This window comes from Pongo abelii, chromosome 19, assembly GCF_028885655.2.
Source record: "Pongo abelii isolate AG06213 chromosome 19, NHGRI_mPonAbe1-v2.0_pri, whole genome shotgun sequence".
NCBI lineage: Eukaryota > Metazoa > Chordata > Mammalia > Primates > Hominidae > Pongo > Pongo abelii.
In genome coordinates, this window is record NC_072004.2 from 57,744,115 (window position 1) to 57,799,963 (window position 55,849).

The window sequence follows — 55,849 nt, forward strand, 5'->3', positions numbered from 1 at the left end:
CCTCCGCCTCCCATGTTCAAGCGACTGTCCTGCTTCAGCCTCCTGAGTAGCTGGAACTACAGGCACCTGCTACCACACCCAGCTGATTTTTGTATTTTTAGTAGAGACAGGATTTCGCCATGTTGGTCAGGCTGGTCTCGAACACCTGACCTCAGGTGATCCACCCGCCTTGGCCTCCTAAAGTGCTGGGATTATAGGGGTGAGCCACTGCGCCTGGCCTAAAATTTATTCTTTTTTTTAATTATTAGATTTTGTTTGTTTGTTTGTTTTGAGACGGAGTCTCGCTCTGTCGCCCAGGCTGAATGCAGTGGCGGGATCTCGGCTCACTGCAACCTCCACCTCCCGGGTTCACGCCATTCTCCTGCCTCAGCCTCCCGAGTTGCTGGGACTACAGGCGCCTGCCACCACGCCCGGCTAATTTTTTTATATTTTTAGTAGAGACAGTGTTTCACCACGTTAGCCAGGGTGATCTCTATCTCCTGACCTCGTGATCCACCCGCCTCGGCCTCCCAAAGTGCTGAGATTACAAGCGTGAGCCACCGCGCCCGGCCATTATTAGTTTTTAAAACTAAAGAATGAATCCAGAAAAATGTAATGTATAATTAGTGTTATTATTAGTAATTTCCTAAATGGTACCCTTTGGAGACAATTGTTTTATTTTTAAAGATCACTTAATAGTTATTGAACAATTACTTACCTAAAATATTAATATATCAGATTGGACTAAATTCCAGGACTAAAATCCTGTTACATAGATATAAGAATTCTTTGATAAATAGTTGTGCTTTTTGTCCTGCAGGAGCTTGGAAGAACTTGTGATCATTTGTAATATTGTTGTGAAACCAGCAACCGATTCAGTTTGTAATTACTCTGAATTTTATAAAGAAACTTGAAGTGAGTTACCCATACTAACATGAAACAATATTAATCCAATGGACTTCAGTAAGGAAAAAAATGTAAAAAAGCAATGTATGGCTCTATCTTGAAATATATAATACCTTCAACATTACATAAAGTTACTGAAAAAGCTAAAAAATTGCAAGCTGGTGCATCCAAAACACCTACACTAAAAACAACCCAATATTAGGATGATTGCTTTTTCTTTTTTAGTACTGCAATATTCATTTTTTATTTTTTACTGTTATTAGTTATATGAACTTCAATAAAAAAGTTCACTGTTTCTTTTCCTTACTATTACATATTTGTTTTATTTCATGATTATTATATTTTTATCACCTCCTAGGTGATAAAAAATGATCCAGTACAGGTGTCACGTATGTTGGCAGGCCTCTGCACTGGATCTTGATTTAATGAAAAGTGGTGATAATTATATGTGGAGGATGAGAGGAGGCTGAGTGTATGTATATGTGTGTTAGGAGGGGTCTAGTAAATCATTGAAAGGCTCAGCTGCCATAGCAAGAAGTCACTGTTTGGGGGCTGTGAACATGACAGCAAAGGAGATCGTTTTAAGAGGTAGGGATTACTCCCTCAGAGCTGTGAGGTTTGGATAAGTGAAAATAGGGAGCAGAGAAATGCAATTTTTCATTTAGGGCCAAGTGGTAAAACTTGACTTTTTAAACTATGTGCATGTCTTACTTTGAAAAGATATCATTACAAAGTCAAAAGGACTTAAAAATGAAGAAGAGCCAGATGCGGTGGCTCACGCCTGTAATCCCAGCACTTTGGGAGGCCAAGGCGGGTGGATCACCTGAAGTCAGGAGTTCGAGACCAGCCTGACCAACATGGAGAAACCCCATCTCTACTAAAAAAAATACAAAATTAGCCGGGCTTGGTGGTGCATGTCTGTAATCCCAGCTACCTGGGAGGCTGAGGCAGGAGAATCGCTTGACCCTGGGAGACGGAGGTTGTGGCAAGCTGAGATCGCGCCATTTCACTCCAGCCTGGACAAGAGCGAAACTCCATAAAAAAAAAAAAAAAGTGAAGACGGTGCAAAAAGATTGGGAAGTCAACTTTAGACACTAATTATAAATGCTAGGAATTACAATTACAAAACAGAATATAAATAATATAAATCCCAACAAGAGAAAAATCAACATAAGCAACAAAATTGGGAGATTGGCAAAGGGAGGAGGGAGGAAGTGTAACTGTGCTAACCATCTCACCTTTTATAGTGGGGGATCAATCAATACTGTCTGAAATCGAAATGTGTGAGGTTAGAAAAATCAATGATTCCAACCTCTTTATGATTTTATGGTTTTCATAACCACTTGTCCTTACCCTTATAGGAATCCTTTTAGTAATTAATATCTCCTGGGGTGGAAACATTATTTAAAGTATAGCCATTCCTTCAGATCTACTTCAATTTATTTTTCTTCTGTTGAATTTCATTACAATTTCAGAAGCTTAATTTGTATTTTTGATAAAATGTAGAGTAGGGATTAATTTTTACAAAATCATTTTTGTCTAACCTTATCTAAAACTTTCTCTTTCTATCCATTTATTCTTCTTTTTGTTTATAAGCATAGAAAGATACATGAAATAATGTTTACCAGTTACTGTCTTCACCCATTCTAAAATACTGATTTTTTTTTTTCACATATAAACAACTCTGAAATCTAGTGACCACATAATGGCTGACAGCCAGGTGACAGCCATGAAGTTGTTGTCATTGCTGACATCTTCTGGTAAGATCAAGCAAGTTCCAGCATCAAAACTTCAAGCAGTGCCTTGGAAATAAAGTCCAGAGACAATAGCTGAGCACTCGTTTTTTTTTTTTTTTTTTTGAAACAGAGTTTCGCTGTTGTTGCCCAGGCTGGAGTTCAGTGGTGTGATCTCGGCTCACTGCAACCTCCGCCTCCCAGGTTCAAGTGATTCTCCTGCCTCAGCCTCCCAAGTAGCTGGGATTACAGGCACCTGCCACCACACCTGGGTAATTTGTTGTATTTTTAGTAGAGACAAGGTTTCACTGTGTTAGCCAGGATGGTATTGATCTCCTGACCTCGTGATCAGCCCACCTTGGCCTCCCAAGGCCTGGGATTACAGGCGTGAAGCTGAGCACTCTTTTAAGAAATGCTGCATCATTGATACTCTTGATGCACAAAGGATATTGTATTCACACACACACACACACACAAATGACTGAGTCAAAAGGTGATTCAGAAGAGTTGAACGCTAAATGTGAAGGTGTTTTAGAAATATATTGGACCAATTTATTTCTTATATTTTTTGTTTATGTTTGTATATGAGTAACATGCTATAAAATATATATTTATACAAGTTTAAAACAGTTCTTTTAATAAAAACTCTAGATTATGTAAAGCATTTTGTTATGGTTTAATTGGTAGGTTTTTTAGTGATACAAAAAATGATTTGAAGTATAATCAAAACCTGGGTTTGATGAACTATCATATTGGTTTTTTTTTTTTTTTTTTGAGGTGGAATCTTGCTCTGTTACCCAGGTTAGAGTGCAGTGGCATGATCTCAGCTTACTGCAATCTCCGCCTCCCGGGTTCAAGAGATTCTCCTGCCTCAGCCTCCTGAGTAGCTGGGATTACAGGCACGCGCCACCACGCCCAGCTAATTTTTGTATTTTTAGTAGAGACAGGGTTTCTCCATGTTGGTCAGGCTGGTCTCGAACTCCTGACCTTGTGATCTGCCTGCCTCAACCTCCCAAAATGCTGGGATTACAGGCGTGAGCCACCACGCCCGGCCTGAACTATCATATTTCGGAGTGACAGAACTGGGTGGTTTGTTTCTTCTTTAAAGTTTTCCATATGGCTTAATTTTATAATGAATATGTTATGAGGAATATTACATATAGTGTATATTATCATTACATATAAAATATATACAATGTATTATATATGACATAAAATATGTAATTTATATATTATATATTATACATATTATATAATGAGTATGTAATAAATATGTAAAATTCTCTATATGGCTTAATTTTATTATGAAATCTTTGATATAATAACTAGTATTTCATTTGAGCCATCTTGATATTGCTGTCCCAATATTGTTCACAGGCACCTTTGCTTAGCCTCATGCAGAAATTTCTCCCTATTCTTCAGCTTTACAGTGTGTTGGCCATGTTCTAGGTCTAGGGTGGTTTCCTTCATGGTGGAAGTGAATACATATTAATATTTCAAAGCCGAAGAACTCCCTGACACTCTCTTGGGGCTGTGCCTTTCTAAGAGCCTGTGTGTATTTTCTTCCCACCTGCATATCCTATATTCCCCTACCTTCTTCTTCCTTACCTATTTCAGGATTTTTGAAAGATGCTGGACACAAGTCACCAGTGTTCTTGTGTTAGAAGAAGCATTCATGTCCTAAAGAGCAACGGTGCTCTTTCAGGACCATGGACAGTAGCACATGGCTGCAGACACCTAAAAAAGCTCCCAACGCTCACCTCACCCTGTAAGTCCCTCCAGAAGGGCCCATCAAGGCTGGCAGTGGACACCTTGCAGGTTAAATCCATGGTCTTCCTCCAAGTCAGGCTTAGAAAACTCCTTCCACAAAATATCACATAGTAGGCACTGAATAAATTTTGTTCAATTAATTAACACATTTATTACAGCAAAGGGTTATACTTATGTGCTCATTTCACCCAACAAATATTTATTTAAGCCCCTATTGTGTGACATGCATGAACCTTTCAGACAGGATGTTTTGTGACTGAGGCCCCTGTTTCATGGTGTGTAGCTGGTGTCTTATGAGTACGACAGTAGGCGCTACATGGGGTTGCTTCCTGCCTGCATCTCTGGTAGAAAGTGAAGTCTAATACAATTTTTCCTGTTTTCTTCTGTTACAATTCTGGACCACTTGTTTGTCCATCAACATTTCTTCTTCTTTCCTGATTTCTGTCACTCTCCCTAGAGCCTAAGACATCAGAGAATACAAATAAGGTCTTTCTCCCTCATCTTCATTCCCAGCCCTACAGCACCATTTCAGATTTTGTACTGTGCAACCAAATCTTTCCCCACTCCTACTCCCATTTCCGTCACTCTCCCTAGAGCCTAAGACATCAGAGAATGCAAATAAGGTATTTCTTCCCCTGTCTTCATTCCCAGCCCTACGGCACCTAACATTTCAGATTTTGTACTGTGCAACCAAATCTTTTCCCACTCCTACTCCCACTTCCATCCCTACTCCTTAAACAAGTACAAGTGTCTTAAAGAAAAAACACCTGCTTTTTGTCATTGTCTCTTCTGAAGTACTTAGCATAGAGCCTGGCTTGTAGTTGTGTGTCAGTAAATAAATGACTGAATCAATCAATGAGAATAAAAGCCCCATGAGGGTGGGGACTTTTGACTGTTTTATAATATGCTATACATTCAATAAATATATGTTCAATTAATTGATTAATAAATTAACATATTTATCTGTAATAAATATCACAGAGAAAGGTTATGCTTGTCTGCTCATTAATTCAACCAGCAAATACTTATTAAGCATCTATCATGTATTGTACACTAGGATATATAACAGACAAAAATCTTCGTCCTATTGGAACTTACATTCTAGTGGGGGAAATAGAAAAGAAACAAGTAAATACACAGAAAAACAGAATAATATAATTCGAGACAGTGCATAGTGATGTAAAGAAAATAAAGCAACAATGAACAGTGGTGGTTATTTCGGGTCACATGGTCAGGAAAGGCCTCTCTGAAGGATGGCATCTGGGCAGAGACTTGAACATATTAATTTACAGATCAGCTCTGAACCACAAAACACACACACACATCTCCACACACAAAAAAATATAAAAGGGTAGTAAGCCAGGCACGGTGGCTCACACCTGTAATCCCAGCACTTTGGGAGGCCAAGGTGGGTGGATCACAAGGTCAAGAGTTCGAGACCACCCTGGCCAACATGGTGAAACCCCATCTCTACTAAAAATACAAAAATTAGCTGGGCGTGGTGTTGCACAGCTGTAATCCCAGCTACTCAGGAGGGTGAGGCAGGAGAATCACCGGAATCTGGGAGGCGGAGGTTGCAGTGATCCAAGTTCGCGCCACTGCACTCCAGCTTGGGTGACAGAGTGAAACTCCATCTAAAAAAAAAAAAAAAAAAGGTGCATAGTAAAGTATCCCTCCCATCCATGTCACCCTGCTACCTAGTTCCCTTCCTGATAGGCAACTAATGTCATTGGTTTCTTGTGTGTCCTGTGCATATATAAACAAACACATATATTTATATATTAATCACCCTCTTTTATAGAAATAGTAATATACTGTACGCTGTTCTATACTGTGTTCTTTTCTCTTAACATATCTTGAAAATCTTCCTAAATACTTTGTTTGCAACTGTGTGTATTGTGAGGATGTCCTGTAACTTGTTTAACCAATCCCCTACTGGTGGTAATTATATTTTTAATATTTTGCTATCATGAAAAACCTACCACAAGCCTTTATACCTAAGGCTAAGGCTTTGGAGTAAGATCAATCAGGGTTCAAATTCTGGTTTTTACTTAGAAGCTAAGTGACTTTGGGATGCTATGCGGGCTCTGTTCTCTGTTTCCTCAGCTGCAAAATGAGGATCCTAATACCATCATGACAACCTTTTGGGGAGATGTATGTGAAGTGCTCAGCACAGTACCTAGCCCAAGAGAGTAATATTGTCCTAACAAAATTCACTACATACTGAGTGCTGCCGTGTACTGGGCTCCAAGCTGAGAATTCACATATTATCTCGTTTCATCTTCACAACCCTAAAAGGTAAGGACTACTATTTCCACATTTACCAAAGAGTAACTGAGAGGTTAACCAATATGCCTCTCAAATCCTGAAGAAGCAGAAGAGGATTCAAACCCAGGGTTTGCTGACATCAGAGACCTGCTCCGAACCATTACATCCATCTGCTGGAGCTCAACAAATGTAGTTACCATCATCATCACCATCATCATCACGTCACCATCACCATCATCATCACCGTCACCATCACCATCACCATCACCAACATCATCATCACCATCACTGTCACCGTCACCATCACCATCATCACTATCACATCGCTGTCACTATCACCATCATCACCATCACTATCACCAGCATCATCATCATCAACAGCATCACCATCATCATCACCATCATCACCATCACTGACACCATCACTATCACCATTATCACCATCATTATCACCATCACCATCACTATCACCATCATCATCATTGCCATTACTTGCTTTAGGTCCATTGATCTCTGACTTGGCCTGTGCCTGCCTTTGTCTTCAGATTCCCAAGTAGTTGGTGCAAATTTTTTCAGAAACAATTTTTTTTTTGCTAGTTTCAGGCCATTGTTTTTTCTGACTTTGGCTGCCTGTGCATGCATGTGTGTGTGTACACACACACTCACACTCAGGCAGACCAAGAGGTCTGACCACAGACCACAGCATCTTTTGGGGATGCTCCACATGTCATCACTGTCTTGGCAACATCAATAGCTCAGGCCAGCTGAGCAAAGTGAGGTGAGTGGGGAGGGTGGTCTCAGATGGCTGTAGCCCATCTCTCCCACTCCCCACCCCACCACTGGGCATAGTAGATTGAGAAGAAAAAGAATAAAAATCAGCAGCCAGCTAGTGAGTGTCCACCACATGAAAAGAAGAGTGTTTTATGTGTGTTATCTCAAATCCTCAAGATAGGTGCTCTCCAATCCCTTTTACAGATAAGGAACCTGAATCATAACAGAACTAAGGTGAGTTGCCCAAGGCTAAAGCCAGTGCATGGCCAAGGCAAGACTCTTATCCAGGTCTGGAGAGATGGAGCATGGTTGTATTATGGGGAAACAGTCAGTGTTACCATCCCCAAATCCCAAGAACTAGGGTCAACTGGAGAGAGGCAGAGAGCCAAAAGTAGTCTCTGTCTTCCCAGCCCCCTCCCCTCCCCTCCAGGCCTTCTCTGAGGCTGACACATGTGCCAGGAAATCCACCAAGGCTTTCTCTCCACTTTCCTTCAACTTCTGAAATCCTGTCCTCTTCAGGTGTACCTTCAGGATGGGTTCGTTATGTCACTGTAACAAATGAACCCCAAATCTCATGTTGGGTATGGGAGGGCAGGTGGATCTGCTTATCTTCATCCCTCGGGAGCCCAGGTTAATGAGACTTCATTCATCTTGGTGGGTAGGGGTTGTGGCAATTCAGCATGGGTTCTTACAGCTCCCACCTAGATGTGACAGATGTCACTCATCCACATTCCATTAGTCAAGGCAAGTGCGTGGTCCACCTACCTCAATGTGTGCCTGGAGGGAAAAAGAAATGTTCAGTGAGCAGCATTGGTGACTACCCCAACCAAAGGCAGTGCCCCTCACTGGCCCCTGGTCTGACCCCCTCTACACCACTTCGTGGCCTCCCCCAACTTCTCTGCTACCCCACTGGTGCATGCACACTTAGCCTTTACAGGCACTCTCTCCCCTCCCCCAAGGTCACGAGGAGCCATGGACATAGCTAGAGTCCACAGGGTGCTATTCAGCCACAGGGGTCCAGTTGCTTTGTTGCAGCACCAATCTTGGGCTAGAATTGCAGGAGGTCCCAGGAAGGGTCCCCGTGCCTCTCACTGGGCTGAGAGTACCACACAAAGCCAGAGTTCTCCCAATCCCCTCCAAGGCCTGGGCTTTCTCAGTTGGTCAAACACAAATGAGACAGTCTGCTTTCTCAGGAAGTTGGGGCCTGAATGAAATGATCAGACATCACACACAGCCTGGAGCGCAGGTGGGTGGTTCGGGAGGCAGGAGGAGTGGGTGTGTGGGGATGGAGGGAAGGACCACCCAGGGGCCAGCCCAGGGGGGCAAAGTCATGGTGCCCTTGACTCAATTACGGAGGACATTAGCATGGGTGTTCAGAAATAAAGCAGAAAAGTAGGTTAGGGTGAGATCGTGAAAGGACTGGGTGCTGGGAAAATGAATTTAGTGTTTATCTAGGAAAAAAATCAGAAGCCACTGAAGGACCGAGGATGGAAGAGCACTGCCATCAAGTATGGACCCTCAAGGGCACACCTGGCCTCAAACCGAAGGAGGGATGGGGACAGGGAAGCCAGGGAGGCCAGGAGGCTTTTGGAACAGCCCAGGCAGGAGTAACAGAGGAGCATAGAGAGGAAGGAACTCACAACCCACTGAGGAACATGCTAGCTGGGTACATAGGTCATCAGCCCCGTGAGCTCCCCTACACACAGACACTGACACACAGATGTCTCCTTCAGTGTCCACAAGCCCCACAGGCACTGACAGGAGGGGCCCAGGGCCATGGCCTTCTGTTTGGGGTTAGGAGTGGGAGAGTGTCAGGAAGGATCTGGAGTATGGGCAGCTTCAGGGAGTGCCTCACATCAGGGACCAGGGCCGAGGATAAACTGGTGTTGAATATAGAATCACACACACACACCACACCGGTTTCAGGGGCAGGCAGACCCTGGTCCAAATCCTGGCTTTGCTTCCTACTAGCTGTGAGATCTTATGCAAGTCTGTCAACCTCTCTGAGCCTCAGTTTTCTCTTCCGTAAATTGTTGATGATAAGATCAACCTCCTGGCTTCTTGTGAGACTTACAAAGAAATAGTAATAGCTATGATAGGCATGGCAAAAATGGCTATGCATTCTTGCCTACCTGTACCTATGCCCCTGCAGTGGGACCTCCTAGTTCCTCCCATCAAGAGGTGAAGTCCATTTCTCAACCCCATGGATCTGGGTGGATCATTGTCTTTGGACAAAGGGACAATAGCAAAAGTGATTCTAGAATAGACGTGAAAAGTGCTCATCACAGGGGCTTGCTCTCTTGTGCTCTAGGAACCCACAAGCTCAGGCTAGCCTTCTGGCGGAGGAGAGACACATGGCCCAGCTGCTTTCTTCACTCCAGTCAACAGCCAGCAAATGCCCAAGAAACAGAGCCACCTCGCTGACACGAGGCTGACTGCAGGCCCAGGAGTGAGCCCAGCCATGGCCAGCAGAACTGCTCAGCCCAAATCGCCAACCTGCCAATCATGAGTAAATAGATGGTTGCTGTTTAAAGCTGTAAAATCAATTGATGGGCTTAGGCTTTGCCCAACATGAAGTAACAGGAACCAGATTTATCTTCCTGCCTGAAATAGCCAAAATAACCAGGCAAGAATCTGGACACTGGGTGGATCACAAAGGATGGTGATGCGAGAGATGGGAAAACTCCATGAACTCCATGACAGCCCCAGCTCACAGCCTAGAAAAATGTTTCCAGGCCACAGTACAGACAAAGCGAACCCAGGTGGAGCCAGGGAGCTTCTGAGTTGAGGAGACACAGCAGAGTCCCAGGAGATCAAGGTGGCCAGAGTTCTTAGGACAGAGTACTGGGGAGGAGAGAGTTGCACAGAGAGCCTCAGAGATGTGCAGAGGGTGCCCCTCAAGTATTCAGCAGTGTACTCATCAGCTCGAGCGTGTGATGAAACCACCCGAGGTCCTTCTGAAAGGAGGAGAGAACAGTGCCCAGGACTCACACAGAGCCAGAAACAGTGCCCGCTGCCTCCAGCTAGACTGGAATTGAGTAGAATATGCAGGAAGGCCATGCCTCAATAGTGGGGAGTAATTGGTCCTAGACAGAACACTCCTCCGGAGCTCCCTAATAAAAGCAAGACCTGAAAGGATCAGACTGTTTCCAAATAATTACATCCAAGAAAAGCTAACTGATGTAGAAACTAAAACATATGAGTGCTCATGATATTTCAGCAACTTTAAGTATATGTAGGCATTTTACATATATTACTACATTTATATTACTTTATTTACAACAATTGCTCTGAAAGAGCTGCTATTATTACCTCCATTGTACAAATGGTAGTCTGTACATACAGAGTACCTGGCACATAGCATGTTCAATAAATAAATGTTTTTTCCTTCAACTTGCCATCCTTGCTGCCTGTCTGCAACCATTAATAACCAAATGACTTTTCCCGAGTTCTACATCCACTACAAAGATTATGGCTTTAGGAAGGCAAAAACTTCAGCATTCAGGAGGAAAGTGGTCCCTGGAATTCTGAGAGTCCTGGATGAAGAGTCAGGAGTGATGACTCCAGCCCGGCCCTGCCACCACCTTGCAGGGTGACCCTGAGCCAGCCTTAACTTCTCTGGGCCTGATTTGCCACATTGCAGACGGGTGAATTCAGATTAGGTTTTCCCCAAAGCAAACTTCTCGCTCTAGAGGCCAGGATGCCTCAACCATCCTCAGGCTAAAACTCTGATAGTAGAGGATGGCAAAGTTGAGGAAAGAGTGCGTTCATCTCCACTTGAATACACATGTACACACGCTCACACGCACACACGCGCGCATCCATACACACCTCTGATTGCCAGCCTCTAATTGAGCCGCTCTCTGGCCCTGTGCAGCATTACCCACTTCAGCCAGAAGATGGTGCTGCTTCTCCATGCGAGTTCAACTACATTCGTTCAAAACTTAATGGTTGAGCACCTGTGTCCAAAACGTTGCGCTGGGCAGTGTGAACACAAAGGGCATTACAATATGGATCGCTCTTTCCAGAACTTTACACTGTAGTGACAACCAACCAAAGGTACTATGAAATGAATTGGGACTTTGCTGGGACGAAACTAAACATTACTGAAAAGTGCCAGGCACGAGCTGCTTTACAACACTTCTTTTTAAGACTAGGGCTCCTTCCCCAATGTATACATATGTTAGAACATCATGGTGCACACTATAAATACATACAATGTTTACTTGTTGATTAAAAAAACATTAAAATAAAAATAGGTAACCAGGCACAGTGGCTCACGCCTGCAATCCCAGCACTTTGGGAGGCCAAGGCAGGCGGATCACCTGAGGTCATGAGTTCGAGACCAGCCTGACCAACATGGTGAAACCCCAGTTCTACTAAAAATATAAAAATTAGCTGGGTGTGGTGGCGTGCACCTGTAATCCCAGCTACTCAGGAGGCTGAGGCAGGATAATTGCTCGAACCCAGGTGGCGGAGGTTGTAGTGAGCTGAGATCACGCCACTGCACTCCCACCTGGGTGACAGAGCAAGACTGTCTCAAAGTAAAAATAAAAATAAAAAATAAAAATAGGCCGGGTACAGTGGCTCACGTCTGTAATCCTAACACTTTGGGAGGCCGAGGCAGGCGGATCACCTGAGGTCAGGAGTTTGAGACCAGCCTGGCCAATATGGCGAAATCTCGTCTCTACTGAAAATGCAAAAATTAGCCAGGTGTGGTGGCTGGCACCTGTAATCCCAGCTACACGGGAGACTGAGGCAGGAGAATCACTGGAACCCAGGAGTCGGAGGTTGCAGCGAGCCGAGATTGCACCACTGCACTCCAGCCTGGGTGATGGGGCGAGCTCCATCTCAAAAATAAATAAATAATAAAATAATAAAATAAAATAAATAAAATAAAAGTAAACAACAACAAAAACCCCAGGGACTCTAATTTTCAAGATGATAAAAGTACAAAGCTGGTAAATGTTTATTTGATTTCCGCTTCTCTGTGGCCTACACAGCACAGGGCATCTGACTGATGATCAGTAAGTTTGCATTGATTGATTGAATTATAACTGCAGACAGAAACCTAAAGGCTAAGCCAGAGTGGCAGGAACAAAGAGAGCCCTCAGCCCAAACGCTGCAATTCCTAGATGAAAAATGAGGCCCAGAGAGAGAAAGGAAGAAAAGCCATGTGCCTGGCCCAAGGGAGGTGCTCCCTAAACATTTGCTAAATTCATAAAGTGCTTTTGCCTATGTCATCACTTACTCCTCGAGGTAATAGTTTTTATTCCTACTTTCCAGATGAGAAAACTGAGGCTGCCACAAGGGATCTGGCCAAGTGACAATGTGACTTCAAATTACTTTGTGCCCTTCCTTCTAAGCGTAAGAGTTTACATTTTGATTGTGCTTGATAGTTTGGCAAGCACTTTCATAGACACACTTTCATTTCCTTTAATCCTCTGCTAAGGAACAGAGCAGAAAGTGACGGCCACCACGTCAGAGACAACTGCTTTTCTCCTATACCAGTTTATTTCTAACTCAGGTGTTCTTGGGGATATAAGAATCACTAAAATAAATTATTTGGTGTTTTCATTTGCTGTATTTTTAAAAACGAACTCTAGGCTGGACACGGTGGCTCACGCCTGTAATCCCAGCACTTTGGGAGGCCAAGATGGGTGAATCACCTGAGATCAGGAGTTCAAGACCAGCCTGGCCAACATGGTGAAGCCCCATCTCTACTAAAAATACAAAAAGTAGCCAGGCGTGTTGGCAGGTGCCTGTAATCTCAGCTACTCAGGAGGCTGAGGCAGGAGAATTTGCTTGAATCCAGGAGGTGGAGGTTGCAGTGAGACGAGATCGCGCCACTGCACTCCAGCCTGGATGGCAGAATGATACTCTGTCTATGGCCATCTTAAAACAAAGAGCTGCCTCCCAGTTCCAGCTGCCCCATTTGTATTTATTTACCTGTGGCTTTGGCTACTTTAATTATTCAGAGCTGATGAGGAGGGAAAAAACACACACACACACACACAGAGATAGACCTGATACCTAAATGATGTGCTCACACCACGTGGAAACCAAATGACCCCAAGATGTGTTGTTAGAAGGGAAGATTTGTAAGGGTTCAAATCAAGGAACACTGTGGGGAGAAGTGAGTGGCCCACCTGGCATGCCCCAGCACAGCATGTCCAGGGAGAACCTGTGCTCTGGCTGACAGGTGCTCATTCCTGGCAGGAGGTGTGACTTAGATACAAAAAGAAAAAAAATACATTTGTGTTTTTTCATTTGAATTTTACAGGTTTCGCAATTCTGTTTGTATTTAGTCTGTAAATTTGCTTTGAGTTTTATAGTCACATAACAGCTATATGCATATAGTTATACGTGGTTACATACTTAATATTATAACAAAATTGACTGGTCAACACCAGGAGTCTTTGGGAATTTTTTCCCATTAAAAGGATTGTGCACATAGACTGGAGACACACTGGTCATATTTCCTTCCCTTGAGGAAGGGACAGGAGTCACAGACATTTTTTCCTCTGAATGGGAAGAAGCCCTCTCCCTAGAGGACAGGGAAGGGGTTCACTCCTAGCACAGAAGCAGAGCAGGAGAAAGGTAATCCCTTTTCTCATACCCAGGCCTTCCCTGCAGGCAGGGCTGGGGGCTGTTTGCTTTGAGGCAAAGAGAGGGTTCCCTGCAGAAGACGGGCAACGGAAATATCAGCTACTGAGTTGCTATGTATCAGCTACATAAATAGTTACTAGTTATATACTACTTACATATTGTATAACTAGTATTTACATAACTCTATGCTATGGACAAGGTGATGGTACCCTAAGAGGAGAAGACGTAGATTAAGGGGTGAGGGAGTGTGTGTGTGTTTCACGTCCTCTTCCTCCAGAACAGGCAGACGGTGACCTGAGGCTGCTCTGTCCAGCTGGGGTGAGTGCTGAGGTCCTGCCCTTGTGCCCTTCTCCTCCTCGTCCTGGGTCTCCCACAGGGATAATCTCTGGAACTGGACACATCTTTTCCACTCATACCAGCCAACATTTATTATGGTGTCCTGTTATGTGCTAGACATTTCTCTATACTCCTTTATTCACACCAATATTTACAAACCCACCATATTGGTTACACATCGCTATGTAACGAATTACCCCAAAATGTAGTGGCTTAAAGCAAGAAACACTTATTATCTCGCAGGTTTTATGTGGTGTTTTATTTCTGGCCTCTTTCACTTTCCATGTTTTCAACGATCATCTATGTTATAAGCATGAACAGTTATAAGCATGAAATGCTGTATTGTATTGTAAGTATTTGTGTGGCCGAACAATATTCCATTGTATGGAATACCACATTTGTTTATCCATACATCAGTTGATAGATATTGTTAATATTTGGATAGCATGTATTTTTCCTTCCTCATAATTACATTCTATAGATAGATAGATAGATAGATAGATAGATAGATAGATAGATAGATAGATAAATAGATAGATAGATTAGGTTGCCCTAAACTCCAACCCCTAAAGTCAATCCCTCCCCAGAAGATTAAAGTTTATCCAAATCTCTCTTTGTGCATGTATTTAAATGCATATGTGCCTGTGTTAGTTATCTATTGCTGCATAAGAAATTACTCCAAAACTTAGAGGCTTAAAACAATGATAAATATTTACTATTTCACACAATATCTGGGAGGTCAAGAATACCAGAGTGGTTTAGCTGAGTGGTTCTGAGTGGTTCTGTCTTATGAGGTTGCAGTCAAGATGTTGGCAGGGAGCCAGGCATGGTGGCTTATGCCTGTAATCCCAGCATTTTGAGAGGCCAAGGCAGGAGGATTGCTTGAGGCCAGGAGTTTGAGACCAGCCTAGGCAACATACTGAGACCCCATCTCTACAAAAAAATTTTACAAATTATTTGGGCATGGCAGTGCACAGCTGTAGTCCTAGCTACTCAGGAGGCTGAGGCAGGAGGATTGCCTGGGCCCAGAAGTTTGAGGTTGCAGTGAACAATGATCATGCCGCTGTACTCCAGCCTGGGCAACACAGTGATATCCTGTCTCAAAAAAATAAATAACAGGCCAGGCACAGTGACTCACGCCTGTAATCCCAGCACTTTGGGAAGCTGAGGCGGGCGAATCACCTGAAGTCAGGAGTTTGAGACCAGCCTGGCCAACATGGTGAAACCCCGTCTCTACTAAAAATACAAAAATTAGCCAGACGTGGCGGCGCACGCCTGTAATCCTAGCTACTCGGGAGGCTGAGGCAGAAGAATTGCTTGAACCCCAGAGGCAGAGGTTGCAGTGAGCTGAGATTGCACCACTGCACTCCAGCCTAGATGACAGAGCAAGACTCCATTTCAAATAACTAACTAAATAAATAAATAAAAAGAATGCAGGGGCTGCAATCATTTGATGGCTTGACTGAGACTTTCCAAACGTCCCACTCGCATGGATAAAGAGACAGTCACTGGCCATTGGCAAACCTCAGTTCCTCTCCATCTAAGGTTGCCATATTTAGCAAATAAAAATATGGAATAGGCAGCTAAATTTGCATTTCAGATAAATAACAAATACATTTTAGTATTAGTATATCCCAGATATTGTGTGAGACACAATCATACTAAAAATACTAAGAAATATGACTTCTTATTAGGGCTGCTTGAGTACACTCACAATGTGGTAGCTGGCTTCCACTAGCACAAGTGGCTCAAGAAAGCATAGCAGAAACAAAAATGTCTTTTGTGACCTAGCCTTGAAAGTCACACACCATCAATTCTGCAACAATTCTTTTGGTTACACAGGTCTGTCCTAATCAATATGAGTGGGAACAATATAAAAGATGAATACTAGGAATTAAGGATCACTGGGAGTCATCATAGGGTCTATCTACCATTGTGCTCATAGAAAATAATATTGTTTTGTGTGTGTATATGTATGTTATGTATTTTTTAACATGAGAGTAATTCTGTATCTATTTGCTCTGCAACTTTTTTTCACTTAGCAATACATTTTGGAGCTCTTTACATATCAGAACATGTAGTATTGCTTGATTCTCTTTGCTTTCTGCCTATTATTTTATAATATAGATTGTCATATTTAGCCATTCTTCTATTGTTGTACATTTAGGCTGTTTTCCAAAGCTTACTACTACATTATATACAATGCTGTAACAATCTTCTATATGCCTTACATTCATGTCCATACATTCAAAAAGTTAGAAGGAATATTGAGACTATTAGGTGGAGACATGGAAGATTTAAATAAGACCCATATTAACTTCTATAGGTAAAAACTACAATATATAAGATAAAAAAACATTTAATGTGATCAATAACAGTTTAGACATTGCAAAAAAAAAGATTAGTGAACTTGAAGACAATAGAAAATATCCAAAATAAAATACAGAGAAAGGAAAAACTGAAAAAGACGATAAGGAAAGACAGATGGAGGACAATTTTCAGCAATCTAAATACATGTAATTGGAGTCCCTAAAGGATAGGAAAGGAGAGAGAGAACATATATTTAAAGAATAATGGCTGGAAATTTTCCAAAGTTGATGGAAACTATACAACCACGAGTTTTCTTAGCTCAAGGAATTTCAACACAAGCAACATGAAGAAAACTACGTCATGATGTATCATACAGAGTTAAGATTGATAACAGACTTCTTGACAGAAAAATGCAAGCATGTAGACAGTGGAACAGTATCTTTAAAGTACTAAAAGAAAAAAAAAAACTATCAACCTAGGATTCTACACCCAGAAAATGTATCTTGCGAAATAGAAGATGAAAGAAACACTTTTCTGGAGATACAAAAGCTGAAGTAAATCATCACTAGCTGATGGCCCCTAAAAAAAAAAGTGTTAAATTATGTCCTTTGAGCAAGGGAGAAATAATACTAGACTGAAATCTGGATACAGGCAAAGGAGTAAAGATGACCAAAAATCATAACCATATGGATATATTTAAAAAAATTTTTTTTCTTATTTAAATTTATTGGCTGGGTGTGGTGGCTCATGCCTGCAATCCTAGCACTTTGGGAGGCTGAGGCAGGTGGATCATGAGGTCAGGAATTCAAGACCAGCCTGGCCAACATGGTGAAATCCTGTTTCTACTAAAAATAAAAAACTTAGCTGGGCGTAGTGGTGCACCTGTAATCCCAGCTACTCAGGATGCTGAGGCAGGAGAATCACTTGAACCCAGGAGGCAGAGGTTGCCATGAGCCGAGATGGCACCACTGCACTCCAGCCTGGGCGACAGAGTGAGACTCTGCCTCAAAAGAAAAAAAAAATCTTTAAAAGATAATTGGCTATTTAAAACAAAAAAATACAAACATACTGTGGAGTTTACAACATATTCAGAAGTAAAATATATGACATCAATAGCATAAACACTGGGATGGTTTTTCCACTACAGTTATGCGTCACTTAGCTTTCAGGAGACATACAGAGAAATGCATCATTAGGCAACTTTGTCATTGTGTAAACCTCATAATGTACTTACTCAAATCTAGATGATGTAGCCTACTACACACCTAGGCTATATGTTTAGCCTATTGCTCCTACACTACAAACCTGTACACCGTGTTATGGTACCAAATACTATAGGCCATTGTAACTCAATGGTAAGTATTTGTATATTTAAACATATCTAAACATAGAAAAGACACCATAAAAATATGATATAAAAGGTTTTAAAAAGTACACCTATATAGAGCACTTACCATAAATGGAGGTTTCAGGACTGGAAGTTGTTCTGGATGACACAATGAAGTTAGTGGTGAGTGAATGTGAAGCCCTAGGACATTACTGCACACTGGTGTAGACTTTATAAATACTGTATGCTTAGGCTACACTAAATTTATTTTTAATGTATGCTTTTCTCTTTTTTTTAGAGACAGGGTCTCACTCTCACCCAGGCTGGAATGCAGGGATGCAGTTATGACTCACTGCAGCCTTGATTTTCTGGGCCAGGTGATCCTCCCACTTCAGCCTCCTGAGTAGCTGAGACTACAAGCACGTGCCACCATGCCCAGCTGGTTTTTTGTATTTTTTGTAGAGATGGGATTTTACCATATTGCCCAGGCTTGTCTCAAACTCTTGGGCTCAAGAGATCCTTTCACCTCGGCCTCCCAAAGTGCTAGTGTTACAGGCATGAACCACCATGACCAGCCATATTTTTCTTTCTTCAATATAAATTAACCTTAGCTTCCTGTAACTTTACTTTATAAACTTCATTTTTTTAACTTTTTGACTCATAATAACATAACTAAAAACAAAAACACTTTGTACAATTATACAAAAAATATTTTCTTTACATCCTTATTCTATAAGTGTTTTTCTGTTTTTTTCTTTTTTTTTTACTTTTTAAACTTTTTGGTTTAAAACTAAGACACAAACACACACATTAGCCTAGGCCTACATAGGGTCAGGATCATCAATATCACTATCTTCCACTTCTATATCTTCTCTTACTAGAAGGTTTTCAGGGGCAATAACACACATGGTCATCTCCTGTGATAACAATGCCTTGCCTCCCCCTCCCCCTCCCCCTCCCCCTCCCTCTCCCTCTTCTTCGGTCTCCCTCTGTTGCCGAGGCTGGACTGTGCTGCCGTGATCTCGGCTCGCTGCAACCTCCCTACCTCGGGCTCCTGTGACTCTCCTGCCTCGGCCTGCGGAGTGCCTGGGATTGCAGGCGCGCGCCGCCACGCCTGAAAGGTTTTTGTATTTTTGGTGGAGACGGGGTTTCGCCGTGTTGACCGGGCTGGTCTCCAGCTCCTGGCCTCGAGTGATCTGCCTGCCTCGGCCTCCCGAGGTGCTGGGATTGCAGACGGAGTCTCGCTCACTCAATGCTCAACGGTGCTCAAGCTGGAGTGCAGTGGCGTGATCTCGGCTCGCTACAACCTCCACCTACCAGCCTCCTGCCTTGGCCTCTTAAAGTGCTAAGATTACAGCCTCTGCCCCGCCGCCACCCCGTCTAGGAAGTGAGGAGCGTCTCTGCCTGGCCGCCCATCGTCTGGGATGTGAGGAGCCCCTCTGCCCGGCTGCCCCATCTGGGAAGTGAGGAGCGCCTCTGCCCGGCCGCCCATCGTCTGGGATGTGAGGAGCGCCTCTGCCCGGCCGCCCCGTCTGGGAGGTGAGGAGCGCCTCTGCCCGGCCGCCCCGTCTGGGAGATGAGGAGCGCCTCTGCCCGGCCGCCCATCTTCTGGGATGTGAGGAGCGCCTCTGCCCGGCCGCACCGTCTGGGAGGTGAGGAGTGCCTCTGCCCGGCCGCCACCCCGACTGGGAGGAAGTGAGGAGCGCCTCTGCCCAGCCACCCCTTCTGGGAAGTGAGGAGCGCCTCTGCCCGGCCGCCCCGTCTGGGAAGTGAGGAGCACCTCTGCCCGGCCGCCACCCCGTCTGGGAAGTGAGGAGCGCCTCTGCCCGGCCGCCCCGTCTGGGAGGTGAGGAGTGCCTCTGCCCGGCCGCCACCCCGACTGGGAGGAAGTGAGGAGCGCCTCTGCCCGGCTGCCTCATCTGGGAAGTGAGGAGCGCCTCTGCCCGGCCGCCCATCGTCTGGGATGTGAGGAGCACCTCTGCCCGGCCGCCCCGTCTGGGAGGTGAGGAGCGCCTCTGCCCGGCCTCCCCGTCTGGGAGATGAGGAGCGCCTCTGCCCGGCCGCCACCCCGACTGGGAGGAAGTGAGGAGCACCTCTGCCCGGCTGCCTCATCTGGGAAGTGAGGAGCGCCTCTGCCCGGCCGCCCATCTTCTGGGATGTGAGGAGCGCCTCTGCCCGGCCGCCCCGTCTGGGAGGTGAGGAGTGCCTCTGCCCGGCCGCCACCCCGACTGGGAGGAAGTGAGGAGCGCCTCTGCCCAGCCACCCCTTCTGGGAAGTGAGGAGCGCCTCTGCCCGGCCGCCCCGTCTGGGAAGTGAGGAGCACCTCTGCCCGGCCGCCACCCCGTCTGGGAAGTGAGGAGCGCCTCTGCCCGGCCGCCCCGTCTGGGAGGTGAGGAGTGCCTCTGCCCGGCGGCCACACCGACTGGGAGGAAGTGAGGAGCGCCTCTGCCCGGCTGCCTCATCTGGGAAGTGAGGAGCGCCTCTGCCCGGCCGCCCATCTTCTGGGATGTGAGGAGCGCCTCTGCCCGGCCGCCCCGTCTGGGAGGTGAGGAGTGCCTCTGCCCGGCCGCCACCCCGACTGGGAGGAAGTGAAGAGCGCCTCTGCCCGGCTGCCCCATCTGGGAAGTGAGGAGTGCCTCTGCCCGGCCGCCACCCCGACTGGGAGGAAGTGAGGAGCGCCTCTGCCCAGCCACCCCTTCTGGGAAGTGAGGAGCGCCTCTGCCCGGCCGCCCCGTCTGGGAGGTGAGGAGTGCCTCTGCCCGGCCGCCACCCCGACTGGGAGGAAGTGAGGAGCGCCTCTGCCCGGCTGCCTCATCTGGGAAGTGAGGAGCGCCTCTGCCCGGCCGCCCGTCTTCTGGGATGTGAGGAGCGCCTCTGCCCGGCCGCCCCGTCTGGGAGGTGAGGAGTGCCTCTGCCCGGCCGCCACCCCGACTGGGAGGAAGTGAGGAGCGCCTCTGCCCAGCCACCCCTTCTGGGAAGTGAGGAGCGCCTCTGCCCGGCCGCCCCGTCTGGGAAGTGAGGAGCACCTCTGCCCGGCCGCCACCCCGTCTGGGAAGTGAGGAGCGCCTCTGCCTGGCCGCCCCGTCTGGGAGGTGAGGAGCGCCTCTGCCCGGCCGCCCCGTCTGGGAAGTGAGGAGCACCTCTGCCCGGCCGCCACCCCGTCTGGGAAGTGAGGAGCGCCTCTGCCCGGCCGCCCCGTCTGGGAGGTGAGGAGCGCCTCTGCCCGGCCGCCACCCCGTCTGGGAGGAAGTGAGGAGCACCTCTGCCCGACCGCCCCGTCTGGGAAATGAGGAGCGCCTCTGCCCGGCCGCCACCCCGTATGGGAAGTGAGGAGCGCCTCTGCCTGGCCACCCCGTCTGGGAGGTGAGGAGCGCCTCTGCCCAGCCGCCCCGTCTGGGAAGTGAGGAGCGCCTCTGCCCGGCCGCCACCCCGTATGGGAAGTGAGGAGCGCCTCTGCCTGGCCACCCCGTCTGGGAGGTGAGGAGCGCCTCTGCCCGGCCGCCCCGTCTGGGAAGTGAGGAGCACCTCTGCCCGGCCGCCACCCCGTCTGGGAAGTGAGGAGCGCCTCTGCCTGGCCGCCCCGTCTGGGAGGTGAGGAGCGCCTCTGCCCGGCCGCCCCGTCTGGGAAGTGAGGAGCACCTCTGCCCGGCCGCCACCCCGTCTGGGAAGTGAGGAGCGCCTCTGCCCGGCCGCCCCGTCTGGGAGGTGAGGAGCGCCTCTGCCCGGCCGCCACCCCGTATGGGAAGTGAGGAGCGCCTCTGCCCGGCCACCCCGTCTGGGAGGTGAGGAGCGCCTCTGCCCAGCCGCCCCGTCTGGGAAGTGAGGAGCGCCTCTGCCCGGCCACCCCGTCTGGGAGGTGAGGAGCGCCTCTGCCCGGCCACCCCGTCTGGGAGGTGAGGAGCGCCTCTGCCCGGCCGCCCCGTCTGGGAGGTGAGGAGCGCCTCTGCCCGGCCGCCACCCCGTATGGGAAGTGAGGAGCGCCTCTGCCTGGCCACCCCGTCTGGGAGGTGAGGAGCGCCTCTGCCCGGCCGCCCCGTCTGGGAGGTGAGGAGCGCCTCTGCCCGGCTGCCCCGTCTGGGAGGTGAGGAGCGCCTCTGCCCGGCCGCCACCCCGTCTGGGAGGAAGTGAGGAGCACCTCTGCCCGGCCGCCCCGTCTGGGAAGTGAGGAGCGCCTCTGCCCGGCCACCCCGTCTGGGAAGTGAGGAGCGCCTCTGCCCGGCCACCCCGTCTGGGAGGTGAGGAGCGCCTCTGCCCGGCCACCCCGTCTGGGAGGTGAGGAGCGCCTCTGCCCAGCCGCCCCGTCTGGGAAGTGAGGAGCGCCTCTGCCCGGCCGCCACCCCGTATGGGAAGTGAGGAGCGCCTCTGCCTGGCCACCCCGTCTGGGAGGTGAGGAGCGCCTCTGCCCGGCCGCCCCGTCTGGGAGGTGAGGAGCGCCTCTGCCCGGCCGCCCCGTCTGGGAGGTGAGGAGCGCCTCTGCCCGGCCGCCACCCCGTCTGGGAGGAAGTGAGGAGCACCTCTGCCCGGCCGCCCCGTCTGGGAAGTGAGGAGCGCCTCTGCCCGGCCACCCCGTCTGGGAAGTGAGGAGCGCCTCTGCCCGGCCACCCCGTCTGGGAGGTGAGGAGCGCCTCTGCCTGGCCGCCACCCCTTCTGGGAGGAAGTGAGGAGCGCCTCTGCCTGGCTGCCCCATCTGGGAAGTGAGGAGCGCCTCTGCCCAGCCGCCACACCGGCTGGGAAGTGAGGAGCGCCTCTGCCCGGCCACCCCGTCTGGGAGGTGAGGAGCGCCTCTGCCCGGCCGCCCCATCTGGGAAGTGAGGGGCGCCTCTGCCCGGCCGCCCCATCTGGGAAGTGAGGGGCGCCTCTGCCCGGCCGCCCCATCTGGGAAGTGAGGGGCGCCTCTGCCCGGCCGCCCCATCTGGGAAGTGAGGAGCGCCTCTGCCCGGCCGCCCCATCTGGGAAGTGAGGAGCGCCTCTGCCCGGCCGCCCCATCTGGGAGGTGAGGCGTGCCTCTGCCCGGCCGCCACCCCGTCTGGGAGGAAGTGAGGAGCACCTCTGCCCGGCCGCCCCATCTGGGAAGTGAGGAGCGCCTCTGCCCGGCCGCCCCATCTGGGAGGTGAGGAGCGCCTCTGCCCGGCCGCCCCATCTGGGAGGTGAGGAGCGCCTCTGCCCGGCCGCCCTCTCTGGGAGGTGAGGAGTGCCGCTGCCCGGCCGCCACCCCGTCTGGGAGGAAGTGAGGAGCACCTCTGCTCGGCCGCCCCATCTGGGAAGTGAGGAGCACCTCTGCCCGGCCGCCCGGTCTGGGAAGTGAGGAGCGCCTCTGCCCAGCCACCCCATCTGGGAAGTGAGGAGCACCTCTGCCCGGCCGCCCGGTCTGGGAAGTGAGGAGCGCCTCTGCCCGGCCACCCCATCTGGGAGGTGAGGAGCGCCTCTGCCCGGCCGCCCCGTCTGGGAGGAAGTGAGGAGGGCCTCTGCCCGGCCGCCCTGTCTGGGAGGTGTACCCAACAGCTCCGAAGAGACAGCGACCATCGGGAGCGGGCCATGAGGACGATGGCGGTTTTGTTGAAAGGAAGGGGGGGGGAAGTGTGGGGAAAGGAAGGAGAGATCAGATTGTTGCTGTGTCTGTGTAGAAAGACGTGGGCATAGGAGACTCCATTTTGTTCTGAGTAGGAGAAATTCTTCTGCCTTGGGATGCCGTTGATCTATGGCCTTTCCCCCAGCCCCGTGCTCTCTGAAACATGTGCTGTGTCAACTCAGGGTTAAATGGATTAAGGGCGGTGCAAGATGTGCTTTGTTAAACAGATGCTTGAAGGCAGCATGCTCTTTAAGAGTCATCACCACTCCCTAATCTCAAGTACCCAGGGGCACAAACACTGCAAAAGGCCGCAGGGACCTCTGCCTAGGAAAACCAGAGACCTTTGTTCATGTGTTTATCTCCTGACCTTCTCTCCACTATTATCCTATGACCCTCCCATATCCCCCTCTCCGAGAAACACCCAAGAATGATCAATAAATACTTCATTAAAAAAAAACAGATAAATTAGAAATTAATTTTAATAATATATTTTATTTAATCCAGTATGCTAATACTATTTCAATATTTAAGCAATGTAAAATATTAATAAGATATTTATATCTTAAAAAATTAAGTTCTCTAGAGCTGGGTACGTTGGCTTATGCTTATAATCACAGTATCTTTGGGGGCTGAGGTGGGAGAAGCACTTGAGCGCAGGAGTTGGAGGCTGCAGTGAGCCATGATTGGCCACTGCACTCCAGCACAGGTAACACAGCGAGACCCTGACTTAAAAAACAAAACAAAACAATAAAGTTCTTTAATTTCAGTGTGTATTTGATCTTTACAGAATTTCTCAATTTATACTAGCCTTATTTCAAGTGCTCAATAGTCACGTGTGGCTAGTGGCTACCAGGTTAGACAGCAGAGTTCTGAAGCAAAAGCAGCTGAACTCACGGTTATGGTCATAGCTGAACTCCAAGCTAACTTAGAGGCACACTTGAAGCTGCATATACCTTGATGTTTTAGTCCTTGGTTAGCAACATTACAAAGACATTCCCTATAGAAGTCTTTTATCGGATACTGAATTCATTTAGATTTACCCAAATATACATCAAGTTTCTTCCTCTCTATTTCTTCTTGGATTTCTGAGTTTTCCTCAGGGATACATTTTCTTCAGCGTCAAACATACTTTAAATTCAAGTCTGCTGGAGATGAATTTTCCCAGTTTTTGTTTGTCTGAAAATGTATTTTCATTTTTGGAGGGTATTCTTGTTAGGCATATACTGTAATTCTAATTGAGATTATTATTTTTTAAATGCTTTAAATATAGCTTTCTGGGATTTTGGTTTTTCGTCTTTTGCTTTGTTTTTTTGTTTGCATTTTTAAATTGTTGTTGTTGTTTGCTCATATTGTTTCTGTTGAGAAGTCAGCTGTCCTTCCAATTGCTGCTCCATGGAAGGTATTTATTTATTTATTTATTTATTTTGAGATGGAGTCTCTCTCTGTTCCCCAGGCTGGAGTGCAGTGCTGTGATCTCTGCTCACTGAAACCTCCGCCTCCCGGGTTCGAGCAATTCTCCTGCCTCTGCCTCCTGGGTAGCTGGGATTACAGGCGTGCACCACCACACCTGGCTACTTTTTCTTTTTTTCTTTTTTTTTTGTGGTGATGGGATTTCATCATGTTGGCCAAGCTGGTCTCAAATTCCTGATCTCAGGTGATCCACCTGCCTCGGCCTCCCAAAGTGTTGGGATTACAGGCGTGAGCCACCTTGCCCGTACTGTTCTTTTTCTTTTAATTGCTTTTATGATTTTCTCTTTGGATTAGTTTTCAGCATGGCTTTCAACATTAGTATTATAATGATGTGAGTAGTTGCTGATTATTTGCTAGTTTTTCCTGTTGTGTATTTATAGTTTTTTCAGTTTTGGCTTCATTTATTTCATCAGTTTATGAACATTCCCAGTGATTTTGTCTTTAAATGTAACTCCTGTTCATTCTCTTCCTTTTTTCTTCTGGAACTTCTATCCACTGTTGTTAAACTTTTATACTATACTATTCCTCTGAATCATTCTTATTTTCTCTTCTGTATTTTCTGTCCTTTAGTCTCTTTATGCTTCATTTTGAAAATTTTCTTCTGATTTACATCCCAGTTCACGAATCTCTCTTCAACCATATTTGATTTACTATAAAACTCATCCATTGAGCTTTTTAATTCTGGTTATTTCATTTTCTGTTCTGAAATTTTCATTTTTAAAAATAGATTTTAGTGCTCTACTTAAATTTGAAATATTGTCCCTGTCCTTGAACATAGCAAATGTTAACTCCAAATCAGGTGTTCCCGTGAGTCTGTTTTTATTGTTTGTTTTTGCTGTTTTTCACTAGTGTTGCTTTTTTGTACCTGCTTTTTAAAAATATTCTCTGAACATTGTGTTTACAAAGTTGCTTTTAATAATATTCTGGAAAACAGGGTAATGTAATTTCCAGAGAGGATTTGCTTTTCCCCTCTACCAAGTAATGGGAAGCACTAGCCAAGTGTGATTATCTTAACTCAATTTCAAGTATTGAGATGATTTTAAGCTCAATTACAGTTCCTGTGAGTGCTGTACCTACCACCCCACTCTTATCTTTTCCTTCACCCTTTTCATCTGAAGGTTCATTCCTTCAGAGTTTCAACTCAAAATAAGGAGAATTCAACTGGGAACTCCCTTTGGCAGGCTCTGGACTGTTTCTGTTCTCTCAGTCAAAAGCACCACTCACTCTCTCACTTTCCTCTTTCAGATTAAGAGGACAGAACCCCACAAAACAGGGGAAAAGTGGCCACAGAGCTGGACTTACTTTACTGATTACCTTTTATACTTCAAGATCCTGAACTAGTAACTTCATTAACATATTAGCTTTACCATGCCTTAAATATTTTATACATTTTGTCCAGCTTTTCTAATGTATTAGAGACCTGCTTCAGATGATCTAGTATACCATTCTCCCTTTAATTCTTTTTAATTTCTAAAACTGCTGTTATTTTTGTTCATGTTATGATCAAATTCACTTCAGTGCAGTGGCAATTTATTTGCTGTTTGGTGAAGATGGTCTAACAGACTAAAGTAGGATCTCTGTGAGCCAAGCATCATCTAAAAAAATCTTCATATTTTTCATCTGTTTCACACCTCTTTCCATTCAGATTTAACTAGAATATTTCTTTAAAGTTTTCCAATTATCTCATATTTTCTTTGGGATAAAGTAGCTATTTTTCAGTTATGTGATATACCCAAAGTAGCTCTAGTTTGCCTCCAGGGATCATGGCATCTCAGTAAAATGCACGTGAAACACTAACTTGCACAGACACCCTAAAGATACTTTTGTCTAAATATTATTCAATATGAGCAGTTTTTAGCATCACTTTTGAAAACAATAATTGAGGAAGTTCTTTTCTTTATGTGTATCATGTTTTCTAACTGTACTGTTACAGGTTGTTTCAGCTGATTTTTGTTTGTATTTGATTTTTTGTTATTTCATTCATTCATATGACAGATAATAAAATGGGATTTGAAAAGACTGAAAAAAAAAAAAAACAATGCCTTCTTCTGGAATATACCTCCTGAAGGACCTGCCTGAGGTTGTTTTACAGTTAACTTTTTATATAATTAGAAAAAGTATACTCTAAAATAACAGTCAAAAGTATAATATAGTAAACACATAAATCAGTAACACAGTCATTTATTATCAAGTATTGTATACTGTACATAATTGTATTTGCTATACTTTTTATAACTACTGTATAGCAGTGCAGTAGGTTTGTTTCCACCACCATCATCACAAATATGTGAGTAATGCATTGTGCTATGATGTTAGAATGGCTATGATGTCACTAATTATATCAAAAGTTAACTGTAAAACAACATACCACTTCACATACATAGTCATGCATCACATAACATTGTTTCAGTAAGTGATGAATCGTATATACAATGATGGTCCCATAAAATTATAATGTAGCTGACCACCATTGTATATACGATTCATGATGTGTATGATGTTATCACTTGAAGTTGGACTGTGATAAGTTAGAGTTGTATACTATAAACTCTAAATCACTAAAATAACAAAAGAAAGAATTGTGGATGATAAGCCAATAAACTACAGACAGTCCCCAATTTAAGATGATTCAGTTTATGATTTTTTGACTTCAGGATGGTGTGAAAGTGACAAGCATTCAGTATGCTCCTCAAATTGCAAATGGGCTATGTCTAGACAAAACCACCATAAGTTAAAAATATTGTAAGTTGAAAGTGCACTTTCAACTTACAATATTTTTAACTTATGATGGTGTTATTGAAACATAACTCCATCATAAGTCAAGAAGTATCTATTTATGGAATCATTAAAAAATTTATTAATCCAAAAGAAGGCAGAAAAGGTGGAAAGAGGGAACAAAGAAATGAGACAAATATTTAAAAAAGCAAGATTTAATTGTGATCATCTCAATAATCACATTAAACGTAAATGTTCTTAGCACAATTTAAAGAAAGATAGTGTCAGATTAGATTAAGAAAAGCAAGATCCAATTATATGATGCTTACAAAAAAACCTCTTAAATGTAAAAACACAAATAGGTTAAAGGTAAAAAGGTAGGAAAAGATATACCATGCTAATAGTAATCAAAAGAAAGCTCTGAAGACCCAATAGACTTCAGAGTAAAGAATATTACCATGAATGAAAAGGGTCATTTCATATTGATAAATAATAAATTCATATAGAGGATATAATAATCCTAAATACGTGGAGTTTAAAAATACATAAAGCAAAATAAATGATAGAAATTTAAGAAAAATCCTGGCTACGGTGGCTCATGCCTGTAATCCTAGCACTTTGAGAGGCCAAGGCGGGCAGATCACGAGGTCAGGAGTTCGAGACCAGCCTGGCCAACATGGTGAAACCCCATCTCTACTAAAAATACAAAAAATTAGTAGGACGTGGTGATGCATGCCTGTAATCCCAGCTACTCGGGAGGCTGAGGCAGGAGAATTGCTTGAACCCAGGAAGTGGAGGTTGCAGTGAGCCAAGATTGCACCACTGCATTCCAGCCTGGGTGACAGGGTGAGAATCTATCTCAAAAAAAAAAAAAAGAAGAAGAAGAAGAAATTTAAGAAAAAAATGACAAATACATAATTTATGGTTGGAAGTTTCAACACTTATTTCTGAATTTCAATTATGCAGAGAACAAGTAGATGGAAGATCATAATGATATAGAAGACTAGCAACCAAATTGGCCCAACTGACTTTTATAGAACATGCCACCAACAGTAGTAGTATATGCATTATTTTAAACTGTACATTGAAAATTTACCATGACAGACCAAATTTTGGTCTGTAAAACAAGTCTAAATACATTTAAAAGGATTCAAATCATATAAAGTATGTTCTCTAACCACAATGGAATTAATAATAAATCAATAACAGAAAAATAACTGGAAATCCCCCAATATTGGAAAATAAATAATTTACTTTTAAATAATTCATAGGCCAAGGAAAAATCAAAAAGAAATTAGAAAGCTGGGCCAGGCACAGTGGCTCACGCCTGTAATCCCAACACTTTAGGAGGCTGAGGTGGGTGGATCACGAGGTCAGGCGTTCTCAAGACCAGCCTGGCCAACATGGTGGAACCCAGTCTCTACTAAAAATACAAAAATTAGCTGGGCGTGGTGGCGCGTGCCTGTAATCCCAGCTACTCCAGAGGCTGAGGCAGGATAATTGCTTGAACCGGACCCAGGAGGTGGGGGTTGCAGTGAGCCGAGTTTGTGCCACTGTACTCCCCAGCCAGCCTGGGCTACAGAGTAAGAGACTCCATCTCAAAAAAAAAAAAAAAAAAAAGGAAGAAGAAGAAGAAATTAGAAAGTAATTTGGACTGAAGAAAAATGAAAAAAACAACATATCAAAATTTATAGGATGCAGCTAAAGCTTAGAGTAAAATTTTTATCACTAAATTCCTATATTCGAAAAGGAGAAATATCTCAAATCAATAACCTCAGTTTCCACCAGAGTAAGAAGGGCAAATTAAACTGAAAGTAAGTAGAAAAAAGGAAATAAGAGAGATTGGAGTAGAAATAAAATAGAAAATAGAAAAATTGAGAAAATGAAACTAATGTTGATCTCTTGAAAAGATTAGCAATGTTAATTATTAATAACTTCTAGCAGAACTAATCAGGAAAAAAAGAGGGAAGCTGCAAATTACCAGCTTTAGGGCTAAGAGATAACATCACTGTAGATTCCACATATAGTAAGAAAATATTATGAACAGCTTTATGCCAATAAATTCCACAAGTTAGATGAAATAGACAAATAACTTTATCTAAGTTGACACAATACCAAACTTTACTCAAGAAGAACTAGATAACCTGAATAGCCCTAAATCTTGAATTTCCAGTTAAAAACCTTTGCACAAGAAATTTTGAGACACAGATGGATTCACCGGTGAATTCTATCAAGCATTTAATAAAGAAATAATACTCATTCTGCAGAAACCCTTGCAGAAAATTTAAAAGGGGGGACAAATTCCTAACTCATTCTATGACACTAGCATTATTATAATAATAAAATCAAACAAAGACATTACAAGGAAAGAAAGCTACATACAAATATCCATCTACAAATGTGTGCAAAACTTCTAAACAAAATTTTAGCAAATAGAATTCAACAATATAAAAAAGGATAATTATCATGACCAAGTGGAGTTTATTCCAGTAATATAGGTTGGATTTAACTTTCAAAAATCAATCAATGTAATTTCCCATATTAATAGAGTAAAAAGAAAAACCACATGATTATCTCAGTAGATATGGGAAAAGCATTTGACATATTTAAACATCTATTCAAGATAAAAACTCTCAGAAACTAGGAGTAAAAGACATCTGATAAAGGGCACCTATGTATTTTTAAAAATACAGCTGCTTGCAGTGAGCTGAGATCACACCACTGCACTCCAGCCTGGGCAACAGAGCGAGACTCTGTCTCCAAAAAAAAAAAAAACAAAAAACACAGCTGGGCACAGTGGCTTATGCCTATAATCTCAACACTTTGGGAGACCAAGGTGGGAGAATCACTTGAGGCCAGGAGTTCAAAACCAGCCTGGGCAACATAGCAAGACCGTGTCTCTAAACATCATACTTAATGCTGAAAAACTGAATGCTTCCTTTTTGCTATAGAAAAAGATGTTGTGCCCACTGTGTCCACCCCTCAAAATTCATATGTTGAAATCCTATTTCAAAAGAAAGTCTAGTCACAGTGGCTCACACCTGTAATCCCAGCACACTGGAAAGCCGAGATGGGCAGATTGCTTGAGCCCAGGAGTTTGAGACCAGTCTGGGTCTCAAACTACATGTCTACAAAAAGTAAAAAAATTAGCCAGGCATTTTGGCACATCTCTGTAGTCCTAGCTACTTGGGAGGCTGAGGTGGGAAGATGGCTTGAACCCAGGAGGTTGAGGCTACAGTGTGCTGTGATCATGCCAGTGCACTTCAGCCTGGGTGAAGGAGTGACACCTTGTCTCAAAAAGAAAAAAAACAAAACAAAACTCCAAACCAAAACCAAAAACAACACAAAAGAAAGCCACAAAGAAAAGGAGAAAAATAGGTAAGACAAATAGAAAATGTAATTGATCACATATTGCTACATAACAAATTATCCCCAATTCAGCAGCTGAAAAGTACAGATTGGATTTTTAAAAAGCAGAATATATCTATAATTTGTTTACAAGATAGATATGTGAATGATCATGAATAAGTATTTACCTATACATTATTATTTTCAAAGTTAAAATTGAAAGGTGTGTACATGTGTATTCTTGTATTTTGTTGATTTTCCTAATTAACCTATGTCATGAGCATTTCTCATGCCAAGGATATTTTACATCCTTGAAATAAACAGGCATGGTGCCTCATGCCTGTAATCCCTCGTGAGGCAGGAGGCTTGCTTGAGGCCAGTAGTTCAAGACCAGCCTGGGCAACAAAGCAAGACTCCCATCTCTACAAAAAATTTAAAGATGAGCCAGGCACAGTGGGAAGCGCCTGTCTCTCCACTACTTGGGAGGCGGAGGCAGGAGAATTGCCTGAGCCAGGACTTAGAAGGCTGCAGTGAGCTATGATGGTGCCACTGCACTCCAGACCGAGCAACAGAGTGAGACCTTGAGACCTTGTCCTAAAAATTAAAAAAGAAATATCCTTAAAACAAAACAAAAACAAGAAAGAAACCTTGATTCATACCTCACATCATATACAAAAATTAACTCCAAATGGATCATAGATCTAAATGTAAAATGTAAAATTTTAAAACTCCTAGAAAAAACATGGGAGAAAATCCCTGCTACCTTGGGTTATGCGAAATGTTCTTAAATATAACACCAAAAGAAAATTAAGAATAAATTGGACTTCATAAAAATTTAATACATTTTTGCTATACAAAAGATAGTTAAATGAATGAAAAGACAGGCCACCAATTGAGAGAAAATATTTGCAAATCATATATTTGATAATGGACATGTATCCAGAAAATATGGAGAATTCTTAAAACTCAACATTGAGAAAACAAACAACTCAGTAAAAAGATGAGCAAAAGATCTTAATCAAAGATATATACATGGCAAATAATCACTTGAAAAGATGCTCAACATTATTAGTCACTTGGGAAATGTAAATTAAAACCACAATGAGTGGGGGAAGGGAAGGAGAGGGAGAGATTTGTTAAAGGATACAAAATTACAACTAGATAAGAGGAACAAGTTCTAGTGTTCAATACCACTGTAGGATGACTATAGTTAACAATAATATATAGTTTCAAATAGCTAGAAGGAGAATATTGTACGTTCCCAATACAAAGAAATGATAAATGTTCGAGATGATGATATACTAATTACCCTGATCTGATCACTACACATTATACATATCAAAGCATCACTATGTACCCCATGAAAATGTATAATTATTATTTGTCAATTCAAAAATAAAATGTTAATTTAGTTTGTTGAGGCAGGGTCTTGCTCTTTCACCCAGGCTGGAGTGTACTAGCACCATCACAGCACACTGCAGCCTCAACCTCCCAGGCTCAAACAATCCTCCCATCTCAGCCTTCTGAGTAGCTGGAACCACAGACACACACCACCACATCCAGCTAGTTTTTTTAATTTTGGAGAGACAGGGTTTCGCCATGTTGCCCAGGGTGGTCTCAAATTTCCTGAGTGCAATTGATCCACCTGCCTCAGACTTCTAAAGTGCTGGGATTACAGATGTGAGCCATTGCATCCAGCCAATTAAAATTTTTTTAATTAAAAAATGTGGTATTTAAAAAGCCCACAATTAGGTACCACCACATGCTATTCAAATAGCTAAAATTTTTAAAAAAGAAACTGACAATGGCAAGTGTTGATGAGAATGAGGAGTAACTGAGAGTCCCATACATTGCTGGTAGAAATGCAAAATGGTGTGGCTATTCTAGAAAATAGTTTGGCAGTTTCTTATAAAGTTAAACATATGCTTACCATAAGATCCAGCAATCCCACTCCTAGTTATTTATCCAAGTGAAATAAAAACCTACAAAAATCTGTATGTAAATGTTTATAGCAGCTTTATTCATAATTGCCAAAATGGAAACCCAAATGTCCTTTAATTGAGGAACAAATATACTTTAGTATATCCATACAATTGAATACTACTCAGCAATTTTAAAAAGGAACAAACTATGATACACAGAAAAACAACATGGATGAATCTCAAAATAATTATGCTGAGTGAAAAAAAACCAAAGCCCCAAAGAAGTACCTACTGTACAATTTCATTTCTATAGGAATCTGGAAAAGTGGGTATGGTGGCAGGGATGGAAGGTATTCAGGTGTTCAGCAACATGGACTTCCACTCACTAAAGCCAGTCTGAGTACAGCCTCTGCTGAGTGCCCAATCTGCCAATCTGCCAGCAGCAGAGACCAATACCAAGCTGCAGCAGCATTCCCTGGGGTGATCGGCCAGCCACCTTGTGGCAGGTTGATTGGACTCCTTCCATCATGAAAGGGCAACACTTTGTTCTTACTGGAACAGACAGTCTAGATTTGGATTTACTTTCCCTGCATTTAATGCTCTGCCAAAACTATCATCTATGGACTTCCAGAATGCCTTATCCACCACCATTTTTTCCACACAGCAGTGCTTCTGATGAATAAACTCATTTCACAGCAAGTGAAGTACAGCGATGAGCCCATGCTCATGGCTTACCATGTTCTCCATCATACCGAAGCAGCTGGCTTGATAGGCGGAATGGCCTTTTGAAGATCTAGTTACAGTGCCAGCTCGGTCGCAACACCTTGCAGGGTTGAGACAATGTCCTTCAGGAGACCATATACACTCCAACTCAGCATCCCACATATGGTACTATTTGTCGCATAGCTAGGATTCATGGTTCCAGGGATCGGTAGTAGAAATGAAATGGCACCCACAACTCACTATTACCCCTAGTGGTCCACTGGTAAATCTTTGCTTCCCATCCCCGTGGCTTTATGCTTTGCTGATCTGGAGGTCTTCATTCCAAAGGGAGGAATGCTTTCACCAGGAGTCACAATTATTTCATTGAACTGGAAGTTAAGACTGCCGTGGGTCATTTTGCAATGAAGAGTTACTCCACTGGCTGGGGTGATTCCTCCTGACTACCAAAGGGAAATTAGGCTGCTACTAAACAATGAAGGGAAGAAAAGTTATGTCTGGAATACGAGAGATCCCTTAGGACATCTTGTAGTACTACCATGCCCTATGGTGACTAAAACCAGTGGAAAACCATAATAACCCAATGCAGGTAAGACTTCTAATTTCCCAGACCCTTCAGGAATGAAAATTTGGGGCCCTCCCACCAGGCAAAGAACCACAACCAGCTCTGAGTTTCATGAGGAAGGCAAAGAAAATATGGAATAAGTCGTGAAGGAAAGTAGTTATACATACCAGCTATAACCAGTAATTTTGTAACACCAGTAGTTATAAAACACATCATGTGAACAGTAGCAGAAGTTAGTACTATAATTATTATGAGTATTCATTATTTTGTTATGAATGTTTGCGTGTGTTTATGTATATATATTTTTTCTTCCCTCTTTTATCCCCTTGTCATCTAACATAAAATTTATTAAAATAGCTACATTTACATAATATTATTAAAGTTACTGGATTATCAAGGATAAAAGTGAACACCAGTCAAGGACTGTGAATTCTCTCCCAGGAAAACAGCATATTTTCAGTTGTACACAGATTAGCTATGTCATGATAGGCAGAAGTTTTACTTTGTTATTGCCTTTATTGGGAGATTAAATGGTTTAAGGAGATGTGTACAGGTGCCAAATTAACAAGACATGGACTGTGGTGATCAATTTTACGTGTTGACCTGGCTATGCTATAATACCCAGTTATTCAAAAACTGACCTAGGTGTTGGTATGAAGGTATCTTGTAAATGTAATTTACATCTACAATCAGTTAACTTTATGTAAAGGAGATTATCCTGGATAATATAGTTGGGTCTGATCCACTCAGCTGAAAGCTGAGGTTTCCCTGAAGAAGGAGAAATTCCACCTGTGGACTGCAATGTCAGCTCTTGTCTGAGAGTTTCCAGACCTCCCTTCTACACGGCCTGCCCTGTGGATTTTGGATTTGCCTAGCCAGCCCCTACAACTGCATAAACCAATTCCTTGCATTAAATCTAGGTAGATGACAGATACATAGATACGAAGACAGACAAGATAGAATATATCCTACTGGTTGTGTTTCTCTGGCGGAACTCTGACTGACACATAAATCATCTGAGAAAATCTTGCATCTCTTCAGAGTCAGAGCTTATTTTTGACCCAAAAGGGATCACCAAGCTTTCATCAGACATGGCCCCAAAATGACTGGGCAAATCTCAGGAGTTCAAAAGATTATTCTGATGGAGGAGTCAGATTAGGCAGGTGAGTGCAACACCCCTCAAATAGTGTTCTTTTAGGGTGTACCCTCAGATATGTCAGTTCTTTTGTGTTGACTAAACTATCTGCAACACATTGGAATAGTTTATAGCCACTTTAATGCTCATTATTAACTGTGTCTAAAAGGAGACACAAAATCTCATAACATTAACTGCTTCAAGGAAGGTAACCCCGTAGCTGGAAGACAGAGGTGGGAGGGAGAATTTTTGCTTTTTGTGCCTTTAGAATAATGTATCATGTGAATGTGTCATTTAGATTAAGGGTTGGTATACTATGGTCCACAGGCCCAATCTGTCCCCTGCTTTTTAAAAGTTTTATTGGAACATAGCCATGCTCATTTGTTTACATATTATCTATGGCTGCTCTCACACTGGAATGGCAGAGTTCAGAAATTGTAATCTGTATACCCAATGTCATATGGACCACAAAGGCCAAAATAGTTACTGACTCTTTACAGAAAAAATTTGCCAACCTGTCTAGATTTTTTAAAAATAGAAAACTGACATTAAAAATAAAAGATGCCCCAAGATAATTGAAAACATATATCTACACAAAAATTTGTACATCAATGTTCATAGCAGCACTAATCACAATAGTCAAAAAGTAGAAACAACCCAAATGTCCCTCAACAGATGAATAAACAAAATGTGATATACCCACACGTTACTCAGCTAGAAAAAGGAATGAAGTACCGGTGAATGCTACAGCACAAATGAACCTTGAAAACATCATGCTAAGTGAAAGAAGCCAGAAACAAAAGGCCACATGTACAATTCCATTTATATGAAATGTCCGGATTAGGCAAATTCATAGAGATATAAGGCAGGTCAGTGGTTTCCCAGGGCTGGGGAGAAGAGGGAATGGCAAGTGACTGCAAATGGGTACACGATTTCTTTTGGGGGTGATAAAAATGTTCTGGAATTAGATAGTGGTGATGGCTGTGCAAATTTGCATATATGCTAAAAACTGCTGAACTGTACACCACCACCAAGTACAGGGCAATCCAGAGTTCAGTACAGGGCTCAGAACCTAGTGAAAAATTAGTCCTCTCTGCCACTGCATATCAAAATCAAACCTGGCCTGGGGGTCAGATCAAGTTCTGCATCCCAATTGTTGCGAACATCCATGTGACCTTAGACAAGTTTTTTCCGTTTCCTTCCCTATAACATGGGTATAATTGAGCAGGGAGGGAGAAGGCTGGTGGTGCAATAGGGTGTGAGGGGGGGGATTTTGTTCTTTCCCCAACTTTATTAGATACCCTAATAATCAGTATCATCATCATCATCATCATCACCCATTTCTAAGCATTTTCACATACATGATGTCATTTGATCATTCCCTTTAGAAAAGACACATATTTTTTCCATCTTACAGATGAAGAAATCGAGGATCCGAGAGATCAAGCAGCTTGTCCACATTCATCCAGTGGGTGTTGGAGCTGGGATTCAACTCCAGGTCTTCTGATTCTAGATCTTGTTCTGCCTACACTACCACACTGTTTTTGCATGTTTGCATTCTCTCTAGAAAGCCCAAAACAGCAGTGTCCAGCAGCCTCATCACAAACACTGTACACCTTTATCTGGGCAAAGGGAGGAAGGAGAGGCAGAACCTGGGGTTCTGCTGGTTCTTTTTATCTTTCTTATGAACCTCTATATTGGCACAGTAGCAGTCTGTGGGTAGGAGTATTCACGTACATTGATGTGGACACCAAGCCCACATACATCACAAAGATAGACACACAGGTACACCTGACCTCAACAGGCAACAGGTCATACTTGTTACTAGGGTAGTGAAGGGGCTATGCTTTTTAAGGGAGGCCTAAGAAGTCAGAACTCTAGGCATCTGCTCTCCCTTCTAATACCAGAAGACCCATCTCTCCCAAAGGCCTTAAAGAGGAAGAGGTGGCTCCTTAATCCTTAGTAGAGAGGAGTAAGGAGGAGGGAGAGAGGAAAGTATCCTCACTGTCCTTGCTAAACCAGAGCCCCAAGAGGGGGAACATCAGGGATTCACTACTAAGAGATCTGGGCCTACATCTTAAAGAGTATCCATGAGACCCCTGCTGCCAAACCCAGTTAAGCCTTTGTGCATCACAGTGCTGAGTTCTAGTAATGCCACCAGCTACATGGGCTTTGCCACTCACCTTCTCTGATTCAGTTTGCTTATCCAAAAATGTGTCTAATGATTACTGAGTCTAGCTCAGGGGGGCACTCTCAGGTTTCAGCAACATAAACTGAAATGCTTTAAAAATAAAATGCACTTTATGAACACACTATTTCATCCTCCCATACCGGCAAGCGAGAGTGGCTGAGGCTTGAATACACTTGGGAGTGACCCTCTCACGCCTTTCAAGGTGGCAAAGCTTGGGCAGCAAGGAGAGCCATGCCTAAGGCAGCCATTCTCTTCAGAAAAGGCAAGGCTGCCCTGGGGCACCAGGCCCGCCCAGGCTTGCTCGCACCCTCCTTTTTTCATTTGAGCAATCTGTATGTATCAAGCACTTCCTACAGGACAGGCACTGTTCTGTGTGCTTGAAGATAAGCAGTTAAGAGAAAAATGTTCTCACAGAGCTTATATTCTAGTTGTCAGAGGCCAGAAAGTAAACAAAAAACAAATATGTCAAGCGTTGGCAGATGCTACGTGGAATTAAACTGGGTAAGGTTAATAGCGAAGGGGGAGAGGTGCTATCTTGCACAGGATGTCAGAAAGCCTCTCCGATAAAAGGATGTTTGAGCAAAGACTGAAAGGAGGTGAGAGAATAATTTAACGGGGAGCCATACCTTAAATCTAGTCTGGAGGACACTAGAGTTCAGGGAACAGAGATCGACAGCGCCACAGCAATAAAGAAGATTCTCTATCATGCTAATCATTATCCATTTGCCTCCCTTAGATTGTCACCACCTTGCCCTTTCCTGCTGTTCTCTGTGGGGAGGGGGACTGAACCCTACAGACTGCATCCTGGGTCTGCCTTGTCATCTGCCATTTGGTTGGGTTCAGTCAAAGGGGGTCCCCAGAAGACTGGAGAACAGGATACAAGGAGCAGGGATATTGATGCTCCTATGGGCACAGTTCTAATAATGGCTGCATTCTTCTGAGAGAATTTCACAATTTCCATCTGCTTTCCACAGTCCCTTCAGTGACACATGCTCACATACTTTCCCATCCTGGGCCCCAAAGAGTGGAGGCTCATCTCCTCCAGGAAGCCCTGCAGGATTAGCCTTCCAGATGAGCACTGTGCACCTACCTGTGCAGGAATGTGTTGTTCACAGATGCCACCTGGACTGCCTCTTTCATCAGGGAGGAAAGTAGATGAGCTTTGGCCCTGGAGGCACTCATCCCTGATGAAATGTGAACTGTGGCCTCACTCTCCCTCCCAAAGCTCCAGGTCTGTCAAATTACTCACAACAGCTAAAGCAGTAACAGAAGTTGGGGCTCTAGAGTCTCTCATCTTAATCCCTTAGGACCTCACTGCCCCAGAGGTAGAACTTCTCCCCAAGATCAGCCAACCACCTTCCTAACTGGAGGAACCCTATCTACCTACCTCCAACACTCAATAGCTCATTGCCCAGTTCACTTCCTTGATAACACATTTATCACTATTGGAAAAAGTTGATCAGTGTGTGTATGTCTGCTCTACACATAAGAATGTGTATGTCACAGAAGCCTAGAAGAACTTGCCTGTCTCATTCTCCTCTGTGAACGGCATCCTAGGCCCAAGCATACAAGAAACTCTTAAATACTTTTGAGTAAATAAATAGTAACACAAAGAAGGCAAAGCACCTCTGGCTCCCTAACACCTCCATGAGAATTGCAGTCACAGGACGGTGGAGTCAGGGGTGGGCAGACACTCTCAGAAGTCTTGGCACTGCTGATTTCTCAAGTTGTGTGTCTGGGCAACAGAGGATTCAGAGAATCACTTAGGTTCCACCAAAAGAGGCTCCATCTTTCTAAATATCCCCAGCTTTCCATTTCTGAGTGGCCAGACCCTTTGCTAAATAGTCTCTAGGTTCAGGGAAGCCGAGAAGGGAGGAGTATGAAAGATAAGAGCTTTGGGCAAAAGTTGAAGCAGCAAAGCTCAGGCAGGTCCATGACGGCAGCTGGGAAGGTAGCAGCTACTATCCCAAAGACACAAAATATGATTCACCTGGCCATCACCACCAAGGAAGGCAGAACCCAGGAGCCCTTAAGGGTAAGTGCTGCTGGTTAGTTTTCCTCTACTTAAGGGGCACAAGCCTAGGCACAAGTAAGTGCTGCTACAGGCCAATCAGTATCTACTGCCTGGTCTTCTCTTCAGTCCCCATTCTATTCCACCCTGGAGACTCTCCACCCTCACCCACTGTGTGGCACCACTGCCACCAGGCCAACCCCTCATCCCCAAAGAGACCCAAACAGCACAGAGGTGCATCAATCAACCTTTAATGTCCAAAAGAGGCGTGGATGCAGAGCATAGGAGATGTGGCAGGGTCTCAGGCCCTGCTTCAGAAATGAGGGAGAGATGAACACAAACCAGACACTTTCAACTGGTCACACAGTCTGGGAGGGCAGGGGGAAACACAGATTTGGACATTCATAAAAAAATAAAACCTAAAATCAAGCACTCAATTTTGTGCCCATTGAAGGGTTTGATAAAGGGAACTCAGTCACCACCCAGGTCCCCCCTCCCCTGCCAACATCACAAAGCAAGCTCGGCACACTCTAAGGGCTTAGGGAGGGGTATTCTCCTGCCTCCCCACCAGCCCCAAGAATGGACTTGAAAATAAAAGAATAAGCTGGATCCCCCACCCCCCACATTGTCAACCCTACATGAGAGTTTTGAAGGCGACTCATGAAAATCAGCAGCTCAAACGGCAATGACCACCCCACCCCAAACCCCACCCCACTCCTATTTCATTAACAGACAAGATTTCCCCTGCATCCTCCTAGAATCTCCTCCTCTCACAGCCCTGCTCCATCTCCTATGTCCTGGCTTCACCACTGCAAGACTGACCTCCTCCAAGGATCCTAGAAGCTCCTCTTAGCTCTTTATCACTTCTATCCTCACCTCCCACCAGGGACTGCAACCATCCACAGTCACTGTCCCTCTGCACTGAGACCCAGCTCCAGAGCAGATGGCAGCATGGTCATCCTGTCCTGGGTGGTCCTCCTAAAGCCTTCCCAGGGAGCAGACAGCCAGAGAGCAAGCAGTGTCTGGGCTAGATGACAGCAAGGAGGGGACACCTATCTTTATTTTCAAAACAGATATCCCCAGAGGCTTTTGACATAAAGGCCCACTTAGAACTAATTGTGCCCCCTACCTACCCATACACCCTAGAGATTCCACACTGTCCTGCCCCCTCCCTCCCTTCTACCCCAAACCCCACACACACATATACACACATATACACACATATACACAGAAGAGTCAAGGGAGACATCAATTTGGTTTGATTGCTAAGACCTAACTAAGGAACTACAGTCACCAGAAATTCCCTTGCCAGCCAACTAACAACAGGGGCTGCTCTAAGAGAACTCCAGAGGAATGAGAAAACTGAGGGCTAAGCAGGGAGCAGACAGGAGAAGAATGTAAAGAAAAAAAAAGATTCAAGCTAATCCTACCCCAGCATCCTCCTGTCATGATCTCTGGCAGGAAGAACAAAAGAAGGTAATCCACAAAGACACAGCCCTTACTTAGAAATTCTGACAAAGACAGCAAGACAAATCTGCTCCCCACTCCCACACACCACAGACAAACACATCTCAGGGCCCCTAAAGAAGGCATCCCCACCCCACCCTCCGCCCCAAGCCATAGAATCACAGTTCAGTGGAATATTCTCCCTGGTACTAGATCAATCCCTCCACCTTCCTTCCTATCCCTTTTTCCTTGACAATCCCAACACTGTCCCCCTGCAGCCTCCCTGGCCCTCCCAAAGCAGCATCCACCGCCAGGAAGAGGCAGCTGCACAGTTTTAGTTCCACCTCCAGAGACCTATTTCTTTTCCTCAGCCCTCCTAGTCTTTCAGCCGCCTAGTCTTTGTGGAGGGCCTTTTATTTTGTATAGGGAAAGAAAGAGAAAAGGGAGAGGTGGGAGAGATTTCCTAGTGCAATACAACCAAAAAATATTTTTAAAGTCTTGAAAAATAAACATAAAGCAGCCTTCTTCCCCCAGGCAACTAAACAGAAAGAGGTTTGGTTTTGTTTACTGCGACATACACATGAAATCGAGTATACAGTCCATGCAGTAGCACAGCCATTGGAGAGGACATCCTGATGCTGGCCCCAGTGCAAAACAGTCCCAGCAACGCCGCCTGCTTGCCATCGCTGCCGCCGCCACTGACACCTTCACCACGGCCACCTAGCCTGACTTGAAGAGGAGGATTGCAACTTGACCCAAGTAAAAATAGATGAAGTGCTTTGTCTCGTGTGTGACGTAGCTGCCAAAATTTCGGCCCACGATACAATGCCAGGTAGGGTTATATTTCTTGTCAAATTCCTAAAAAAGAACAAAGGTAGAGAAGAAAGGTAATTAGGGTAGCTGGAGAAAGGGAAATTAGAATGGGAGTCTCTCCCTGCAACTCCAGCACCGACACATTTGGTTGTTATCACCCCCACCCCATCCCTCAGCCTCAGCTCCCCGAACCTCAAAAGCTCAGGTTTTAAAGCTGGCCAGGACACTCTTCACCTCATTAATAATGGAACACCACAAAGCCTCCATTATTTATCTCCCCTGAGCCTCCAGCACTCTACACCCTGATCATCTCTCCTCCCTCTAGCTACCCCACCCCCTCACGCCACCCCTAGCCCACCCTGGGATTCTTCAGCAAGGGAATCAAGAGGCCAGTGGAATAAAGGACCATTTGTCAAACAGCATGACACAAATGGGGAGCCACTACCCTCTGCCTCACACATTACTAAACCAGCATTTCCAAATGCTAAACACCAAGGCATTAGAGCAAACAAGAGTACCAGGAGGCAGTACTATATAAGACAACATTAAAGGCATTCCCATGTGCCATGCACTGTGTGGGCTGTATGTACCAGAACAAGGACCTCCACCATGAGATCAAGGCAATTCCCTAAGGGGCACAAGTTCAGCATCAAAACCACAGGAAATCTTTAGAGCTAATCAGCTCCCTACTACCTTGTGGCTCAGCCTGCAGACTCAGTTCTAGAAGCATCCTGCCGTGGCCATGAAAGGGCAGCAGCCCTCCACCATGGGCCCACCAATGCTGCCAACTCTGGGGTTCTATCCCTCAATATGCTCAACATACAACTTGCCTGGCCTCGTCACAGCCCCGATGCCACACAACTCTCCAAGTACTAGGAGTAAAAACTAAACCCAGCTCAAGACTATGTGTAATACAGGAGAGCCAGTCACTTCCCTGGTTCTCATTTCTCTATCAGCAAAAAAAGAGCACTGGGCCAGAAAATCTGGGGATTCTTCTGGCTCTCAGAGTACAGGACAGCGAGAAAGTGGGCTCTCAAATAGCTCTGCAACCCTTGGCTCCACACCCAAAAAAGTCTCTCAGGACTCTAGGAGTTCTTCTTTTCATTCCACCCATTTGGGTAGGAAAACACAGTTCTGTAAAACTCAAAGAGACCCTACCACTTCAATGGACCAGACTGCTACCATTCTTACACATGTTCTTGGGATGCCAGAGCTTAGAATATCAAATGCTGGGACTATGCCTCCAATGGATATGGATCCTGACTGGGAATCAGGGGGCCCCAGTACCCCTTTTCTTACTTTTGGCACAGCTGCTTCCTCACCATGTTAACCATATCCAGTGACGAATTCACTCAGGAATTTTTCAGGGACCAAACCTATGGCCCCATTATTGCTCATCCATTTCTTAAAAATTATATATTTGAGCCCACCCTTTTCTTAAGAATGTAGAGAGAAAGGGGTGATGTAGTACCTGAGTCCTTTTTAAGGAAAAGAAAAGGAAACCTCCTACATGATGAGGATTATTACAGGCATATCCACTTCAAATGATGTAGTTCCCTGAAAATTTGTACATCTTACTCTTTCAAATATCCTAGATTTTAATTTTGAATAGTTCTGAACTGGGCCAGAAATATTTAATTCTGAAGTTTCTCCGCATAATCTTATCCTTCCCCAATGCCTTGCAGTAGCATAATTATCTCTAAAAGTAAACATACACACACACACACCTGGCAGAGCTATTAACAACTCCTAAGGTGAATGCTTGGGCAATTCGGAATCACTCGCTAGTTTGTCTGCTTTGCAAGTTCCTAGGGTTTTGTTTGCACAGGATATACTGGCTTTCTTATGTCCCCAGCTCCAGATCTCCCTGGAGGTTAGCTCAGCTGTCAATCCCCACCCCTGGCCATCAGTCCCAGCTCTCCCAGCACACCTTCTTGATATAGGCAGCAATGTCCTTCTCTATATTGTACTTCTCCATGGCCTGCGTGGCGCAGTCAACGGCATCCTGTTGCATGTCCTCAGACATGTCTGCGTTCTTGATCACTGCCTTCCGGTCAGACATGGTGTGACACTACAGAAGGAGCAGAGAGGTAAGGCTGACAACTCCTTGCTCTGGGCAGTGAACATTAGCTGCTGGGTGTGGGGTCTCAGTGCAAGAGAGGAGTATAGAAGGTGAGGGCAACAGAAAACACAGATGTGAAGCATTAGGAGAGGGAGCCCCTAATCTTTGGCAGAGACATTGTTCCCACCCTGGGAAATATAGGGCCAATAGGACATAATAAATCATCAGTTTTTATCATAGGTAAAATGAGATTTTCCAACTCTAAAATTTACTTCCGATATTCTGAAGAGCACCAATAGTCAAGATTATATTACAGTATATCATCTACTAGCTGTGTCGTTGGGCAAGTTACTTAATCCTTGTGTTTTTATGTCATTATCTGTAAAATGGGGACTAAGGGTTGTCCTGAGAATAAACTAGGTGTCCTAACATTTGAACAGAATTAAGTCTCTGATTTAATGACCACTCATTACATCACTAGCATCATAGCAGAAAGAAGCTGGACTAGGACTCAGCAGGCCTGACTCCTGGTCCTGAGTTTATCTCTTGTGGTCTTAGACAAGTCACTTGGCCTTCCTCATTTGATTATTTTCATTTTAGCAGATGAGGATAGCTCTCTATCGCGAGTTGTTGTAAGGATTAACTAAAGTTATATGAGAGCATCTGCAGACAAGGACAGTCTACAAGGGACTGTCCATCAGCCAGATCCAGCCTACCACCTGTTTTTGTAAAATAAAGTATTGCAGGAACAAGCTACGATGACAGAGTTGAGTAGTTCCAAGAGACTATTTGGCCTGCAAAGCCAAAAATATTTCCTATCTGGCTCTTCACAGAAAAATGCTGCCAACCCCTGCCCTATACAAAAAGGGGTAGGGTATATTCCAGGCCACCAATGCCCAGTGGGGCAGAGATAATGATAATTATGCCTTCTCTCAAGTACTCCAGGCTGAGATGCCCCTAAGAGGTAGAGAGAGTGGGAAGGCAACCTCAGACTTGGCTGGTCGGTCACACAGGACATGTCTCTCTCTGTCCCATCCTCCCCTCTGCTTCCCCACTCTCCTCAGTACAATGTTCATTCTTTAAAGTTCAATATAATTTTTGAAAGCCCTAGATTTTGGACCCAGCTTCAACACTGATTTGTCATCTCTTTGGTGCGTTGCTTCCTCATGTCAAACTTATTCATTCATTCAAAAAGTATTGACCTATTAGGTGATGTGAAAGGTATTATGTTAGGGGACAATATCTTATTTTCCTCAAAGGAATGCTGAAGCCTTCCCCTAAAAAAAACAGAGGCTTGGGAAAAACCTGGAGATAAAGCATTTTAAAAAGGTGCCTAAGAAAGGTAAAGAATTACTATTTTAATAGCCTTGTTTCATATCCCTGCTATCAGGGCCATGCCATTCATCCCCTAGCAACCACAGTTTCCAGGCAGACCCTGCATGGACCCTTCTTGGGACGAGCGGAATCTCAGGACCTGCCTGACAGGGGGCAACATGTGAGGTACTATGCAGGAACAGAGGGGATGAGTCCTTTGTCCTTGACCACAGTCCCAACACATGGAGCAGTAACAATCTACCCCATCATCCCACCCCTAAAAGCACCCCTCTGTGGCCCAGCCCAATGGACAAGAGATGCTGTCATTCCAGCTCTATCTGATACAAGGCTACACAGGAGACTGCCTGCTCAAGGACATATCCTTGGTATCATTCCAGGCCACCTTGATCTCTGAGTTCACATTAGCCTGTGGGCTAGATGGCTGAAAGGGAAAACAGAACTCACCACCACCATTTCAGCCTGCACCACATGCAGAGAATGCACACATGCCAGCTGCCAGCCAGGCAGCCCTTGACCGCATCCAAGGCCCCTTCATCTAGATAGCACTGTCAAACTAAGCAGGGCTGGTTCCACTTCGGCAGAAACTGGCAGAGCAAAGAGGTAGTAGACCAGCACCCTCTGCCCTCACATTCTGGAGAGGAAAAGTCAGAGCCTCAACTGGAGTCTGTGAGCACCATGTGGTGCTGAGGAAAGATTCGAAGAACCCTGTTCAAGGAATGACTAGTTACGTGACCTTGGGCAAATCAACACCTTCATTTTAAATACTAATGGTTGAAATGAGATAAATGGGGCAAACGCAGTGGGTCTGAGCAAAGGTACAACAGCAGCACGGGGAGAAAGGTTCTTATATTTTAAGGCTCTGTATAAGTGAAGAAAAACTAGTGTCACCTGGTGGCCTATTCCAGGTTACCACTCAGAAGGGGGCACTGTTTACAAACCCAGGGGTGGGGGTGGGGCCTGGTTATGACAGCAAAGTGAAAGAATGAAATTGGCACCATTTTGCCTGCAAGCTCACCTGCTCCACTGCCTCATTCCCAAAGTCCAAAGAAGCAACTTTGTTACAGTAATTAAAAGCCACCTTACTCTCCAGGAAAGAGCCTGCGGTTACATAATATTGGTCTTATGACTACAATGGCACGATTCTTCACCCCTGGCCCCCCAGGCATCTGAGAGAGGTGAAGCCCAACCCCTACCACCCCTGTCCAAGGTGCCGGTGAGCAAAGCACAGGAAGGTGTCCAGCCTAGCCCCTCCCTCCTTGGGAAAAAGCAAGGGACCTGGGCCTCCAGATAGGAGGACGATGGCCAGAGGGCCCCAGGCCAGCCGCCTCAGTCACGAGCCAGGGCTCCTGTGAAAAGCGCAAAGGGCACCCCAGGACAGCTCCCATCCTCTATTCCTGGTTTTGCAACCAAAAAAAAAAAGGCTAAATCTCCGAATGACACGGACCACCATCCCCACCCGCCAATACACACACACTTCTACTTCCCTCTTCGGGCTCCCCAAGGGGGCCGTATCCCTCCACTATCCCATCCTCCAGAGCGCTGCGGTCCCGAAGGGCAGCACCTGGGGAACGAGGAAGCATCCTCCTTTCCCCTCACCTCCCGCCCCGGCCGGTCGGCCGCCCTCCCCCACCCGGCCTGGAACAGCGCCGGAGTGACTGGGCGTCCTCGCTGCAGGAAGGACGCCCCAGAGGGTGGCGGTGGCGGCAGGAGGAGCCGCGTCACGCCCGAGCCCTCTCCACCCCCTCTTCCCCGGCCCCTGACATCAGGGGCCTCCACGCAGCGCAGAGAGACTCCCGGGGGGCGGGGGCAGCGGAAGCTCCGCAGCCCGGGCCTCCAGCAGCGCCACGAGGGTGGCCGGGGCAAAGGGTGGCGCAGCCGGGGCTGCGCCGAGAGGGAGGGGCGGCGGGGGCGCGCAGCGCTGCCCGGACCGTCAACGCAAACGACTGCGGGGCCAGCCCTGTTCCAGGCCTTGGAGCCGGCTAAGGAGGCCGCAGGGCCACCGCGGCGAGGACCGGGTCGTGTGGAGTCGCACGCGACGGGCACAGGCCCGCCACCCGGGGGACGCCCCCACCCACCGCTCACCTTCACGGAGGCGAGTCCGCACGGGGCCCTGGGGAGCAGCGATGGCCCGAGGCAGAGCACAGGCAGGGGCGGTGTCCCCTGGGCTCTTCCTGCAGCTGCAGCAGCCGCCGCCGCCGCCGCTGCGGTCTCCGGCTCCCGCAGCCCGAGGCCGATCGCTCCCTGCCGCGGTCCGCCCTTGGAGTTTCGCCGGCCGCCCGCGCTCCGCCTCGCGCCGCCCGCCCGCCGGCTCCGCGCTGGCGCCTCACAGCTCCGCTCCGCTCTGCCGCTGAGCGCGGCCGACGCGCGGCCCCCGCTGAAATAGCGCCCCGCCCCCGCCCCCCCGCCGCGCGCGCCGCCGTCCGCGCTCCCCATTGGCTGCGCCCGCCCGGCCCCGCACTGCGGGCTTCTCCCCGCGCCGCTCTCGCCCCACATCTTGTTTCCTCCCACAATGCCTCGGGGCGGAGGGAGGGGGTGGGGAGGAGGAGCTGGAGCGGGTGGGGGAGGGAGCCGTGGCCTTAAGAAAGGAGAGGAATGCGGACCCCTCCGCCCGGGGCTGGAGAGGCCAGGCCTGAAAAGCAATAAAGAGACGTGGTTCTGAGAGAGGAGGAGAGGGAGGGGTGTGGAGACCCCCAGTCCCAAGGAGAAATAAGGGAGAGGGGGATGGAGATTTCAGACCCAGGGAACAGATGGGGCTGAGGTAGAGACCCCAACCTTAGAGAGGGGAGGAGATGAAGTCACCAGCCTCAGAGGAAAAGACAGGACACTCCCTCCTCCCGTATCTGTGAGAAAGAGAGGGACAGCCAGCCCTATGGAGAGGGAGAGGCATAGGAGCCCCAGGACTCCCTCCCCTCACCTTCCGGGAAGGTCCCCTCTTCCTCCTTTGTTCTTTGAGGCTGAAGGACCTAAACTCCCAGCTGGGCCCCCAGCCGGTATTTGTCTACAAGAGCAATGGAGACAGAGCCGGTATTTGTCTACAAGAGCAATGGAGACAGAGCCGAAGCAAAATTGATGGGGGTGTGTCTTTGGTACGCAGGCCTCTGCTGTCCTTGCACATTTATGGCCTTGGGGTCCTGGGATGGGGGTGAGAGTGAGCGATTTCTTGTCGTCTGTCCCTGCCTGTCCAGGTAGACAAGGTTGGAGGAGAGTGAATAGAAGCCCCTAGAGGTGGTGCCTGTCAGAGCTGTGAGGAGCCTTCAAAAACCACCCATCCACACCTCTCACTTTATAAAGGAGAGAATCCAAGTACAGAGAGCCCTGCCAGATCCCGCAGGTCAGGCTTGACTCGCTTCTAGCTGAAAAGCGGTGCACCCAGGCAGCAGCCCCTCTGGAGGCTCAGGAGACTTCTGGGGGGTGAGTGTGAACTTGCGCGTTGGGATCCTGCCTGCCCTAACTCCACCCCACCCCCAGGAAAGATCCTCAGGCCTGCGGTTTTCTTTCTGGTCTGTTTTATACAGGAGTGTCTACCTCAAGGGCTGACGAGCCTTTATTGGGAACCAAGCATTTTGGCCATACAGTAGGGATTAAGAAGCTGCCAGGGATAGCTCCCACTCCCATCTTTTTCCCTTCGCCTCTCCAAACCATGGTCAAGAAGTCAGACTTGCCCTGGCCCTGGCCTGCTCTGGTTTGAAGCATCAAAAGTTAGTGTTCGTTATGTGTCAGGGGAAACCTGGAAAAATCATTCCCTCTGGTTACTGCTTTCCACAGTTCTGTCCTCTAACAACCTCAGTTGGGGGATTTCAGAGAACAGTTAAGGCCTGGGGTATCCCCTCACACTAAGGGTATTCTGATGTCAGTCTTTGTGTTCATGAATGGGAGGCGTGGCCTCTATGGGAGGAAGGGAGGGAGATGAGGAAGGATGATTTATACACTTAGGGCTTGTGCGGGGCTAATCGCCTGGACTGCTTGGAGAAAGAGAAGCTAGTACCCCCTTTCTCCAACAGTCATTAGTTTCCAGGCCCTTCCAGGACCTGAAGGTCAGATCTGCCATGTATGGTTGCACAGGTCATTCAGTGCGCAAGAGTATCCAACCAAGGGAGCAAGTGGGTGCTAAAATATAGCCGGCACTGCTTGCTAACCTGTGTGTCACGGTAGAAGCCAGTGTCCAACCAGAAGATGACTTATTTCAAGTGTTCCCAAGGGTTACTATGAGCTAGCAGTGGCCCTTCAAAAGCCATGCTGCCAGGACATAAATCCTCCCTCTGCCTGGTCCCCTTCCCTGAAGTACAGTAGGGATAAGAGCTTGCTCATTTCCAGGCTGTGGTGTGGTGGACACAAGGGCACAAAGAACTTCAACTAACAGAAGTCAGAGCCGAGGGTTTTCACTTTTAGGAAATGTGAATATCAGTGCTCTTGCGTGTGTGTGTGTGTGTGTGTGTGTGTGTGAAGGACTAAACTGTAGAATAACAGGGAGATATGTTAATAGTATGGTTTATAGATAATAATAACTAATCCTCAAGAATCCCTTGCTCTATGTCAGGCTCTATTCTAAGCGTTTTAAATGCAATGCGTTCCATTTAATCCCAGGAGCTGCCTTTTGAAGTGCATATATGACTATCACCCTGTATAGATTAGCAAACTACAGTTTAGAGAAGTTCAGTAACTCACCCAAGATTATCCAATTTGTCAGTAGCAGGATTCAACTCCAGATTGTTTCCACTGCCTACAATCTTAGCCATTATACTATACTGCATCCTAACAGAGAAAAGAGGAGACAAAGTGTAAAACAGAGTTTGGCCCTCTATCTAAATTATACCAGTATTTCTTAAACTTATCTGACTCCAAAGCCCTTTTTTTATCCAAACGTTTATTAACATCTCCAGGAACTACTATTCCACAGGACACAGTTTGGGAAACTTGTGATATACTGATTACTGCTATTTGTGTAAAATGCTTACTGTTCAGGATAATTACTATGCAACATAGTCACTGTTATAATTAATATGTCAGCTTAACTTGGCGAATGTTTTTATTTGATACAGCTACACTGTTTGTGATTGCCCAGTTTCCTATTGCCCAGATAACACGGTCATGTCTTCTGACTTAAAAATCAAAATCAGACTTGTTTTTGGCTCTTTGGTGGACCCCTTTCCATCTGGCTACTTCTTTAACTTCGGGGTTCCCCAGGGCGCTTTGCTTCCCTCACTGCTCAACTTAGAAATTTCACCCACATTCGTGGTTTTTACCATGTTCTGGGCCCCGATGACCCCCTAATGCCTGGACCTCTCCACTGTGGATGACCCACAGGCTCTTCAGACTTCGCATACACACATATAAAGCAGTGGGCCAGAATGCATGGATTCTGGCCTTTTTCCACCACTCTACCAGCTGTGCAGATTTGGCTAAGCTATTCAACATTTCCAAATTTCATTTTCCTCATCTATAAATTGAGAATCATATCCACTTCATGGAGTTAAGAGAAAATGCATGAAGAAGTCCTGGCACAGTGCCTGGTTCATATATGTGATTAATAAATGTTAGCCATTGCCAACATCTCTTTCCCAGGCTTGTTCCCCTTCCCTGTATTTCCTATCTCAGTTTATGGCCCCATTATCCACCCAAGCACAAGCCAGAAACCCTAGATTTGTGTCTCTCCCTCACCCACCATGTCTCCATCACTGCTCATCTCTTGGATATTTTTCCAATCCATGCCTTCCTTCTCATTATGAATCCCCTGCGTCAGACACTCATCATCTCTTCCAGTTGGTTCTCTGTCTCCATTCTTGGCTCCTCTACCTTAGATCTACACTGCTGTGATCTATCTAAAATGCAGATCTCCTCAGGCACGCCCCTCTTTCCTGCTCAGAATAAAGACTAACTCCTTTCCCATAACTTACCCTCCACACGTGCACACCTGCTTCTCTGCCTTATGTCCCCACACTTTCCATCTCGTTCTTCCTGCTCTAGTAACACCATCCACTGCCTGTCGTTTCCCTACACGCAGATTCCACAACTGAGCTCATGTGGCTCTCTTGCCTGTGAGGCTTGGAGCTTTTTTCCTGGCTGACTCCTTTGGATGTCATCTACCAAGCCCCTGAACCCCAGAGGGAATGCATACCCCTCTTCTGTGCTCTGTAACATCCAGGAGTTTTCACTGACCACTTACCATTAAATATGTCAGTCTTATGTTTGTCTGTAGTTCCTTTCAGGTAAGAATCACGTCTTGCTTATGTGTGGCTGCAGGACCCAGCATAGTTCCTGAAACGTGGGAAGTTCTCTGTAAGCATTCTATAAACTGATTGTGCCCATTAATGACTGAAAAGTACAGCTTGGAAGGACACTGTTTCTCCACCCCAAAGAACAGTGTCCAGCCTCTCTCTGTCAAGAACCAGCAATATATACTATTTACACTGGGCCCTTCCTGCCCTAAACAAGTTGCCAGCTAAAATAATTCATTGTTAGCCCTAGGGAAAGTCCAACCTTGGTTTCTCAATTGATTTCCTCCTCACACTGTCTGCTGGGTATTTCACTAATGTCCTTACAGGTAAAGACAATCCAATTCCAGCTGACTAGATCATCTAGAGGAAAGAGACCGTGGAGGTGACAGAAGTTGTTTTGCCTAGCCCTTTAGCATTGACCTGCTTCAAGATCTCCAGGAAATTGTAGAAGGTTGGGAAAGACACACATTGACACTCCCATTGCAATGCAGACCCTGGTGCCAGTCTCCCCTGTCAAGTCCCATGTGACTAGAACTGCTGAAATCCACCTCAATTCTTTGCTGATTTCTTGGGTGACCTTGCAAGACATATTTCCCTGGGCAACTATTTACTAAGCCCTAAATATTGTCCCTCCTTGGCTGGGAGCGGTGGTTCACTCCTGTAACTCAGCACTTTGGGAGGCCGAGGCAGGCGGATCACAAGGTCAAGAGATCGAGATCAGCCTGGTCAACATGGTTGAAACCCTGTCTCTACTAAAAATACAAAAATTAGCTGGGCATGGTGGTGGGCACCTGTAATGCCAGCTACTCGGGAGCCTAAGGCAGGAGAATCACTTGAACCCAGGAGGCAGAAGTTGCAGTGAGCCAAGATCGCACCACTGCACTCCAGCCTGGGCGACGGAGTGACACTCTGTCTCAAAAAAAAAAAAAAAAGAAATTGTCCCTCCTGTCTCCAAACTCCCTGAGGAACCAGCCAAGTTCAACCACTTGAACTAGTGAGATAAGCTCTGGACTAAGAGTCAAGGAGGAAGTCCTAAGCCATAATCAGCTGCTAGTCAAGTCATTTCACCTCTCAGACTCTGGATTTCTTCATCTGAAAGATGTAGGACTGGCTGATCTGTAAGGTCCCCAGCAGCCCCAAAGTCTATGATTCTCTGTTTCAATAACCCCATTACAAAGGATACCTTCTCTGATCCACTCAGTCAGAATTCACACCAAATGAGTTCCTTGAGAGTTGGGATATCATTTTGCTCATCTTTGCATTCCCCTAAGAAACAACATGACTTGATCTAGTTTAGATTCAATGAATTGTTTAGAGCTCCAATTAAAATATTAAAGCAAATGATCACCAAGTAGAAACTACAGAGAAGGTGCCCAGTGGAAGTCATGGTGTTCAGGTCATGACTCCTCATAATTTCAAAGTTTTCCTCCTTCATTGTCTGGACAACCCTGAGAAACCCTGTCTTTGCCATCAAGAGAGAATCAAGACAATGATATGGAAATGACTAGCCTTGAATATCTGAAAAGACCAAGTTAGTGTTCTTAGATGCAAGAAATACCTGAAGGAAAACAAACAGGCCTGGAATAGCCACCCTGACTCCAGGGAGCAGCAGCCAGGGAACAGTTGCCTCAGAGCATCCCAGTAAGGCAAATCCACTGTTCTCCTGGAGTCTCCCCACTCTCCACTCAAATTCCTGGTGAAGTCACATGTCCACCTTTTGGTCACAAAAGAGGAGGGCAGAAAGCCTGATTGACAGACCTTCTGAGATCGAGGAAGGAAGAGCTGACAGAGGGAAAGTCCACCAGTGGTTATAAGAAGTAAGAAGCCGCTGATGTCCACTCTCTTGAGAGCCTCAAGAGAGGGAGGCAGAGTCACATATGAGGGACATCCTTGTCCCCACTGTCATAAGAATGTACGCTATGGTCTTTCACCATTGGTCCCTGACAGTGAAGTGGGGAATGGGGGTGGGGAGCCCTACCAAATGAGACTGGTGCAATTTTGCCTTCCTTTTTGAGGATAATTTTGAAGAAAAACTTTGCCTTGTCAGACATGTTGTAGTTTATTCAAGGTGACCAAAAAAAATTATTGGGAAGACAGAAGTGGGCAGATCACTTGAGGGCAGAAGTTTGAGACCAGCCTGGACAACATGGCAAAACCCGGTCCCTACTAAAAATACAAAAATTAGCCAGGTGTGATGGCACATGCCTGCAACGCCAGCTACTCAGGAGGCTGAGGTATGAGAATTGCCTGAACCCAGGAGGCAGAGGTTGCAGTGAGCAGAGACTGTGTCACTGCATTCTAGCCTGGGTGACAGAGCAAGACTCTTTCTAAAACTAAAACAAAAACTTTTTTGGGATCTTCTCACTAGGAAAATGGAGGGCCCCCCCTTACATTTCAACTTAATATTACACACACACACACACACACACACACACACACACACACACACACACCCCTCAGCTTAATTGAGATATAATTCACATATCATAAAATTCATCTTTATAATGAGCACAATTCAGTGGTTTTCAGTATATTTACAGAGCTGTGCAACCATCACTCATTATCTAATTTTAGAACACTTCATCACCCCCAAAAGAAACCCCAAATCCTTGGCAGTCTCTCCCTTATTTCCTCCAATTCCCGCTAGTCTACTTTCTGTCTCCGTGGATTTGCCTATTCCAGACATTTCATATAAATGGAATCATACAATATATGGTCTTTTGTGATTGTGACTGACTCATTTTACCTTAGTATATTTTCAAGGTTCATCCATGCTATAATATGAATCAGTACTTTATTCTTTTTATGGCCAAGTAATATTCCATCGTATAGGTATACCACATTTTGTTTATCCACCAGTTGATGGACATTTGGGTTGTTTCCACTTTTTAGCTATTATGCATAATACTGCTAGGAACATTCATGGGCAAGATTTTGTGTGAATATATTCTTTCATTTTGCCAGGGGTAGGGTGGGAATATACCTAGGTGTGGAATTTCTGGGTTTTATGTTAACTCTATGCTATCCTTTTGAGGAATGGCCAGACTGTTTTCAAAAGTGCCTGCATTTTATATTCCTACAAGCAGTGTTGGAGGGTTTCAATGTCTCCTCATCCTCACCAACACATTATTATTTGCCTTTTTTGTTATAGTCATCCTAGGGACTGTGAAGCAGTATCTCACTGTGGTTTTTATTTGCATTTCCTTAACAGCTAATGATGTTGGCCGTCTTTTCTCATATGCTTATGGACCATTTGTATATCTTTTGGGGAGAGATGTCTATTCAAATTCTTTGCCCATTTTTCATTGGATTTATTATTATTATTATTATTGAGTTGATGGTGTTCTTTGTGTATTGTGGATACTAGACTTTCATCAAAGATTTAATTTTGCAAGTGTTTTCTCCCATTATATGGGCCTGTATTTTCACTTTCTTGCTAGTGTCCTTGGAAATACAAAAGTTTTACTTTGGGTGAAGTCCAATTTGTCTGTTTTTTCTCTTGTCACTTGTGCTTTTGATGTCATATCCAAGAAACTATTGCCTAACCCAAGATCACAAAGATTTACTCCTACATTTTCTTCTAAGAATTTTAGCTCTTGCTTTTAGGTCAGTGATCTATTTTGAGTTAACTTTTGTCTATGGTGTGAGGTAGAGTCCAACATCATTTGTTTTACATGTGGATACCCAGTTGTCCCACATCAATGGTTGAAAAGGCTATCTTTTCACCACTAAAGTGTCTTGACACCATTAGAAAAAATCAGTTGTCTATAAATGTAAGAGTTTCTGAACTGCCAATTCTATTTCACTGATCTATATATTTATCTTTATGCCAGTACCACACTGTCCTCATGACTGTAGCTAAGTAGTAAATTGTGAAATCTGGAAGTGTGAATCCTCCATCTTTGCTCTAATTTTTAAGATTTGTTGTCTATTCTGAGTCCCTTGCATTTCCACATGATGGGTAGGACCAGCTTATCAATTTCTGTTAAAAATCCAGCTGGGATTTTTGATAGGGATTGTGTTGAATTGTAGATCAATTTGGAGAGTATTGCCATCTTAACAATATGAAGTTTTCCACTCCATGAACATGGATGTCTTTCCATTTAGTTAAGTCTTCTTTAATTTCTTTTAATAATGTGTTCTAATTTTCAGTGTACATGTCTTGCACATCTTTCACTACATATATTACCTGAGTAATTATTTTTGATGCCATTTTTAATTGAATTGTTTTCATAATTTCATGTTCAGATTGTAATCACTGCTAGTATATAAAATACAATTGATTTTTGTATATGCATTATAATTTGTAACCTACAACCTTTC

General features: G+C 45.3%; 1 protein-coding gene across 2 annotated transcripts; it reads right to left on the reverse strand.

Moving 5' to 3' along the window:
- Positions 1-41,650: 41,650 nt before the first annotated feature.
- DYNLL2 (dynein light chain LC8-type 2) lies at positions 41,651-47,673 on the reverse strand. 2 transcript variants are annotated; one of them, XM_002827347.6, is made up of 3 exons: positions 47,394-47,673; positions 43,845-43,985; positions 41,651-41,959 (listed from the first exon to the last, which is right to left on the reverse strand). In XM_002827347.6, the coding sequence occupies exons 2-3, from the start codon at positions 43,974-43,976 to the stop codon at positions 41,822-41,824; spliced, it is 270 nt and encodes an 89-aa protein (XP_002827393.2). In that variant the 5' UTR covers positions 43,977-43,985; positions 47,394-47,673; the 3' UTR covers positions 41,651-41,821. The 2 variants fall into 2 exon arrangements, with proteins under 2 accessions (XP_002827393.2, XP_054391633.1); XM_054535658.2 differs by lacking the exon at positions 47,394-47,673 and adding an exon at positions 46,327-46,416.
- Between the last annotated feature and the right edge of the window lie 8,176 nt (positions 47,674-55,849).

Excerpts from the sequence above, each read along its gene's own strand:
- DYNLL2 (XM_002827347.6), bottom strand. The coding sequence starts at position 43,976 with ATGTCTGACCGGAAGGCAGTGATCAAGAACGCAGACATGTCTGAGGAC. Across the intron at positions 41,960-43,844 it reads TTGCTGCCTATATCAAGAAG|GAATTTGACAAGAAATATAA; the intron begins GTGTGCTGGGAG and ends GTTCTTTTTTAG.